Source organism: Miscanthus floridulus, chromosome 6 (assembly GCF_019320115.1).
Source record: "Miscanthus floridulus cultivar M001 chromosome 6, ASM1932011v1, whole genome shotgun sequence".
In the NCBI taxonomy this organism is placed as follows: domain Eukaryota; kingdom Viridiplantae; phylum Streptophyta; class Magnoliopsida; order Poales; family Poaceae; genus Miscanthus; species Miscanthus floridulus.
Genome location: NC_089585.1, coordinates 40,133,296 through 40,205,384, shown reverse-complemented (window position 1 = coordinate 40,205,384; position 72,089 = coordinate 40,133,296). Strand labels below are relative to the sequence as shown.

General features: G+C 42.6%; 4 protein-coding genes, 1 non-coding gene and 1 pseudogene across 13 annotated transcripts; 3 read left to right on the top strand and 3 right to left on the bottom strand.

Moving 5' to 3' along the window:
- Window positions 1-8,324: 8,324 nt before the first annotated feature.
- On the top strand, window positions 8,325-9,110 carry LOC136460517 (MADS-box transcription factor 31-like). The gene has a single exon (XM_066460178.1). The coding sequence runs from the start codon at window positions 8,325-8,327 to the stop codon at window positions 9,108-9,110; it is 786 nt and encodes a 261-aa protein (XP_066316275.1).
- Window positions 9,111-23,268: 14,158 nt separating this feature from the next.
- LOC136462103 (small nucleolar RNA Z247) lies at window positions 23,269-23,407 on the bottom strand. Its single transcript, XR_010760623.1, has one exon. It is a non-coding gene; the product is annotated as a small nucleolar RNA Z247 (small nucleolar RNA).
- An 18,683-nt stretch (window positions 23,408-42,090) lies between these two features.
- LOC136460516 (agamous-like MADS-box protein AGL80) lies at window positions 42,091-42,723 on the bottom strand. Its single transcript, XM_066460177.1, has one exon. The coding sequence runs from the start codon at window positions 42,721-42,723 to the stop codon at window positions 42,091-42,093; it is 633 nt and encodes a 210-aa protein (XP_066316274.1).
- Window positions 42,724-48,227: 5,504 nt separating this feature from the next.
- Window positions 48,228-56,464, top strand: LOC136455966 (uncharacterized). 9 transcript variants are annotated; one of them, XM_066455704.1, is made up of 5 exons: window positions 48,228-48,676; window positions 50,097-50,202; window positions 53,415-53,567; window positions 55,398-55,562; window positions 55,985-56,464. In XM_066455704.1, the coding sequence occupies exons 1-4, from the start codon at window positions 48,600-48,602 to the stop codon at window positions 55,404-55,406; spliced, it is 345 nt and encodes a 114-aa protein (XP_066311801.1). In that variant the 5' UTR covers window positions 48,228-48,599; the 3' UTR covers window positions 55,407-55,562; window positions 55,985-56,464. The 9 variants fall into 9 exon arrangements, 4 of the variants coding, with proteins under 4 accessions (XP_066311801.1, XP_066311803.1, XP_066311802.1 ...); XM_066455706.1 differs by having other exon boundaries at window positions 56,165-56,463; XM_066455705.1 differs by having other exon boundaries at window positions 56,162-56,463.
- A 353-nt stretch (window positions 56,465-56,817) lies between these two features.
- LOC136455964 (pentatricopeptide repeat-containing protein At2g13600-like) lies at window positions 56,818-60,441 on the top strand (annotated as a pseudogene).
- Window positions 59,539-62,101, bottom strand: LOC136455965 (auxin-responsive protein IAA4-like). The gene is made up of 4 exons (XM_066455702.1): window positions 61,721-62,101; window positions 60,424-60,626; window positions 59,966-60,077; window positions 59,539-59,882 (listed from the first exon to the last, which is right to left on the bottom strand). Exons 1-4 carry the CDS (start codon window positions 61,921-61,923, stop codon window positions 59,828-59,830), a joined length of 573 nt encoding a protein of 190 aa, XP_066311799.1. The 5' UTR covers window positions 61,924-62,101; the 3' UTR covers window positions 59,539-59,827.
- Between the last annotated feature and the right edge of the window lie 9,988 nt (window positions 62,102-72,089).

The window sequence follows — 72,089 nt, the reverse complement described above, 5'->3', positions numbered from 1 at the left end:
GTAGCTCTAATTGTGTTGGTTTTTGTGCTAACAAGATGATAGCAACGAGACCTAGACATTAGTAACCTTTATAGTATGGTTTATAATGTTTGGTGTATAGTTTGTAGGTTTATTTGATATGCTTGTACCTATTGGTGCTATCTACCGAAGAAGGCTTGAACAAGAATGAACCAAAATGAAGGATTAAGTGTCTGAATAACATGTGGAGGCAAGTATCCTTGACCAACTTGCACATACATAGTTGCATGTAGAGTCTTAATTTGAATCCCATGTTAGCATTTACTAGACTTTAAAATATCATCCTTGAAACCTAGAGATGGTAATGTTCTTCAGAATATGGATTGGTTGGGATGTATTTTATATTAATTTTGATTAATCAGGTATGTAGCCTCGAGATGGTAATGTTCTTCAGAATATGGAGAATAGGAACCTGGGACGATGGATGGGTTTGGTTAAGGTTGATTCGTGATGTGATACGGTGGATATTGTTAAGGATGGTTTGTGATGTGATACTATGGATTTTGTTATGGATGTGCTAAGATGTGAAATTTATGTTTGATGGTGGGATTATGTCACGTTCAAATGATGTGAAAACAAATTTATGTTTGATGGTGGGATTATGTCACGTTCAAATGATGTGAAAACAATTTCCAGTCGAAACACAAGAGTTAATCTGAATTTAATTGAACACTATATTTTTGCATTATTGAAATAGTAATTTAAACACTATATTGTGTTTTAAAACTTGTTAAAAAATTAAAACTTTAGGTCACATAATTTTCCTGTGTGCAATAAAGCAAAATAGAATCTATATTTTTTAAAATATTTTTATGTCTTTTATTAATTTTCTGTGCAATTAACTATCCTTATATCATTTGTGTAAAAAGAAATATATTAAAATTCTAATGAATTGGTGGGCAGCGAAACTGCAGTTCGACTGCCTGCCAAAAACCTTTAGTCCCGTGCGCCACCACCAGCCGGGACTAAAGGTGTGACCTTTAGTCCCGGGCCGTTAACAGGGACCGGGACTAAAGGGCCTTTAGTCCTAGCTGGTGGTGGCGCCCGGGACTAAGGTCCTCTCCCTTATATAGCCTCTGCGCCCGCCCTCGGCCCCTCTTCTTCCTCCTCCCCACTACCGAGTCAAGCCCTAACAGACCGCCACCGCTCGTCCGATCCACCACGCCGACGCCGCACCTCGCGAGCGCCTGCACGCGCACCGGTGCCCCACCGCCCCAACATCGCGCGCTCGCCGACACGCCACCCCCCGACCACCCCGGCCGGTCCCTGCTCCCCGAGGGCCATCCCCGCCCTGGCCCCGCTCCGCCACGGCCGTCCCGGCCCGCTCTGCGCCGTAGGGCAGTAGAGGAGAGAAGGGAGGTGGAGGAGAGAAGAAGGAAGAGGAGAAGGAGAGAGGAGAAGGAGAAGAAAAGGAAGGAGGAGGAAGGAGAAGGGATGAGGAAGGAGAAGGGAGAGGAGGAGCCTCGGCTACCGGCCATACCGCCCCGCCTCTCGCCGCATCATCATCCCCCTCTGGACGCCCATCACCGCCGACCCCTACATATGTTGATATGTGTTTGTATGTGATATATGCAGAGGAATGTCTCGTTGTGTTGTATGCGGAGCAATGCCGTCGTTGTGTTGTATGCGGAGCAATGCCGTCGTTGTGTTGTATGTGGAGCAACGCCACTTTGTTGTGTTGTATGCAGAGCAACGCTGCCTTGTTGTGTTGTATGCGGAGCAACACTGCCTCGTTGTGTTGTATGCGGAGCAACGCCGCCTCATTGTGTTGTATGCGGAGCAACGTCACCCCGTTGTTGTATATGCGGAGCAATGCCGCCCTATTGTTGTATATGCGGAGCAACGCCGCCTCATTGTGTTGTATGCAGAGCAACGCCGCTTCATTGTGTTGTATGCAGAGCAACGCCGCCTCGTTGTGTTGTATGCGGAGCAACGCCGCCTTGTTGTGTTGTATGCGGAGCAACACCACCTCGTTGTGTATATGTAGAGCAACGTCGCCCTGTTGTATATGCGGAGCAAACGCCGCCCCATTGTTGTATATGCAGAGCAACGCCGCCCTGTTGTTGTATACCCTTGCGAGAATGACGATTCATCCTAGCGAGAACGATGATTCACCCTAGCGAGAACGACGAATTCACCCTAGCGAGAGCGATGAATTCGCCCTGTCGTTCTCGCTAGAGCGAATTGTCGTTCTCGCTAGGGCGAATTCGTCGTTCTCGCTAGGGCGAATTCGTCGTTTATATGACTTGTTTACATATATGACTTGTTTATATATATGACTTGTTTATATGACTTGTTTGCATATATGACTTGTTTACATATATGACTTGTTGACATATATGATTGTTTACATATATGAATTGTTTATATATATGACTTGTTTATATATGTGACTTAGATTTATTTTGTTTATGACTTATTGTACATATATGACTTGTTTATATATATGTGACATAGATAAATTTGTATATGACTTATTGTATATATATGACTTGTTTATATATGTGACTTAAATTTTGTTAAATTTGTTAGATATGGCTGCCCCGGGAGACAACATGGAGGAAGAAATGATGAATATTATTGCCAATGCTGGTGAGCAGGATGTTGATGATGGAAGTCAATACCTAGCTCTTGAAAATGAGCAAAAAAATGTTTTGCAAGAAAATACAGGCGAGGTATATATACTAAATATATATTATATGTGAATATTGTATATATTTCTATGTACAAAAGATATTTATTTATTATTTTTTTTATATGTAGCCCTCTAGATCGGCGACCACAACGGCGAAGAGCAAAAATGTTCAAGGACCGAAGAAACCACTGGAGGGCTGGTACATAATATCGGAATTCAACATCGAGATAGGCGAACCACTTGGTCCACATAAAGGAAATTCGTGGAACACTGTGGGTACCTTGTAAGGGACAGAATTCCAATCAGTATCTGTGAATGGAAGAAAAATATCAACGAGCCTGATGTTAGTTTTTGTCTCTGATGTTGACAAGAATTTGCTTTGGAATGATATCCATGCCCATTTCACGTTGTAAGCGGATGATTATGATGATATCAACGATGATGAATTGAAGGAGCTAGTTCGATGGTGGGCTATGAAGAAGATGGCCACACAATTCTAGACTTGGAAGAAACACCTATACAACACATACATCAAGAAGAACGAAACACCGAATTTCAATACTGCTACAGGCCCGATCTCAAAACAGAGGCCCTATTGGAATGATTTTGTAGAGTATAAGACATCAGCAGAGGGTGAGGCACGGGTGAGAAGGAACCAAGAGAATGCCCAAAAAAAGGTATACCACCATGACATGGGATCAGGTGGCTACGATACTGCCATTCTGAAGTGGCAAAAAATGGAAGCGAACATTATTGCCAAGGGGATCGAACCAGAATCAGCCAAGTGGCCCCCACGCTTGAAGAATTGGTTTTTTCGGTCATGGGAGAGACTCGACCCACAGATCGGCCTGGCAGTGTATGGGCAAAAACTCGAAACAGCAGCACACCAATTGGCTTTTGCTATAGAAGCTAAAGAGATTGGTGTGTTCAAGCCCAATAGAGAGAAGGATGAGCTAACGTATGCCATCGGGACTGCTGAACACACTAGCCGAACCAGAGGCTTAGGATGCAACACTCCATGGGTTCATGGTTTCCCTAATGACATGGAAACCTACCAAAGCCGCCAGAGAAGCAAGGAGGAGCAAGCAGCGCGGGTGATAATGTTGAAGGAAATGGTGCTTGAAGCAAAGGAGCGAGAAAAAGCAATGGAAGCAAGAATGCAGGAAGAAATTAGAAAGCAAGTGCAGATAGCAATGAGTGCCCAAAGGCAGGCATCAGAGCCAGGAATGAATGTTAATATTAGCCCCCCTGTTCAGTTGAAAAGCAACTGCACTTCCACTAAGCTGCCAAAGCAAGATGACGCAGCGCTGCGCTTCCCTGTGGATGATGTCACTACTCCAATGACATCAATTGAGCTACATGTTCCAAGGGGGAATGACACAATCAAGGTCGTTGTCAGTGTTTTTACTCCTCTAGACCCTACCAAGACACCAAGAATGCATGGGGCATCAATACAACCTGGATATGCTAGGGTCACAGTGGATAAAGTGAGCAAAGGTTATGAGGATCTAGCTCTTGACATTCCTGGAGGTGATGGAGAGAAGACTCTAGGAGAAGCAGAGAAGGCATATATACTATGGCGCAAGCGCTACATCATTATCCCTGGGGCGTCTGCTCCACCGCCAGCAGACATTAGGTGCGGACAAAAGTTAACAAAACAATTTTTTGATAATTTTCTATGGGCATGACTAATAATAAGCATTTACTTATATCTCATTATTTTTTGTACTCACAAAGCAAGGCCTCCGCCAACCAAAGTCCAGTTGTTGCTTCTCCCGACCATCATAGTGCTCAGGGTAATGATGACGCCTTCGAAGGCACTGCTGCATCCCCACCATCTCCAACTCCTCCGCTGCCTCCAAGGAAGTCCACAACTCCTCTACTGAGGTCTCCAACGCCTCCGCCGCCTCCAAAGTCTGCACTGCCTCCAAGGCGGTCTCCAACGCCTCTCCCGCCTCTAAGGAAGCCAGCCCCTAAGAGGTCCGCCCCACAAACGAAGCCGTTGCCCTGCCCACCAGCAAAGAAGCAGAAAGCAAATACTCATCCAGTTATTCCTCAAAAACTATCTTATGAGAAAAGTGAACAGGAATTAAATGATGCGGTACAAAAAGAAGTGACAGATTTCTTTGAAGGTGCAAAACAGGCACGACGAGCGAGGGAGAACCCAAAGCCATCATACTTCTTCCTACCTCTAGATCAGCTAAGAAAGAAGTTGGAACAAAAAAAAATGGGATTCTCTTAAGAGCGCCGCGAAACAACCGATATCGGACTATGACCGCTCTCTCACCAAGTCATATGAGGCGGCGCAAAAAAAGAAGAGAGTAGGGAAAGGTGTTGCACAACTCGGACAACAAACGCAACAATCAATCCCCCCTTGTCGTTCCTAACGAATATGGTTCAAACTTAAACTTAGTGGCGGAGGTAGGTGGCTATGAGTCGTTTCTTTCGGTTTTATGAGAAAACTGGTTTGAACCTTGCCGAAGTACTCGCTAAAGGACCATCTGCTCCGGAAGTGGATCCTTACAAGAAATTTGTACCAGGCTAGAGTCTATACAGCCCAGAGAAATTAGGTGAACTGGGTACGCAAATGAACCTGCTAAATGGGTGGTACATGTCGGCGTCTAATGCGGGACAAATCTATCTTTCTGTCGGAATTAGAAACCAACATTACTTCCGTGGCAATGACATTATCTATGTCAAGCTTGCAGAATTACACCAACTATGCCACCTAGACTCTCTCGACAAAAGTCTCATTAGCTGCTATTGTCTGTAAGTGTGATTATTTTCTACTATATTCACAATTTCTTTATTATATATTCACAATATATATATTCACAATTTTCATGTATGCAGATATGAGATGACAGAACTTAGAAAGAGAAAGGATAATGATGTTGGGTTCGTTGATCCATATGTCGTATACAAACACCCTACCCCCGAATGATTATAAGCCACAACATGAGAGAAATCTCATGAATTTTTTAGTGAACCAACGCGACAAGAAGGAGATACTCTTCCCCTACAACTTCAAGTGAGTGTTATTATAAGTAATTGATGTCGATCATATATATGGGACATCAATATTTCCTTACTAGCTAGTTACCTCACACACACACACACACACACATATATATATATATATATATATATATATATATATATATATATATATATATATATATATATATATATATATATATATATATATATATATATATATACATATATATATATATACATATATATATATATACATATATATATACATATATATGTTTATGCAGCCATCTCTGGATATTGATGGTCATCGATATGGCCAATAGTAGATTGAAAATCTTAGACTCGTTGAGAAAACCGCAAACGGAATATCAAGACATGATATATATTATACAAGGGTAATTAATTTAGTTTCTCTATAACAACATATATATAATGGCGTCGATCTCTCAACAATTATTAAAGGTTAAATTATTTTTTTATTTTATTGGGAGCAGGGTTTGGAAAAGGTTCATTGAGGAACAAAAAATGAAACATTGCAAAGCGCCACTGGGTGTAATCGCACACAAAGTAAGTACTATAACTACACATTTATATTCAATTAACACCATATGATGATTTAATTCACCCTAATTGATTTTTTTGTCGTAAAAGTGGGTTCTAAGGCAGGAGCAGGGTAACAACTACTATGGATACTATGTTTGCGAGTTTATCATGGCGTACTCAAAGAGAACTCCTGAAGAGCAACTCAAAGTACGTATATAAATACTTTTTCTTTTATATTATTTCGATCGTATATTTACAATTTCTTTATTGCTCTCATTTGTATAAGTAATTACATGAGCAATACACATACATATATATATTAATACTTTTTCCTTTAACTTTTATTGAAGACTGAATGGTTGAGGAAAAGAGTCATACGACTTGACCAACTTAAAGCAATTCGAGAGACTATAGCAGGATTTCTAAATGACCAGGTCATCGACCCCAACGGTGAGTTCTATAATGACCCAAACGAAACGTGGATGCCAAATCTAAAGGAGTGAATTGCAAAGGACATAAACAATTTATATATCAAACCTTTGTTATATATATATATATATATATATATATATATATATATATATATATATATATATATATATATATATATATATATATATATATATATATGCACATATTATATGTACATAAAATAACGTGTGTGTGTATATATATGATCATCATATATATTTGCATGTACGCGTATATTCGTTTGTTATTTATGTACAAAGTTCGAACGAAAACTTACGCGTGCGAAGTACACATATATATTACTATGAGCAGCGTATTTGAAAATATATTTTAATATCAAAACTAATCATTAAATGAAAAAAGAAACCAAAAATAGAAAGCAGAAAAAGGAAAAAAAAGAGGGATATTTATTCCGGTTGGTGTTTCCAACCGGGACTAAAGGCCCTGCCCCGTGGCGGTCCTTGGCCAGGCCTGGAGGCCCCTTTAGTCCCGGGCGTCAAGCCGGGACTAAAGGAGGGTACCTTTAGTCGTCCCGGATTGGTGCTCCCGGTTGGGAAACCGGGACTAAAGGGGTTTTCCAGCCGGGAGCAAAAAAAAAAGCATTGCTGCACCAATGTTATATACCCGTGTGTGCTAACCTAAGTAAATTTGTATATAATACAAAAATAATTTTCCTAATAAATCTAACAATTCCGATCCTATATTTCAAATTCTCAATCCATATGAATTATTATATTGATGGTCAAAATTAAAAAGTTATCAAATCTAAATGGTCTTCTATATTTTGATTGGCAGAAGCATATCTCTAAATTTCTAACTTTTTTGCAGGTTGAAGTATAGACCGTATAGTGTAAATGCATGTACGTTCACCCCTATGGACACATGGACAAGCATGCTACCCCTATGAGTAGATGTGAAAGACTAAACTGGTAGAAATATCTATCTAAATTTCTTACTTTTGATACAGGTAGAGAACATTCACTGTATATTATAACCTTCTACGTATTTTGATCGTTTGCCCTAGCAAACATGAAGGCATATAGGAGGCATACCAACGATGCAATTATACTACCAGTACATATAGCCTCTCGATGGAAATCGGGTGGCCGACATGGCGTGCTGTGATTGACCTGCGTGGAAGGTGGGCCAAAACTTTGAATTAAGTCTTTGTTAATTTAAAACAAAAAATGTCTCTGTGATTTACTATGGTGCCTGCTAGGCCTCGAACTAATCACTGATTTAAGCATTATTTTAAGTGGACGAAGGTTCTGTGGTGGCCTTGGTTGAAACAAGTAACGAGCATTTGACTGCTATCACGCAGTCCTCATGATGGAGCTAATTAGGATAGAAGTAAATGCTTGCCACAGTACCTTGTTTATAATAATTACTATTCACTTATATATTTCATCTAGGCTAGAGCCTCGAGATCTATATAAACATCTGCCTTCCCCTACTCTCGTCTAACCTGTCATGACCAAAGCAACAATTTTTTGTTCACTTTTTTGTTTTCAATAAATGTTGTAGTAGAGGCTAGACTGACTTGAACTCTGCCAACTATATACATGAAAGTTTAAAGATCTATAATTTTTGAATAAGGGGTAAGGGTCCCGAATTTGTGGACTAGCCTTCTTGCTTGATAGCCTAGAATGCTAGGCCCATGGCTCGCAAGAAGGTGAATCTCCAATGGATCACCAAAGCCTCAAGCCGTCCTGCAACGTATAAGAGGCGCTGCAACGGCATGAAGAAGAAGGTTGATGAGCTGGTCATGCTCTACGGCGCCAAGGTGGGTGTGGTGTTGTACGGAGAGAATCAGGTTAAGCCATTGTCTTGGCCTAATGACTTGCTGGTCAAAGATATCTTACAAAAATTCATCAACATGCCAAATTTTGTCAAAAGATTCAAGAAGACACAAATTCAGGAGGAACTTCTCGGCAGCTGCATCCCCAAGCTCCAACGCCAGGTAAGCAGGATGGAAAATGAGCACTACAAACGTGAGATCATATTCCTTCTCTACGAGATCATGGATGGACGCCGCCCCGGCCTGATTGGCACCACCAATAAGGAGCGCACCAGTCATGGTGAGATGGTGGAGAGGACTAAGAAAGTCGAAGAACTTATACAACAGCTTCAGCTTGGCATCAGGCAGGGAAAGAGAGTAGCATTGGATCCCCCTCTGCCGCTACAGCTAGCGTCGTCGTCAACTCAGCCATCACTAGCACCCTACACCTTCAATGAGATACAAATGTCATTGGTGATGGTGATGGGATGCGAGCCACCCCCACAGTCGAATTGGATTGCCAACCTCACCACCAATGGAGGGGAGCTTGGCTTCGTTGGTAGCAGCAGCAGAAATGACATGATGCAGCCTTATAATAATGATTATTTTTCAACGTTCCCATGGACATGGGAAATGGATCCTTGCCTTCTAATAATGATGGAGTGAGGCGTCGTCGCTCTTGTTGTTGCCATGCATGCATGCCAGCTTTAGCTGCATGGTGATCTATGTCTACTACTAGTATGTGTCCTATTTTAGAATTACTTTCATGTGACTCTTGCAGTCTTGCTCTGGCAAAGTGGGAAAGCTTAAGTTATCCATTATGTTTTTGGTTAGTAATTTTGTGTGTCTAAAAATGGAATATGGAATACTGTTGTGTAGTAGGGATTAACATAGCGTGAATCCATATAATATCTCAGTTGTATGGATCTATAAATCTATGATATTGCTAGCCTGTTATACATTTGTATTGTTGTTGCTTGTGCATATACAAGGATAGATCTCAAGCACAAACCATATGAAATTTGAGATATTAATTCATTCCAATTACTTGATGGTGGGGCGCAAGATACTTGTCGTGATGAGGACTGAGAGTTTGATGTGATGAATAGGCGCTACTAGAGGATTTATGATTCTGCAATTGTAGGCTTGTCTCCATGCTTCCTGAGATAACATGAACATAGTGGCAATTTTTGCTAAATCCAAGTGCAAAATGTTGGTATTTCAAGAGATGATGTTTTATCAAATGACAACCTTGTGTTACATGATGAAAAAGGTACTAGGTGGATCATATCAAGAAATTTCCATGAAAATGTCTTTAGACTATCAACAAATATCAAGAACATTAGTTGACAAAGAAAAAATAATCTCCATTGGCTCTCTAGGCCTGAAAAATCCCACGTTAAACAAAGGGTGGAAAAATAGGAAAGTCCACTCATTTCAAAATCACCCATCACATACAAAACTATAACCAAAATCTTCTTTAAATTTTGAATCGACCACCATAGATATTATGAAAATAATACTACTTAGAAAACAAAGCTAAATGGAAATAAAAATAATATCTTTTTTTCAAATTGGCAAAAATCTTCTAATTTATGTAAAAGTTTCTCAAGCATTCTATACATCAACGTATCAAAGTTGAAATCAAATGAGCTAATGATGATCTAAAATGTACGAATAAAAGTGGAATCATAGAACATAATGCATTATGATGAGATAGAATGCAATAGAAACAAGAATATTGATTGGAGTACCTACTCCAAAGGGTCAAAGGAAGCCTTTTAATTCATTTCTTTATTCTTACATTAAGGAATAAATCAAATCTCCCCAAGTAGGATTTTGATGCAACATATATAGATAGGTGTAAAAGAAGGACAATAAGGTAAGGTCCCACACAAGGGGATGGCACAAGTGTTAGTGATATAGAAGCACAAGGGGATGGCACAAGTGTTAGCGATATAGAAAAATTCTTTCTCCTTGTAATAGATATAGCTCTAGCTTAGGGTTGACTGAGACTAGGTGGTTGTCGTATTTTGCTCCATAGAATAGCATATTTCATGTATCCCGTTGTTGTAGATTAGTCTTCATGTCCCTAAAGCTTCAAAGAATCCAATCTATGTTCATAAACTTCCTACCAATAATAATGTTTCTCAAATTTCACTAGAAGACTTTCTACACTTATGCAAGGAAAATGTAGACGTGGCATATACCCTATTCCATGTGGTTCACTTTGCTTGTGGCACCATGAAACCTTCATCCAACACATGGCATAATCACTTAGGCCAAGCATCATTTTTCCATTGTTCATCAGAACATTGGTTAGAATATATTTATACTAGTGAACAGAGGAAACATTCTATTTTTGATGCATGTCAAAGAGCCATCATTGCCATATCCTACATGTACCAATGTTTAGATTGTCTTGCATGATGTCTGTGTCTTGCTACTATATCAAGTAGTAAGGAGCACACTATATTAGATTTACTGATGATTAATAGTAAATTTACCATGGTTTATCTTCTTAAGCACAAGTATTATAACTAGATTCAAACTAGTATATATACCAACATTAGTGCAACTGATCATGTCACTAGTAAGTAGGAAAAGCCTGGAATGAGTGAGAGGTATGGTAGCAATGACCTGAGCGCCTAATCCATGTTGCAAATGCTTTAGGTATATGGAAACTAGATATGTTGATCAATCTTCTATACATAGTGCTAGTAGGAATCTTGTTCTCAAAGATGTTCACCATACATACTGCCACAACAACAAATCCTCACATCAACAACCAAATCTTAGCGACCACAGGTAATATGTGGTCATTGGGGTCCATGTGCCATCCGTCCGAGTGGTGGTCAGGGTGCCCGACGACCAAATTTTGCCCAATCGTCATCGGGGTTCCCCATGTGGTCGCTACACCCTGTTTTGGCCATTGCCCATTAATTGTATTAATGATGGAGCCTTTAATGACTATGGATGACCACATATTTGTGGTTGTTAAAAACTTTTAGCAACCACATATCAACTTTTAACGATCGTATGTCTCGTCGTTAATACCCCTTTTTCTTGTAGTGTGCTAGCAGAACATCATATTCATCGTATTTTTATTTCCAAACATTTTCTTTGACATTTCAAAAAGTTTTAGGATGTGAATCATTGCTAACTTGAGCACCAACATATGAAGATCCCAACATCACTTTTCCATTGATAGCCGCCTGATTTTGTTCCTTTGTTGTCATCTTGTTTATGGTCAACATATTCTTGGATGAACTCTATATTAAGAACAACAACAAAAAATCTAGCAATATCGTGTTCCTTAGTTAATTTCAATTCAATGATGGTTAACATTATGAGTCAACCTCTTTGGGCATTATGGTAAAAAATTAGTAGTGCAAGTGGCATACAAGCCGGAATTACCTCCTGATGATATCCATCCCGTAGTCCACGTGTCTGAGCTCAAGAAACATGTTCCACCAACTTAGAGTGTCATCGCTTTCCCATTGATAGCCGCCTGATTTTGTTTCTTTGTTGTCATCTTGTTTATGGTCAACATATTCTGGGATGAACTCTATATTAAGAACAATGACAAAAAATCTAGCAATATTGTGTTCCTTAGTGAATTTCAATTCAATGATGGTTAACATTATGAGTCAACATCTTTGGGCATTAGGGTAAAAAATTAGTAGTGCAAGTGGCATACAAGCCAGAATTACCTCCTGATGCTATCCATCCCATAGTCCATGTGTCTGAGCTCAAGAAACATGTTCCACCAACTTAGAGTGTTTCTTCGGGTCTAACATCATTGCAAGAAGATTCGAAGCAGGCAAAGTTGCTTTTCATGCTGTTGGTTCCTAACTTGTTAGGAAGGGCTCTGCAACTCTTTCTCAAGTAAAGGTGTAGTGGTCAGACCTTCCCTCACACTATTTGACTTGGGAGGAAGTATTTGATCTACGGCGCATGTTACCAAGTGCTCCAGTTTGGGGACAAGCTAGATTCATGAGCCAGAGGTGACTGAGCAAGCAACTGGCGAAGCAAGAATGAAGGTAGCAAGACTTGAAGTTTAATGAAGGTAGATTGGGTCTGGTTTGGCCCTATAAGTTTTGGGCCTATAAGCCCAAGTCGGGCGCATATAATCATCATGTATCCACTAGAGTGGGAAAGGAAAAACAAACCTCACTATCTTTGTTTCTTCCTTCCCTTGTTAAGGTTCTGTCTCCACCCTCTTCCTCCCATTCGTAGTTATCAAACTCAAATTCGATTTTTGTAAGCATATGTGTGAAGATTATCTAGAAACCGTAACACATTGGAGGGGCGCTACATGGATGGAGCAGTAGGAGACAAAGGCGAGCAATCATGTTGTGGTGGCAACTAGGCTTCTGCGGTGGTTGCCCAATAGAAAGGCAAGCAGGGGATTCCTTGCCATACTTACAATCTACACCTCCATGTTTACCCATAATTTCAGAAAGGTCCTAAAAAGGATCTAGCAAGCCTAAAGGGGTGAATAGGCTTGTTTAAAACAAAACTCAATGCGGTGGTTGGTTATAGGTGTGGCATTGCTGTGACGTGGCAGTGCCGGGTACAATGCGGTGGTGTGTCTAAGTAACATGAAGGCACAATTCAAAATCTACCAAATAAAACTTAGATCGAGTAAATTATTGATGTTCCTAGGGTAGGGTTGAACCTATTTCACCACTTGAACTAGGTTGGAAGCTAAGGCACAAGTAGATCAGTACAAACACATACAAATAGAGCACAACCAAATAGCAAGAACACAAGAGACCCAGAGATTTATCCCATGGTTTAGCTCGCCACTAAGGCTTGCCTACCTCCATGTTATTGAGGAAGCCACCAAGGCTTCGGTTTCACAAACCCTATCCTATTCTCAAGTTAGGAGCACAAGTCTCTTGATATGAGAGCTCTTACTAGATGATATTAGGTGAGTTACAAACTTCCTAGAGCACCCACAAGAGTTGGGAGCTTCAATGAGTGATGCCTAGCCTGCTAGGAGCTCTTGCTCCAAAAGTAATGAACACAATCCACTGACTTGAATGCAAAACAAGTGCTCTAGGAGTTGAAGCTCAACTTGACAAGCTCTCTATTGAAGTTTGGAGGCTAATCTCTCAAGAAATCTCAAGGGAATCAATGGGAGAGGTGGAGGAGCCTTCAATGGAGTTGGGGAGAGCTGTCTGAAGGTTGGTGGTGAGTTATCCTCGGCATGACCATTGGGAGGAAGAAGAAGAGGTATAAATACCTCCCATTTCCCAACTAGCCGCTATGTTACGGTAGTGCCGCGAAATGTGAGGTAGTGCCACGCCAAATGCAGTAGTACCAAGCCAACCAGATAACAGGTAATAGGTTTTAGGTTTGGGCTACTTTGGCTTGCTTGAGGATTTGTGTATGGTGGTTGTTTTAACCACTTGGTTGAACATTAAAGCTTTTGCATTGTATTACCCTTTATAGTGTGGCATTTCTTATATTCAATTTCAAAAGATAAAAGAATTTAAATGCCCTTCGAGTCCATCACCGCGTCCCTTTGTTATTGGGGGTTCCACCATCTTAAATAGCATCCTCATAATCATATCACATGCTTGTCAACTCAATAAATCTCATTAGTCCTCTAATTGTGATGTCACTAATACCAAAACTCGCAATTAGGGCTTGGTTGCACTTATAGGTCCCCAGCAGTGTTTTAATTTATTAAAATCAATTTATTTTTTGCGCGCTAACATCGTAATTCTAAATTATGACATCATAGATTTTAATTTCAAGTATAAAATAATTCATAAAATGGTAATTTTGTAAAAAGGTCCATGGTTTTATATAATGCTTTTTAGGTCCAAAACCTTTTCATTTTAGTCCCTGATTTTGAAAAGTATTTACAAATAGGTCCCTAGAACTTCAAAAGCTCATCTTTTAAATTAGTTGTAGCTCTAATTGTGTTGGTTTTTGTGCTAACAAGATGATAGCAACGAGACCTAGACATTAGTAACCTTTATAGTATGGTTTATAATGTTTGGTGTATAGTTTGTAGGTTTATTTGATATGCTTGTACCTATTGGTGCTATCTACCGAAGAAGGCTTGAACAAGAATGAACCAAAATGAAGGATTAAGTGTCTGAATAACATGTGGAGGCAAGTATCCTTGACCAACTTGCACATACATAGTTGCATGTAGAGTCTTAATTTGAATCCCATGTTAGCATTTACTAGACTTTAAAATATCATCCTTGAAACCTAGAGATGGTAATGTTCTTCAGAATATGGATTGGTTGGGATGTATTTTATATTAATTTCGATTAATCAGGTATGTAGCCTCGAGATGGTAATGTTCTTCAGAATATGGAGAATAGGAACCTGGGACAATGGATGGGTTTGGTTAAGGTTGATTCGTGATGTGATACGGTGGATATTGTTAAGGATGGTTTGTGATGTGATACTATGGATTTTGTTATGGATGTGTTAAGATGTGGTGGTGGTGATGGGTTTGTGCTAGTTCATGCTTGAATTTTAGGGGCTAGTTCTTAGGGCATGCAACCCGACTGATTAACAGCGCAACCACAAGGGCTATATGGCTTTGGACTTAACAAATTAATTAGTTTCCTCTAATTCATGCTACATTAATTGGGATGGTTTAAGTGGCACAGGAGGGGGCTTCTGTAGTGGAGTTGAAAGATACTCCCTATTAGTGGTTTAAATGGCACAAGCTTGGAGAAGCTTTGTAAAGGCGTTGTAGTGAAACCCAGCCACACATCTTGAAATTCTGATATGGGGTTCGCTGGTGGAAAACAGGAATAGTGATTCATGGTGAAAGTTGTTGCAGTCGCGCTCACCATTTTTCTTTATCCTTCTTGCTACCCAACCAAAGGTTAGATAGGAAGATGGAGTTCCCAGAAGTTGGTGCTCGAGCTAGGCTGGTGTACCCCTGGCCGGGTGCCTTTGGCGGATGGAAGACCCTTCTCCACTGAAGTCTCTATGATGTAATTTTGTTTTAGACCCTCAAGTCATTTCTTAATAAAGTTAATGTGTTTTTGTAATCAACCATTAAAATGTATCATTGATATTTCCATCACATGTATGAATAAACTGATCTAGGTAGATATGTAATTTATATTCAGTTTTGTCCTTAAAACCATGTGTGACATGTGGTATAAAACGCCCCTCAGCCGCACTTCAAACCTTCTGAAGGAACAATTTCGCTGCTTCACTTGCCTTGCCACGATCACCAAGCTTCAATCAATTGTGGCCTAGTGTGTTGCTTCAGGTGCCTTAACTCCTGGCATCATAAGGGAGATAGCTGCTCCCACTGCCACCGGTTTGTAGCGACCCTCGTGTGGGAGCTCCTAAGTGCGCTGGTGACGACCTTCCTCTACAACCTCCGTGCTCGACATAAACAACCATGGCTCTCCTCATTGACCCGGCCACACGTCTAGACACTAAAGACTTCTTTATTTCCACCTCCTACCAGAATGGTGGGGATCTGCATGACTAGGAGGATAATGCTCTAGTTTCTTGGGTCATGCATGCACCTCCCTAACGCACTCTGCACTAACTAACCATGTCTTGAGAAACCTCCTTCCTGGTTTTCTCCTTCAACACCAGCATCAGAAGATCCACAGGAGAGTCTCAAGAAGGTGTGCTTGCAACTTCTTGTCCTTCCTCATGTCGACGTCCATCCCTGTCGCCAACTTGATTGCCAATGAGACTTCTTGATCTTCCATGATTGCCGCCACTTGAATCGCCCAGCTTGTGTAGTTCGTCATCATTATTTTGCTGTACACAAATAGCATACTGCCACCGGTCTCCCGTGAACCTTTTCTATCAGTGACGATCGACATCGAATGAACCAGGGAAATTTGGGCATGCACAACCTCGCTCTGGTACCCAATGATGGCAAACAAATCAATATTGCATGCCCATGTGTAGCAGCTTTTTTCCTCTGATCTCAAATTAACAACACAACTAGAATGACTTGAGGAAATTGTAGAATGAAACTGACGCTATTTATACTAGCATCACGCTATGGTAAGCAAACCATGCACACTGCATGTTATTTTTGGCCACACACACCCGATGTGGTCGCCGCGCCCATCTCCTGCATGCTCTCCTGATGATGTGTTCTGTCCGTCAACGCAAGTGCTGGCCGTCCAACGTGCCATGACTAGGAATTAGTCCAACATGGGTACGTCAGAAAACTCCTGATTTGCTAAAGTCCTAACATAACTTGTAATTTGGTAATCTCAACAATGCACAGTTCATAGATTTACCAACATGCCTTGCACTTAGAGAAAGCGAGAGTATGCAAAGAGGAACAAGAAATATTTAAAATCAAATCTTACTAAATAACTGCAACGTTTATTGGGGAAACAAGCCATATTTTTGTAACACCCCAGCCCATTAGTAGCATGTAGTAGTTGTGAAGTTGGGCTATGTAGCCCAAGTGGCACATATAGAGTTGTTGTTGATGGGTTTAGTACCACCTTGAAAGTTTAGGAGGGTGAGGGTCAGCTTATAAGCCTTGTCATTTCAAATATAGCACCTCTGGGTTAACCCTTTTACACGAAACAAGGACAAAAGTGTAAGAGATGTGCTACGCATATGTAGTCCCGTTCCACGTGTGGAGCTGGGCCATATAAGCAGTTTTGGACGCGGGGTGTTATAGATGGTATCCGAGCATCAACAATGCGCTACTCGTGCTCATGGAGGGGTGTACCAAGGGGTGGTCCTAGACATCTGCCACATATATGTGGTGAGCTACCGAGGGCTGTATGTGGCAGAACCGCCTGAAATAACACACTTACAGAGGCATTTGTCTTCCACTAGACATTAAGCACCCCGAAGGTAAGCTACATCAGACAGTTCCGTCGAGCACGCCACATGGGAGAACCCAAAAATCCACATTTTTCCATCAGGATCACAAATGGGAGAATAAAGTTTACATCACTTTCAGTGCAACAGCAGGGTATAATATTTATTGTTTATAACAGCGGAATATAACCATGTTATCACAATTTCAGCAGAAATAAAATCATTTAATGACAAGTCAAACATTAACATGATGATCCGTTATATACATCATAACATGTTATAAGTTTTCTATTGTAAAACATTTTGGGTGGAAGTTTCAAATAAACTCTATGTCCACAACGTTAAGGAAATCCTCGCTGAGCCCACCAGGAGGTTTCCACACACAGGTGTCAGCTCCACATGTTCCTGTCACCTGCAACAGGGTAGAACAAACCCTGAGTACTCAAATGTACTCCACAAGACTTACCCATCAGGAGGAAAGAAAAGACTCTAAGGATATGCAAGGCTATCTGGCTTGTGGATTTATTGTATCTGCGGGGGGCATTACTAAACGTGCATCCTTATATTCAATTTTATTAGCAGTCATCATTAGTTCATTAACTAACAATTCTATGTAAGCACCTGTGCTACTTTCAAGCAGGTGGTAAGCAATCAGGACCAGTTTTCCATCTCTCATATTCCAGTTCTTACTATGGTGCTAGATTGTAAACAAGTCATATCAGATTACCCGACGATTCATGAATCAATGTGCCCAGCTGGGTACCCTCAAAACACACGCCCCACTTGTATCCCAGGCACAAGCAGGACCAACCCACCACTCTCCTGTCAAGGGGTCCAGGTCCCCGTCCAAACTTAGACTCCAAGCCCCCACACCTAAGTCCCGGACTCAATGTGGTGCTTAGACCTCCACCATCCCTGCCTCCAATCAGCTGATCTGGAAAGAGCCAGAACCCACGACAAGAGAGCAATGAGCCTTCCCTGTTCCCATAAACAAGTATGTGCTCAGGATAATAAGTCTGTGACCTGACTAGAATCCGATGCAACGAACGGTCCTTAACAGACACAGGCAAAACAAGCGCAATTCGAGCCTTGCTCGAATACCAAACCAAGTCTAGATCAAAGTACCATTCCGCCCGGTCTCCAATTATCATTCATATATTTTCTATGTGACAGTAATATAACAACAACAATAATATCTTTCCTATCACTCACGAGTGACATACAATCACTCAACTTCTACCGGAGTCCTATAGCATAGCAATATACACGATCCTGACATACTAGTAAAACTCATAGGATAAGGACATATGTATATGCAAGTGGGTTTCATTCAACTCCTTAAACTTAATGAACAAGCATAAAATAAAGTGCAGAATAATAGGGGTTATGCACCGGGGCCTGCCTGGGTAAAACATAACCAAGTTAGCTTTTCATCATGGTGGCACGATCATAAAGTCACCATCTGCTTTTGCTACTCCAGATGACTCTACGATCCAATATCGCTCCTATCATGAAATTTAACGTGGATGCAATGCAGGGATGTAAATAATCAACGGCATTCGCAACTCTAAAATACGATTACGTTTCGCAAGCTAACGAGCTAGCTCTAATGACTAACATACTAAGCCATGTATCCACGTGGTCAAGTGAGGCTCATTTTCAAAAAATATTTTTGTTCTACAAACCCTCAATTATTTTTTATATTTGATTGATTAACTATATATTTTTGGACTAGGGCTCATTTAGTTATTTTAACAAACTAATCCCTATGAGGCTACAAAAATTACAATGAGCACCTAATATTGTTAGGAATCTACTATAAAAAATTCAGATCCAATGCTACTACCAATTCATCACAATAATTCCTACAAGTTCATGTTTTGATACTATTAAGTACCTCAAATTAATTATATAGCTCCTAAGAATATTATAAAACTATTTGAACAAAATATACTAGCAGATAGATCATGATTTTAGGAACCTAATAAACTTAGTTTCACAATTTTTGGTTAACTACAAAATTTTATATTGAATTTACAAGTTTCTCTTATAACCAAATTAGAAAATGCTCAAGAAAATAAAAGGGCCGGTGGCCGAACAATTCGGCCCAGCAACCAAAACGGCCACGACGGGAAGCCCACGCGTGTAGCATGCCAGCCCAACAAGTGGCCCACAATAGGGAGCCCGCGTGCCCCCTCACACCTTTTGTAGAAAAACCCTCAGCGTACCAGATTATCACGTGGCATGATTGAGCACTATTACACCAAAGACAAGCTTTGCACTAAGGACCCTGGATGTTTCTGCCTTCACAATGGGGAGGTCCCTGCTCTACCCCGCATTCATCGCCATGGTGACCAATGGCATGGGCGGCTACATTGGGCACCCTGAGCTCGCTACCACGAGGGTAAAGAGCTGACCTTTGACAACCACTAAGCGTGCACTCCTAGGTAGCGGTGGGGAGCTTAACGGCGCACTACTGAGGGCTAGCCCCTATGACGGGTGGAGCCGTGCCACGGCGTTCTTGTTCCGGTGACCTAAGGCTCTACTGAGGTGGTGGTAGCGACAGATGAGCGCTAGTAGCTCACCAGGGTTCGTGCTACGGTGGTGGTTGAGGCTGAGGAGCGACGAGGTGACCCAACCACGTGTGCTCGCACCTCATGGCAGCGTGCTGAGCATGACACCGGTGTGCCACCGCTCCAATAGAGGACTCCCTGGACAAAACAACACGAGCACCAAGTGGAGGAGGTCAAAGCGAATCCAGCAACAACACCAATTGGAGCTTTTTCCCCACTTATTGGGACTTACCCCCAGCCCATCTGTTGTGGCGGCTTTCATGGCCAACGGTGAGAAAACACCAAATTGGCCATCGATAGTGCTCGGTCGGGGATGAGGAAGATGGAGCACCTAATTGACTTCCTAAGCCACTCTCATGCGTGAAGGCCTAGGCTGTAAAAGCCTAGAGCTAGGTGGACCGGTGGGCGGTGGCGCAGTGCCCTGACCAGCTATGTCATGGACAAGGCACACGAGCGGTTCAAACGGAGCGGCACGGCTCAGTTAGCAGCAACACACACACGCGCTCATAGGAGACGGGACCTATAAGATCGGCGCAATGCATTTGAACCACAGTGATCGAACATGAGCAGGGCTTACCCACGGTGGCTAGCAAGTCAAAGCAAGGCATGGTAGGGAAACATCACCATCGCTTCTATGGTAGGCCACCATTGCGACATGGCGGTAGGGCTCCAAGGCATAGATGAGTGTGGTAGGAAGAACGAGGGGCGGAGCGAGTGCCACATCGATCTGACGACGGCTACCAAGGCATTGGCCCGGCCCTATGCGCAACGCGGTGGCACGGTGTGGCTAGGACAGCGCGAGGACACAAAGAGGCGAGGGACACGCCGCAGCGTTAGTGAGCACACGGCAGCTGCACACGCGTTGGCCCATAGGGAGAAACCACGGCCGGCAACAGCCGAGCCTGGTGCCCACCATGTGCATGCACATGGTGACCATGAACACCGAACGAGCAACAGCTATCCATGGCGTGCATGAATTTTAAAGCTTTGACCAAAACCAAACCAACTCGGCTGAGACCAAACCAATTTGCCAAGGCTCAAGAGGGTCCTAAAGGCTATCCCCAGGAGCATCAAACGCAAACTTAGATGAACTAGAGAGGAAGATAGAGACGTGCCAACTTGGGACTGCCAACCAGTGCCCAAGGTCAAGAACTAACTGGCCAATAGCGTGTTCTAGTTATTTAACGGCATTTAACTTGTGATCAAAACAAGCAATAACCAAACTAACCCCTATACAATCACAAAGTACCCATTAAGATGCAATCCACTAAACAAAAACATGTCAGTAGTGTTTAATTAGATTTTTTAGAATTTAATTGCCAACATGACATTGACGTCACCATTCTGGACTTAGGAAATTCTAGGGTTAGGTTATAACTAATAGTCATTAACACTTTGTCTTAACTTTTAAATGATCTAAACCCTAATAACTTTAACCAACCATTATTTCATGTAGAAGCACATACAGCATACTAACCCATAGGAGTAAAATATTAAAGCACTATCTAAGTATGTTTCACAAAATAATTTACCGAAGATAGCAATCCAAACATAAGTCATTAGGTTGCCGACTTAACAAAAAGAGCTGATATCAATGTCAAGTTAGATTTTAGAGCTCCCAAAACACTAGCTAACAACATCTATTTTCCAAAAGTTAATGTTGCATTTCCATCTACTAAACTTGTACTTCAATTTTTATTTAAGTACTAAATACAAGTTATATTTTATTCTTGTTTATAGAAATTGCTTTTTGTGCCAAACAATACTTTTCCTATTTTCTTGTTGGGATTTTCATTATCACATTTAAGTAAACTAACTCACTATATTTATAGATCTATTTCTCAGGCCATAATATCAGTGCTTAGCGAGCTCGTAACACTAGAGGTGTTACACTAGAGTAGTTGTGAAGTTGGCCCATGTAGCCCAAGTGGCACATGTGGAGTTGTTGTTGTTAGGTTTAGTACCACCTTGGAAGTTTAAAAGGGTGAGGCCCAGCTTATAAGCCTTGTCATTCCAAACGTAGTACCTTTGGGTTAACCCTTTTACATGAAGCAAGGATAAAAGTGTAAGAGAGGTGCTATGCGTATGCAGGCCCGTTCCACATGCAGAGTCGGGCCATATAAGGCAGTTTTGGACATGGGGTGTTACAATTTTATATATTGGGTTATTGTCCCACTTGTCATAGCTCAAAGTTGTTTTGGGGTGATTCGTCCCAAAAATTTGGAATCTTGGAGATGCATGTGTAAGGAAAGAAAGTAGACTTTAACAACATGTTTATTCTTTTGTTCAACGGAGCCATTTCATTGGCAAGAACGCGAGTAAGTCCTATGATGACTAATGTGAGATACTAATATTAGTAAAAAAAAGGAGTGCAAGCTTCCATACTCTCCTTCCTAATTTGTTTGTACAACAATGATTTTTTTATCAAATCATCTATCAACTAAGGTTTGAAAATCATGGTAGACCGTAAAGACTTTAGACACATGTGTTATCATTAGTAAACTTGACATAGTTTTCTCCTTACTAATTAATTTAGTAGCATGACACAAACATCATGAAACACAAGCAAAACATTGGTACATGTAGGATAGGGCAAAAGATGGCTCCTGACTTTTGGACATGCATCAAAAATAGATTGTTTCTTGAGTTCATTCGTATAAATATATTCTAACAAGTAATTTGATGAAAAATGGAAAAAGATGGGTGGCCTAACTGATTATGCCATGTGTTGGATGAAGGTTTCATGGTGCCACAAGCAAGCTTTCTAACCAAAGTGAACCACATGGAATGGGGTATAGGCCGCATCCACATTTTCCTTGCATGAGTGTTTTCCTCGTTACACTCTAACTAGAAAGTCTTTTGGTGAAATTTGATAAAAACATTATTATTGGTAGGAAGTTTATGAACATAGATTGGATTCTTTGAAGCTTTAGGGACATGAAGAACATCTTTGGGAACAAGATTCCTACTCATAGTATGCATAGAACATTGACCGACATATCCAATTTCCATACCTAAAGCATTTGCAACTTGGATTTGGTCATTGCCACCATACATCTCACTCATTGTAGGCTTTTCCTACTCACTAGTGATGTTGATCTGTGGCACTAGTGTTAATTTGTATATACTAGTTGGAATCCAAGTTGAAGAACGATGGTGCAGCAACAACGCTCCATTTGTCGCGCATAAAGTTCTCTTCAAATATGTGTCAGGAATGTGAGCATAAATGAATGTCCCTCCTTGAAGCAAACATGGTATCAATGTGTTGCTGTGAGGTCAGTTTCTACTCGTGTTGTTGGACAAAGTGGGGGTGGCTTCTACTGTTGCCAACACAGCTCGAGTCACGGCTACCACCACGAACACAATAATTGTCTCCATGAATGCCACCACGCGATGAAGAATTTGTGTATGAATGGGAGCCTCCATTGTACAAGAATCAATATAATGCTTGTAGCTAAGTAATTATGAATAAAGTTTTCTAATTGAAATTGGTTCAATAAGAGCAAGAACTTCAGAAACAATAGGGTTATATTCCAGGTCCAAGTCAGTAACAATGGACCAAACCAATTCTTCTACATCAAGTGGCTTGATAATAAATGTCAACACATACCAGCTAACGCCATCATCTTCTGATATATTTAGCAATCATAAGGGTGCCCTTCTAGGAAGTTGCTAGGTGATCCTATGGATGATAACCATGGCATGAGTTTATGAGGCATAGATGGCCTCGAGCCCTCTTCATACTTGAGCTACAATTCCATATAGTTTCCACCACCTAGGAAAGAAAATGCAGGTCTTTAGCCAGCCACTGGGCATACACAAGGTTTGACTTGTACACAATCTTGTTGTCATCCTTATCATTGATCTAGACATTAGGAATGACCATAGAGGCATCAAGGACGCCTACCAGCCATGTGTTATGCACTGCATGGATGACATGTTTATCTTTCATAGAACATAGACTTGGAGATCTTCTCACTCATCTGACAACAAAGAGCCTGTCCTACTATAGAATTCACCATCACCAATAATACTTTCACCACCAGTTTGCTCCAAACCTTTGGTGATGCTCATCACCACCGGTTCATGTTACGAACCTCTATTGAAAATGGGAGCGATTATCACCACTGGTTGGTAACACGAACTGTTGGTGATAGTCCATCATCAACATTGGTTTCTGTTACCAGCTAGCAGTGGTGATCGTCCTATTTTCACTATCGGTTCGTAACACGAAGCGATGGTGAAAATCACTTTCACCGTCTATTTGACTTATGAGCCGGCAATGATGTCCATGTTGCAGCATAGTAAAATTCATAACTTTGTATCAGAGTTTTAGGCGTCGATGAGGTATACAACTTTATAGATCATGACTTTTTCATTTGAAATCTAGTATGGTCCCAAAATTCTATTTGAAGTTCTCATACATTTAAATTCAATTTTTTGAATTATCCAAATAACCTCATATGGAAAAATGACCAAGACCAAAGTTGTAGATCTTGATGAGAACTATAGCTTCATAGATGATCTCTTTGCCATTAAAAATCCTTTACAGTCCGTAAATCATGTTCTAAGATCTCACAATTTGAAATTGAAAGTTTTAAACAATCTCGGATGGAAAAAATGAAAACAAAAGCTAGATCTCAGTGAGAACTACAATTTTGTAGTTGATCTTTTCATTTGAATTCATTTAGGTTCCAAATATTCATTTCCAAATTTGAAAAAGTGAGTACAAGGGAAATGCATATCCCCTTTAGACACAAGTAACATTGGGGTGGAGTGGTTAGAGAAGTTACGCACGAGAGCATATGTCACAGGTTCTAATCCCATGGGTGCATGCGTCATATTTTCATGTGATAAATCATGATACTAGAGTTTACAGTGAAAGGTCACCCTTTTTCTTGAGTAGAAGGTTTCGTATTAACACACTACTACATAAATGATTTTGCGAGGCAGTCGTGATTTATGGAGGCAGTCGTTTTAAGACAACCGCTCCAAAAATGGTCCATTTATGGAGGCAGACATCCTAAGACAACCGCCTCCTTAAATCTATTTTTGAAGGTAGATATTTTATAAGGCTGCCTCTGAAATTCTGGCCTAGCTCGCTACCATTTCTAAGCCCAATACCCATTGTCGAGTATATAACCAAAATGAAAACCCTAACCGGTTACCACTCCCACTCTCTTGGGCCCCGCTCCCTCCTAGGAGCCACTCTCCCTCGCACAGAAGCAGCTTCCATCTCTCTCACACAAAGAAGACACATGAGGAGCGCCTCCCTCCCTCTAGTCTCTCTCTAGGCATGCCTCCCTCTCTCCTCTGCCTCCCTCTCTCCAGTCCCTCTCTCTCTCTCTCTAGGCGTGCGGTGTCGGTGGCATGTGGCTAGGCGACATGTGGTGGCATGGGTCCGTGGGGCTAGGCGGCATGGCAACTCAAGACTAGGTGGCGTGCAACGCATGTTGGCGTAGGGCTAGGCTGCGTGGGTCCATGGGTGGTGCATGCGAGGGCGATGGAGGTATGTCAGCTCCCCCCATCTCCCTCTCTCTTCCTCTCTTCATCTTCCTCACTCTTCCCTCTCTCTCCTCTTTACAAATCTAGAGCTAGCCGATCCTTCTCTGGTGATGGCGGGTCTAGATCTAGCCATGATGGATCTAGATCTGGCAGCGGCCAGCAGGGAGCCTCAAGCTAGATGTTGCAGCTTAGACGCGACAATAGCGGGCTCGATTGGGATTGCTCGGGCTTTTTTATTTTTTTTAAATCGATGAACAGAGGTGTAACACCCTAGGTGTTTGTCACTAGTTAAGCAACGGGTTTAAGCTCAACCATGACATGTTAAGTGGTGTTGGAGATGTCCAGGTCAAACCTATGGAAATAAGCCCCAACCTAAACTCGGATATTGCACCCTTGCTTTACATATAGGCCCTTTTCAAGATATATGCTTGGCTGGTGTTATTGGAATATCTTCATGTGTCCCACATCAATACCCATCTATATGGATCACTGGAAAAATTTCATGAAGTTTGGAATCAAAAAGTCACATGAAATGATAAGTTATATCCTTGTTGGAATGATTTTACTAAGTGCTTGAATTGCACTATTAAGTGAATGAGAACATGAGATGTCAACCAAACCTTGGTACCTTGCTCAAACAACTCTACTTGCACTCATGAACAAAAGTTATGAAGGGTTCATGTTGAGCAGGTGGCCAGAAAATGCTCCAATAGATCAAAAAGGGTGATTTAAGCTTTATAGTGATGCTACTTTGACTTGGTTTGAAATGCAGCTTAGAGTGTTTGCATGGCAGTGGAACCTAAATAAAAGTTGGAGTCCATGTTATGTACAACAAACTTTATGTTTGGACCAAGAGCTAGATCAGCTTGTAAGTAAGTCAAACCGAGGCTCAAACTTTGAATCTGCTGCTGTTTTCAGAGTCCAAAAATATTCTAAGTCTGAGATAACTGAAACCTGAATTTTCAGTTTCATGAGCCCTACTTTGCAGCTCTATATCTTCCAATATAATCCGAGTTAGACCAAAAACCTTTAAGCAAAGTTGTAGTCCTCATATAGCTCTACAACATTTGTTACTACCGTTTGTGCCTAAACTAAACGTATTAGGAGATATGAAAGGACAAAGATGGATGTTCAGTCGCGTTTTTGAGGTAGAATTGGATATTTGAATTTGATGAACAGTAATGTTCATGGCCGACCGCCTGCAGCGCTTCGCTGCCGCGTGGCCTCCAGTGCTCGTGCCGTTCGCCAGCTCGCCTCCTTCCTGCTCAACTAAATGACCGGCACACTCCTCTCCACTCTCTGTCTCTCATTTCCCCTTCCCTCTCCTGCTCTCTCCATGCCGCCGGTCAGCTTCCGTTGCCGCTCGCACTGGCTGCTGGCCGTGCAGCTGCTGCCCGCTGACTGGACTCCCTCCTAGGGCACGCCGCCGAGCGAAGCTCTGCCGCCAGCGCTGCTGCCCTTCGGCCTCCCCATGCCTAGCTCCGCGCTCGTGCCGTACAACGCCACTACCGCGTCGCCTCGCCGCTGCCATAGCCGGCCGCCGCCGCGGCATGCCGCCCGTGCACGTGGCTGGACCTTCCCAGGCCAATGCCGGCCAAGCCGAAGCCCTGAGCGGGTGCGCGCAGGTCAGGGCCTTGCCGCGGCCCTGTCGCTCGCCGCCTGACGCTACCCTGCCGGCCGGGAATCACGAGCCAACCACCTCCTCTGTTCCAGTTTGCGTGGGGGACTTCGTCCTCAAATTCGACTAAAGGGAAGGGCCTAAATGCAATGTCATTGACTCAAGTGAATAGTGCCTCGAGGGACCTATTTGTTGTAAATCGGGTGAAACTTTGGAAATTCATAGTAAATCGTAGAAAATTCGTAAAATAGTAAATGAGGACTTTTTGGAATCCTTGTGAAATTCTCTATGCACTAGATCTATAATATGTCAGGTTTTAGTTTAAAGTTTTAGCTGTAAAAATGGATTTGTGCAGTCAGGGTTTGAATGCTAGTCTTACTTGTTTTTTTTATAACTGCAGTTGATGTGCTCAAATAAATGTGAAATTTTTGTGGAGTGCTACTAAGGTGATTGTTGTTGTCTGGTAAAAATTTCATGAGTTTAGGATTTATAGTTTAAGAGTTATAAAAATAACAAATGCCCTGTTTTGATTTGCTCCTATTCTGAACAGTTCTGCATGTTTGAATTAATTGGCTCAGTTAAGTTATGAATCATGATTTGATGACAATACATGAGTTTTAGTACTTTTCTTAAGCTTTCCAAAAAGTTAAATATCATGATTTTTGGCTAAGTAGATCTTGAGTTATACTTGCTTAAATCTCTGTGGCTGTTTCTGCCCAAACCCAGACAGGGTTTCCTTGTTCTTACTGTGGGGCCTTCTTAGTAGTAGAATTAGCTTTAGGTGTTTACAACAAAGTTGTTTAGAATTTGCTAAGCTTTCTAAAGAGTCTAGAACCACATTTATTGGACATGTATAACTCCATTTATAGCTGTTTAAAGTGGCATGTCAGTTTCTGTCTATGTTTTGGACAGAGATGCAATTATTGGATTAATTGACCCTTCTAACTGTAGAATCATCTTAATATGAGAATAAGAAAGTTGTAGGTAACTTCCTAAGCTTTTCAAAAAGTTATGGTTCATGTTTGTTGGAGGTCTAGAACTCCAGTTATGCTTCTCTGAAGATGCTATCAGTTTTCTATACCACTGCTGTTGGGCTGGATTTGCAGTTTTGCTTGTGCAATTATTTTCGTGGTGTAAATGATGTTTGCTATGGTTGTAGTGAATACAAAAGTTGTAGAAAATTTCATAATATTGCTTGTGTTCAAATTGTAAGACCATAGGCCTGATAGTTTAGGAGTTACATGACTTTTAAGTCCTCTATCAAGTTTTGATTTTAGTCTGAGCAGATCTGAAAGATGCTAGTGTTTGATCTAGTTAGGATTTGAATGAGTTTTTGGTGATAATAACAAAGTTGTATATAATTCATGTATCTAGATTCTGTTAAAATTTGGTGGTATTTGGCCTAAGTAGTTTGTGAGTTATGCCTGTTTAAAGTTGGGTTACAGAATTGATTACTCTCTGTCTTGTTTAGATCAGTTTCTGTAAATGGGTATATTTGACTTAGTTAACTTGAGAATCATGCTAAGATGATTAAATATTAATTGTAGATAATTTCATAAGCTTTCCAGAATGTCTTCTTGCAAGTCATTTGGATTTGTGTAACTCCAGTTATAGCTAAATCTTGTAGCTGCTATTTGCATGTCCAGAAATTGACAGATTCCCATTTATAGTTGTTTGCTTGTATATTGCTAAGTGTGGCCTCATACCTTTGATGATGGTTGAGTTAGAGTACCTGAGATCTTGGGAAACTTGTGTCATGCTTGGTGTTGACATCTTCTTTGCTATCGTGGCATGATAAATTGTGCGATATTTATAGTAAGTAATGTGAAGTGCTTGTGCATGTTAATGTAACCTTGTGCTTGTCTTACTGACTGCATGCGATGCATTGCCTATTGCACTTCCATGTATTCATACACATGCATCTTGCATCTCATTTAGGTACGCTAGATGAACCACGTGAAGGATGTGATGTGGAGTCAAACCCGAAGACGGTGTTTGGTGGATCTATCCCGAAGATGGAAGGACTAAGCAAGTGCTAGGACCGGAGATGTCACCAAGTCGGTAGCAAGCTAACTGAACTGACTTGTGTCGGATCCCAGGCAAGCCCCGGAGCATTCTAAGTCTCCCCGTAATTTACAAATGTTTACTTAAGTACTTATGATTGATGCATTAGGTTATAAGAGTTGAATGGAACCACTTGATGCATGTACATTCCTTGTCCAGATATTACACCTTTAACCGGTATAGGTCCAGGATCGAATATATATGCTTAGCCATGCTTAGACCGGTAGAAGTCGGGTGATGTCCTGTCACCTGCGAGATATAGGTGGATACCGGAGCACGGTTGGCTATATCTGCTATCGTGGAACAGAACCATGGGGTAAAAGTAAATTGAGACCGGACGGGAAGTCGATAGAGAAGCAACAAGACATGGAGGTCTTGGGTGTGGACTTATCCCCGTCTGTGTCGATTAAGGACCGTACCGTTGTTGGCGCTTCTGACAAGATTGAACGCATGCCTCTCACTTAGCTGGCCGGATAACTCGTTCCGACCGCGAAGCCGAGTAATTCAACTTAGGCCGGGAACCAGTTCTGTTGTGCGCTCCTTCCGAGGGAACGATCAGACTGAGCCCAAGGGCAGGCTTGGCCTGAGCATCCTGGCATCTGGTGTTCCAGATTGTGCGGCGCGGTACGAACCCGCGAAATGTGTACCTGAGTTGTACCAAAGGTGACCTAAGGTGACCGTTGATCTGGTCTGCCTGGGTTTGTGTTAGGAATAAATTCCCAGCTGGTTGAAATCGATTCGAATCGCCGTCTCTCCCGGATAGTGAGAAACTTGGCTAGTCCCAACATCGTAGTAATTGGATTATAGGAATGTGATGGTTCGGATAAATATGGAATTACTATACCTGCTATGGTTACTATTGTATGCTCCAAAAAGATATACCACATGTTTGGCATAGGATAGTTGCTAATCTAGAGATGGATAGTTCTAATTAACTTGATAACAGAATTATAATTATATATTTGAGTTAATCGCTTTTTATGCAAAATGTTGTCAAGCTACCTCCACTTATAAAGCCTTGCATACTCCTTGGAGTCAATTTTATTTCTGGTTATGACAGGTAAGTCTAGCTGAGTACATTCGAGTACTCAGGGTTTATCCCACCATGTTGCAGGTAAGGTTTTGACCTGCTAAGGATGGTGGCTAACCACCAGTGGGCTCGATGACTCTATATTCACTTCTCATCTACATGCTTTTGTCTGAGGATGTCACTTATGCTAGCAATGTATTTGGAACTTATATTAATGTAATCATTTGAAAGCTATCTCGTTTTCACCAATCGATTTTGAAATCCCAAACTTGTACTATTAATTGTGAACTCATTGTAATATTATTTCCGCTGCAACTCTGTGTATGTGATGTGTATTTGCTTAATCACGCGATCTTGGTTGTGATGTTGATTTACCGAGGTCCTGCGTGACACTCGGCGGACTACCGGGTTTATATAAGTGAGAGTATGCGCGTGTCAACATGTTAAGCGGGGACAGCCGTACTTGATCTTATATAAATTGGGCGGTTCTGTCACAGCTGGTATCAGAGCGAGATTAAGCATAATACTGTCCTATACATAGTTTTAAAAGCCAAGTTTTAGTTTTAAAAAGCCTATTTTAACTAAAACTTTAGCTACAGGCAAATTTGTCAAAACTTATTTGCAAAGCGACATCCTCCTTTATGCCCAGTTAAGGACTATTAGGTGGCTATCTAAGTACTAACTTTGGGAGAATGTACTTTATTGCAATTTTTCTTTCGTCATCCATACGGCATGCTATTGTATGGATGCCATCCGTTTGGGTGGTAATGTATGGATCAAAATACCTCTACGCTCTGGTAAGTGGGAGTTGTGAGAGCATGACCGTCCAACTGTCGGTCTAGGAGAGAGTTAGCTGTGGTTACTGGAATATTTACATGTTACACACATGTATATATGAAGGTACTTAATTAGTGGGTATATCTGCCGGGTAGCTATGGATACCGAAGTATATATATCTGGGGATGTATATATGGAAGTATCTTAGTTTACTACTTTCATTGTGTGCTTATTTATCTCTTGTGGGACTGGGCTACAATGAATTTGCCTGTAGGTATGCTAACCATGAATGCGTAGCTTGAATGTAGCTGACGACTAGCTATATGTCGAGAGAGTACGTGTTATGCCACCGACATAGAACGTGATTGCCACCTTAGGCTGGCAATTTTGTGAGGACGAATAGGACGAGCATGCATCATGATTGTGCTGGTGCATAAATATGCTTCCCTCACCTTGTTCTAATAGCTAAGTAACTTGTGATCAATGTGATGTCTACTATTTTCCCTTGTGTGAAGCTAGCCAAAGTGCCTTGTCCCATGTTGCTTGAATAGTTATGCTTGAAGTTAGTGTGTGATTAGCTTTGCCTCGTATGTTGGCTTCCAAAGGAATAGATGACAAGTTAATAGTTAGTAAAAGGTTCACCCCTTTGAAAACTAAATTGCTAAATGTAAGTAAAACTTGTTTTGTAGAGATATCCACCTAGTCAGTAAAAAGGAAATAAAAGATAACAATACTTTACCACCATGTTTTGCATGATATGTGTAGCGGTGTTGTTGTAGGTGACTAGTTGTTAGGTGTGAGCTTTGTGCCTAGTAATAGTCGCTTAAGCTAATTAGATTGAGTATTTTGAAATGCTTGCTTAAGACCATGACATAGGTGTGGATGCTCGTAATCTAGGTAGTGTCATAGCTGTCACTCCTTTTGTCCTCAGAAAGCATATGAGTGTTGAAGAGCGCTATCCTAGAACAACGTCCAAGTTTTGGTAATCTCATGGTTGTCGTTTTCAATTAAGTTCTCTCTTAGCAGCCTGAACCTGTACATGTGGTTACTAGCCATTGAACGTTGTGCTATGAAGACCTTTATCCATGCCTTTGCTTGACCTTAGGCCCAAGTTTAGTTCCCTTGAATGCTTGCATGTGTCGTGGTTGTCCCACTCTTGTGTGGAAGGACCTTGCTCCGAAATCCTTATCGGACTTCATTGCTCCTTCTCCTACTGATGATCTGGTGCAACGCTAATCGCTACCTACCCTAGCTTGGAACATTTTTCCTTGTAGATCCTATCATTACCTTATCAACTGAATCCCTAGTCAGTGCAATGACTCTATCCCTTGAATCTCATTTGTTTTGTCCCCAACTCTTTCAAGTCTCTGAATAATTATCAGTCTTGATCTCATGTTGCTGCTCGACAAGACCAAATCTCAGGTTAATCATTATCTGGTGATCACCTTGGTGGACACAAGGCGTATATGGAAATTGCAAGAGTCCCCTGCTCAATGGTCTTTAGCAATTAGGCTATGTTCTCTTGCGCTGTGTTTTGATCTTTAGATCGCTTCCTTGTTGACTCCTAACCTTGTGACTACCTTTGTTGCTATCCCTCCTTCTCATTGTGCTTGCTCTTATGCGACCAAATTTGTGCTACGTGAGAATGCTTGTGGGTTGTATGTTTAGTAATGGTGCCACGATTAGCGATCTATGGTGCCGCGACGAAACTAAGGGCATCCTGTGGACTGTAGCCACAAGGTTGTGCTGCTCGGCATGCGCTGGTATCAAAGTTTCTAGTCATGATCCATTGCAGAACTACACCGATGTGTTATTTCCACATGAGCACTTCCTTGGTTATCTCTCCTTATCATGTCAAGAGATCTGTACGTCGAACTAGAAACCATAGGACTTCCTTCTAGAGTCGTCCAAAGGATCACCTTTGAAGAACAGGTCACTGAAATACACCATAATAGACTGCAAGAGATGGTAGACAAGTCACTCTACTTGACGGTCCCTGTAATGACGTCGATCATCTAGTGAGCAACTTATGTCATTCTCGTTGGATTACAAAGGAGGCTTCAATGTCCAATGTAGTTCAACAAAGCTAGTTTTGCTATAATGTTAGTCAAATCAACTTACTGCGTCACTGCACCATAAAGTCAAATTGTGCTCAACCTGCTTAATAGTGTACTATTTCTCCGTATGGTGAATAACTACAACCTTTGTTGCCTTCCAGACCTCGCTGTCATCCTTCTTTGGCAAGGATTTACAAGACAGACTTGTTCTTTGGTACCTTCTAGGTGTTTTTACCCAAGAGGTTGCATCAGATTCAACCCAGATCACTGTTGCAACTTAGATCCAAAGGCTCCCTAAGGAATGATCCTCGAGGACGTTGAGCCAACAGAGTCAACTACTACGTTTACCAACTCACTCAGCAGACTCAGACCATGCAATATTGTTATCAAAGAAAGAGCACTGCGCACATGGAACATTATGTAGCTTTCCATCACTTGACATTTGAGTGATTGCACCGCTACAACCAGTTTGGATATTGGTTAACTAGCTTCTCATACCCTCAAAGGATGTTTACCCCATCTATGATCACATCCTTTATGAGAAGTTATGCTCAAGCCACTTTTGTAGAGAACTGCTTTTCAAACCTTGGGAACAAATATAGCACCGTTGCAAGGAATATCCATCAACAGGCTGCGGTCTAGTGCAAAGTCCATATGGTCTGTACTATATCCACTTGTGAAGTAGATGTTACAAGTATTTGGTACACACTTGTATCACTCTTCGTACATCGAGGATGAAGTACGTAGGACAGTGCTATCTTGGATTCCTCCCAAAGTAACAATACTTCATGAAGGCCAACGAAGGAAATTCTTCAGACAAAACTTACTACGAAGGACAAGTATCAGAAAGTGTCTTGACCAAATTAGCCTCTCTTATGCTTGAAGCTATGTAGCCTAAAGCTATCGCTGATATTGGAAACTGGTAGCATGTCTCTCTTCCATAAAAGTCTTTTGTCCTGAATCTCGGGACGCGATTCTTTTAAGGGGGGAAGGCTGTAACACCCTAGGTGTTTGTCACTAGTTAAGCAACGGGTTTAAGCTCAACCATGACATGTTAAGTGGTGTTGGAGATGTCCAAGTCAAACCTATGAAAATAAGCCCCAACCTAAACTCGGATATTGCACCCTTGCTTTACATATAGGCCCTTTTCAAGATATATGCTTGGCTGGTGTTAATGGAATATCTTCATGTGTCCCACATCAATACCCATCTATATGGATCACTGGAAAAATTTCATGAAGTTTGGAATCAAAAAGTCACATGAAATGATAAGTTATATCCTTGTTGGAATGATTTTACTAAGTGCTTGAATTGCACTATTAAGTGAATGAGAACATGAGATGTCAACCAAACCTTGGTACCTTGCTCAAACAACTCTACTTGCACTCATGAACAAAAGTTATGAAGGGTTCATGTTGAGCAGGTGGCCAGAAAATGCTCCAATAGATCAAAAAGACTGATTTAAGCTTTATAGTGATGCTACTTTGACTTGGTTTGAAATACAGCTTAGAGTGTTTGCATGGTAGTGGAACCTAAATAAAAGTTGGAGTCCATGTTATGTACAACAAACTTTATGTTTGGACCAAGCGCTAGATCAGCTTGTAAGTAAGTCAAACCGAGGCTCAAACTTTGAATCTGCTGCTGTTTTCAGAGTCCAAAAATATTCTAAGTCTGAGATAACTGAAACCTGAATTTTTAGTTTCATGAGCCCTACTTTGCAGCTCTATATCTTCCAATATAATCCGAGTTAGACCAAAAACCTTTAAGCAAAGTTGTAGTCCTCATATAGCTCTACAACATTTGTTACTACCGTTTGTGCCTAAACTAAACGTATTAGGAGATATGAAAGGACAAAGATGGATGTTCAGTCGCATTTTTGAGGTAGAATTGGATATTTGAATTTGATGAACAGTAATGTTCATGGCCGACCGCCTGCAGCGCTTCGCTGTCGCGTGGCCTCCAGTGCCCGTGCCGTTCGCTAGCTCGCCTCCTTCCTGCTCAACTAAATGACCGGCACACTCCTCTCCACTCTCTGTCTCTCATTTCCCCTTCCCTCTCCTGCTCTCTCCATGCCGCCGGTCAGCTTCCGTTGCTGCTCGCACTGGCTGCGGCCGTGCAACTGCTGCCCGTGGCTGGACTCCCTCCTGGGCACGCCGCCGAGCGAAGCTCTGCCGCCAGCGCTGTTGCCCTTTGGCCTCCCCATGCCTAGCTCCGCGCTCGTGCCGTACAATGCCACTACCGCGTCGCCTCGCCGCTACCATAGCCGGCCGCCGCCGCGGCATGCCGCCCGTGCACGTGGCTGGACCTTCCCAGGCTAATGCCGGCCAAGCCGAAGCCCTGAGCGGGTGCGCGCAGGTCAGGGCCTTGCCGCGGCCCTGTCGCTCGCCGTCGACGCTACCCTGCCGGCCGGGAATCAAGAGCTGACCACCTCCTCTGTTCCAGTTTGCGTGGGGGACTTCGTCCTCAAATTTGACTAAAGGGAAGGGCCTAAATGCAATGTCATTGACTCAAGTGAATAGTGCCTCGAGGGACCTATTGGTTGTAAATCGGGTGAAACTTTGGAAATTCATAGTAAATCGTAGAAAATTCGTAAAATAGTAAATGAGGACTTTTTGGAATCCTTGTGAAATTATCTATGCACTAGATCTATAATATGTCAGGTTTTAGTTTAAAGTTTTAGCTGTAAAAATGGATTTGTGCAGTCAGGGTTTGAATGCTAGTCTTACTTGTTTTTTTTATAACTGCAGTTGATGTGCTCAAATAAATGTGAAATTTTTTTGCAGTGCTACTAAGGTGATTGTTGTTGTCTGGTAAAAATTTCATGAGTTTAGGATTTATAGTTTAAGATTTATAAAAATAACAAATGCCCTGTTTTGATTTGCTCCTATTCTGAACAGTTCTGCATGTTTGAATTAATTGGCTCAGTTAAGTTATGAATCATGATTTGATGACAATACATGAGTTTTAGTAATTTTCTTAAGCTTTCCAAAAATCTGAATATCATGATTTTTGGCTAAGTAGATCTTGAGTTATACTTGCTTAAATCTATGTGGCTGTTTCTGCCCAAACCCAGACAGGGTTTCCTTGTTCTTACTGTGGGGCCTTCTTAGTAGTAGAATTAGCTTTAGGTGTTTACAACAAAGTTGTTTAGAATTTGCTAAGTTTTCTAAAGAGTCTAGAACCACATTTATTGGACATGTATAACTCCATTTATAGCTGTTTAAAGTGGCATGTCAGTTTCTGTCTATGTTTTGGATAGAGACGCAATTATTGGATTAATTGACCCTTCTAACTGTAGAATCATCTTAATATGAGAATAAGAAAGTTGTAGGTAACTTCCTAAGCTTTTCAAAAAGTTATGGTTCATGTTTGTTGGAGGTCTAGAACTCCAGTTATGCTTCTCTGAAGATGCTATCAGTTTTTTATACCACTGCTGTTGGGCTGGATTTGCAGTTTTGCTTGTGCAATTATTTTCGTGGTGTAAATGATGTTTGCTATGGTTGTAGTAAATACAAAAGTTGTAGCAAATTTCATGATCTTGCTTGTGTTCAAATTGTAAGGTCATAGGCCAGATAGTGTAGGAGTTACATGACTTTTAAGTCCTCTATCAAGTTTTGATTTTTAGTCTGAGCAGATCTGAAAGATGCTAGTGTTTGATCTAGTTAGGATTTCTGGTTATGACAGGTAAGTCTAGCTGAGTACATTCGAGTACTCAGGGTTTATCCCACCATGTTGCAGGTAAGGTTTTGACCTGCTGAGGATGGTGGCTAACCACCGGTGGGCTCGATGACTCTGTATTCACTTCTCATCTACATGCTTTTGTCTGAGGATGTCACTTATGCTAGCAATGTATTTGGAACTTATATTAATGTAATCATTTGAAAGCTATCTCGTTTTCACCAATCAATTTTGAAACCCCAAACTTGTACTATTAATTGTGAACTCATTGTAATATTATTTCCGCTGCAACTCTGTGTATGTGATGTGTATTTGCTTAATCACGCGATCTTGGTTGTGATGTTGATTTACCGAGGTCCTGCGTGACACTCGGCGAACTACCGGATTTATATAAGTGAAAGTATGCGCGTGTCAACATGTTAGCGGGGACAGCCGTACTTGATCTTGTATAAATTGGGCGGTTCTGTCACAAGAGGCGAGGACCATAAGATGTCTCCCTCCATTAATGGATTAACCGAGGCAGGCGATGCAATCATGTAGCACTTGGTTTTAAGGATAAAACCAGATACACACCATATGTGAGCCTAGGAAGTCAAATCTCACATATAGCTATAAATAAAGGTAATATCGATAGACAATACTTAATATATATATATAACATACTTAGTATAAAGGATATAACCTTAGATAGCAAATGGCAGAAAGACAACTCTGATCTTTGGGTGAAGACTCTAATTCTACAGGGACAACTGACTAGTTGATCACAAGCCTAATTCCTCCAAACTCTAGCAATCTAGTACCCATCCGAGATTTTTTCAAAGATTTAAAAAGTAAAGAAAGCATAAGTACATGTCATACTCAACAAATATAACATGGGGTTCATGAGGCTCCAAAGGCTGACACTGGTTTAACTATAATTAACTTTTAATGAGTCATCTTTTAGCAATTGGGTGGCAACAAGTTTATTCATAAGCCCATATAAACACATGATCAGGTAAACATTAATAATGAACATCATAAACAGTAATCATTAGTGTGCATCTTCATCATTGGTATCTTCCGTGTTCTTCATCTATTCCATAAGGTTCTAAGGCCGCTTGTGACCATGAGCACGACTAATATACCAGTTTACACTCTATAAAGGTTGTACACTTTCATTGTGAGTCATGATTTACCCTTTTGCCCAAGGCGGCCAACCTCTTGACCCACTACCAACGAAGGTCGGTAGGGTTCACTATGAAGCCTTTCAAAAGTTCATCTAACAAGTTAGGGCCATTAAGGTTTCCCCATCAATAAGCATGAACCCCCTCCAAGGAGTGACTAACAAAATACCAAGAAACTAAAGTGCACCATCTTGGCAGGCCAAGATCATACCTGTCGGAGCCCCTTTTGTGCCACAAAGGTAACCACTAATAAGCTAGAAAAGGTCCTCATACTGAGCTCAAGCTAGAGCCATGTAGCCCTCACAGTTGTACTATAAGTCTCAGATGTTCGCTTATAGATAAGTCCTTAGGGAGAGGAATCTAGAGCACCATAAAAATAGCTCAATGCTCTAGCCCCCTTATTCCATGTTGCTAAAAAATATCTTTTAATGTTTATTGCATATACCATTAGTCAAGTTATAAGATCATGGCTTTAGTTGAGCACTAGCATCATACTACCCAATGCAATAACCCATAGGAATCAAGGAATCTAGGATATCAAATAGCTAGGAAAATTATTATGGTTGCCCAGGTAGACACATGCATATAATTAGAATGATATTAAGGTGAATAGGACAACAAGGAAGATCCCATGCTATACTTGCCTTAAACTCAAATCTATCTTCTATTGAATTGTAACCTCCAAAGGACTTCTTCTGGATCACCTACTTCTTTTATATCACCAATGCAAAGCTCACTAACTGGACATGATCATAAAGCACCACACAAGCATCCATGCAATCATACACGAAGCAAATAATAGATCTAAATCAGAATAGTACACCAAACATAAAATCAAGATGAATAGTTGTAAAACAAATCTATGTCTCACTACGAACACACAAACGCAAAAAATACTCTAATCGAAGCTATAACAAAAAAGTTATGAATTAAACAAGATTTTCTTTAATAAAATAATAGATTAAATCTAACCTTAAATTTCAAAAGTTAAAAATATATTTAACAGAAGGATGAACATGTAGATTACTTAATTACGAATCTAACACAACTTGAATGGATCAAAACAGAGTTAAAATGAAGATTTTATGGCTTAAATAAGACTAGTGGCAAAACTATAAATAGATGAAAGTGTATTTTGGATCTAACCGAAGAAATTACGTTTTCAAAAGAAGAAAATGTATTCTGAATCTAATAGAGGGATTTTACGCTTTCTGAAAAAGAAAATGTATTTTGAATCTACTAGAAAGAAACTATGCTTTCGGAATAGGAAAACATATTCTGGAAGTGCGCCATGGACTGTGGGTTATATTACGCGAAACTACAGGGCCTCTTTTGCAAATAAACCTGGCGAAGGGGTACGGGCGATCTTGTACCGTTGGATTGAATCTGGATGGCCTAAATTAGAAAGGAGGGGGAGAGAGAGTCACCAGCCAAAGAAGAAAACCGACGCGGCGAAGCTCCATTATCAGTGGCAAGAAGCTCCCCGGAGCGCTTGGTTTGGGTCCTAGAGACCACGTTTTGATGAGCCGAGAGCATAGGGAATAAGAGAAGACGGTGAACTCACCTAGGGACTTCTTGCGATCTACGGTGGGTCTATGGTGTCAGGTAGCGTGGCGGTGGTGGCGACGACGAGAGGAGGAGAAAATTTTAATTTACTATACAAGGGATTTCCCAAACTAGGGGCTCCCCTTACGGTAGTTTTGGTGTACTTTGTCCAAGAGGTTGGTACATATTTATAGGGAGAAAAACTCTCCGCATCTACATCAACTAGCAATATGGTACTAATTGATGTTGCACCCTCTATATTTACTAATGGACCTAAATAATCATTAAAGTCCATTAGTAAATAAATACATGGGCCTTTAAGATTTATTAGGATTATTGCACATGGGTTTTGAGAGTTAGTTGGAAAATGAGATATATTATTTATTTTTAGAATTAATTAATTTCATGAATAAAATAATTCTAGAAAAGTCTTGAATTGATATTTAAGCCACGAAAAATACTCCGAGACCTCCGAAAATTTGGGAAAATTCCCAGAGACACTTTGAAACATGATGAACCCAAATAAAGTATTTGGAGCTCATGAAAAGATTGTTGAGAACTTAGAACATAAATATTAAGGTGAAGGATGTAGGAATTAAATTCCAGAAAGAAGCTAGAAAATTCCTAGAGGTAGATATTCGTCTCCGAAACATATTTTTTAAAAAAACACATTTTGCACATAGAAACATAAGATGCGACTGGCATGAATGCAACAAACACATTTCTACCTTAAGATAAATTTTAATCTAATGAAAATTTATTATTTCCCCATGTTTTCATGAGCATAAAAATACAAAATTAAATCATTTTAGCTTTATTTCAAGAGAAGCAAATTTTAGGGTGTTATAAATCGCCTCCATAGGTCTGAATTAACCGTGATCTTTGGACGAAGATGGTTCGTTAATCCAAAAGGCCCACCTCCAAAAAAAATTTGTAGTTATGACACTTGGCACATCACAAAGACACATAAACTAGAAACGTATAGCTCCAACTAAAGTTTGGTGAAGACTCATCTACAACAAGTGCATGCGTGAAATATGCAATTCTACAAACAAACTTAAATCGCCTAGTCTCAGTCGACCCTAAGCTAGAGATATATATCTATTATATTACAAGGAAAAATAAATTTGACTATATCTCTAACACCATGTATGGGGCCTTATCTTATTATCTTTTTTTAACACCTATTGATATATGTTGCATTTTACTTTTTACATTTTAGATCATCAACAGCTCGTTTGATTTGAACTTTGATAGGTTAATGCATGAGAAACTTTTACATAAATTAAAAGATATCGCTAACTTAAAAAAGATATTATTTTTATTAGCAGTTAGCTTGATTTGAGCATCTCCACGAGTACCTAATAATCCTTCCCAATCCATGATTTTTGGGAAGAATGAAAAAAAAATCCATCTCCAACAACTCATAAACTCACCTCCCAATCTTTTGGCACTTGGGGAAAAAACATCTGTTGCGTGTAAAGATGCGCGGACTCCGGTCCGCGCGTATTTCTCCCGCTGCGATCCAAAGCCCGTATAGTTTGGCCAATTTAAAGGTGGAATGGCAGGGAAAGAATAAAGAGTAGAAAAAGGGTTCCTGATGCAAATGTACAAGAGAAAAAAAATATATATATAAAAATGGTAGGATAATTTAGATATAGTATAGGATTCCTGATGTAAAATTATCTTCTATATTTTAGGAGTGGGTTATTGAAAACTATTGGAGATGATCTTATTTATTCCTTCCAATACTTTTTGGCAAGTTGGAAAACTTCATGGTTTTGGGAAGAAATTTTTGGGAACTCTTGGAGATGCTCTAAGTAGTTTTTTCCCTAATATCTATGGTGGTCAATTTATAAATTTATAGAAGATTTTGGTTATTGCTTTGTATGTGACGTGTGCTTTTAAAATGAGTGGAATTTTCAATTTTTTCACCCTTTGTTTAACATGGGAATTTTTGGGCCTAGAGAGACAATGCAAAAAAAAAAAATCAGTCAACTAGTGTACTTGGTATTTGCTGATAGTATAAAACCTTTTTTATGGAAATTTCTTGCGATGATCCACCTAGTACCTAATTCAAATTTTCTATTATACTTGACAAATTCAAAATGTAACACAAGGTTATCATTCGATAGAACATCATCTCTTGAGGTACCAACATTTTGCACTTGGATTAGGAAACAATTGCCACTATTTTCATATTATCTCGGGAACAATGGAGAACAGCCTGCAATTGCAAAATCCTTCGTTCTCTATTAGTGGCTATTCATCTAATCAAACTCCCAGTCCTCATCATAACAAGTATCTTACGCCCACACCATCAAGTAATTGAAATGATTATCTCACATTTCATACGGATTATGCTAGAGATCTATTCTTGTATATGCACAAGCAACAACAACACAATAGTACAATAGGCGCTAGCAATATCAAAGATTTATAGATCCATAGAAATGAGATATTATAAGGATTCATGCTATGGTAGACACACAGAAATGCTAACCAACAACATAAAGGATAACTTAAACTTCTCCACTTTGCCAGAGCACAATAGCAAGAGACACACAGAAAGCAATTCTAAAATAGGACCCTTAGTAGCAATAGACATAGACCACCGTGCATGTAGAGCTGGCATGAATGGCTGCTGCAGGAGCGACGATGCCTCATTCCATGGGAGCGCAGAGGTCCCTTTTCCATGTCTATGGGAACCTTGAGAAATAATCCATATTGTAAGGGTGCAACATGTCAACCCCGCCACTGCTACCGACGAAGGGATGGGAGACAATGGTGTCAAGCTCCCCTCCGTTGGTGGTGAGGCTAGCAATCCAATCCTACTGCTGGGGTGGCACGTGTCCCACTGCCGGCACCAATGATGTTTGTATCTCATTGAAAGTGTAGGGTGCTAGTGGCTGGGCTGATGATGACCCTAGCTGCAGTGGCAGAGGGGGCTCCGGTGCTGCTCCCTTTCCCTGCCAGATGCCAAGCCGACAAAGCTGTCGTATACGTTCTTTGACTTTCTTAGTCTTCTCTTCTACCATCTTGCCAAGGCTGGTGCGTTCCTTCTCAGTGGTGCCGATGAGGCCATGGCGGTGTCCATCCATGCTCTCATAGAGAAGGAACGAGATCTCACGTTTGTAGTTCTCATGTTCCAACCTGCTTACTTGGTGTTGGAGCTTGGAGATGCGGTTGCTAAGGAGTTCCTCCTGATTCTGCGTTTTCTTGAATCTTTCGCCACAATCTGGCATGTCGATGAATTTTTGGAACATAGCTTTGGCCTCTGAGTCATTAGGCCAAGCCAATGGCTTATCTTGATTCTCGCCGTACAACACCACACCCATCTTGGTGCCGCAGAGCGTGGCTAGCTCATCAACCTTCTTCTTAATGCCATCGCGGCGCCTCCTAAAGGTCGCACGACGGCTGGAGGCTTTGGTGATCCATTGGAGATTCACCTTCTTGCGAGCCATGATCCTAGCGTTCTAGGGTATCAAGTAAGAAAGCTAGCTTACAAATTTGGGACCCCTAACCCTTATTCAAACATTATATATAGATCTTTCAACTCTCATCCTTGTAGTTGGCAGAGTTAAAAGTCAGCCTAGCGTCTATCACAACATTTATCCAAAACAAAAAAAAAACAGGAAGGAAAAATTGTTGCTTTGGTTATGAGAGGTTAGATGATAGAGGGGGAAGGCTTATGTTTATATAGATCCTGAGGCTCTAGCCTGGATGAAATATAAGTGAATAGTTATTATTATAAACATGATATTATGGCAAACATTTACTTCTGGCCTAACTAGATCCATCATGAGGACCGCGTGATAGTAGTCAAATGTTCATTACTACTTTCTACCAAGGCCACTAGCGTAGAACCTTCATCTTGAGCAGGTAGGTTATGCAGAAGTCATGTGAGACATTGCCTAGATGAAATATACTCCCTCCATACTAAAAAATAAAGTCATTTTGGACAGCGACACGGTCTCAAAAGTATAACTTTAACTTCTTATTTTTATAAAAATTATTTATCGAAAAGTGATATATGTATATTTTTATGAAAGTATTTTTCAAGACAAATCTATTCATATGGTTTTCACATTTCCAAACTCAACAACTTAAAAGTTATTCATGATTTATATTCCCAATATTTGACCCAAACTTTGTCTGAAACGACTTTATTTTTTAGTACGGAGGGAGTATTGGTGAATAGTTATTATTATAAACATGATATTATGGCAAGCATTTACTTCTACCCTAATTAGATCCATCATGAGGACTGCCCAGAACCTTCCTCTTGAGCAGGTAGGTTACGCAAAAGTCATGTGAGACATTGCATTTAGTAACTGCCATCAAACCATTCAGCGGCTACAAATTGCACTCCATAAATGCATGCTAAAGAATCACTTGGAAAAGCTAGATCTGAGTTTAAATTGTGAGATTGCGCAAGAAAATGCCTCGCTATATACGCACAAGATATGACTACTGTACTTAACATATATATGTTTTTTTAGGTAATGGATGTAACCTTCTGCCATTGTGTTGTGATGTTGGTCTTGCACTGATGACTCCACAAGTCACTAGAAAAGGGTGGTCTGATCCAATATAAGCATGTATGAGAATAATGTGCAATTTTGGTGACATCCACATGGCCTACTATGTCATGTGCTTTGCCTAGTTTGGTGCATACATGTTTCAAAACAGCACATGTGATATGCGAACAAAATCAACAGAATGCCTTTAATTTTGACACAACAAAAATGCAAAAGGTTGCTAATAACAGTCATTACCGTCAACATCCCTCATGTTTCCTTTTGCAACACCTAACCTTTATCCTCCTCCCCTTATTAGAGAATGAGCAACCAAGAGTGGAAGAGGGGAGAGAAGTGTCACACCCTAAAACTTCTATATTTTGGTTGTGAGTAGAAAACGCTAAATAAAATAAACGATTTGAGGAATTTTTTCCTAAAATTTTCCAAGATCTATTTAGCTCATTGTCAACCTAAAGAGTGAAAATGTGGTTTACAAATTTTACAAAGTCAATGAAAGTGTGTTTGCTGCATTCAGGCCCTTGCATGAGTTTTGATGTGTAAAAAATAAATTTAGAAATTTTGAATAGGTTTTGTTCTTGTTTTAAAAAATAAGCTTCAAAAAAGCTAGATTTTAAAACCTGTTAAGAAAAAGGAAAACTTTTTTCCTTTATCCTTTTTCTGTTGGCTTTTAGCCTGCTGCCGTTTTCAGCCCAGCTCTCCCGCCTCTCTCAATCCCGGCCCAACCCAGCGACCGCAGCCCAGATGCCGCGTCCTGGCCTGCTCGAGCTCGCGTGCTTCTCCTCAGACGGGGCTCGGCCCAGCAGCCGCAGACGCAGCGCCCGCAGCCGTGGAAGACTGTAAGCCGCCGGCTGCGCCATGTGCAGATGTGCTGAAGCGCTCAAGCTTCACGCCAACCTCAATCAACTGGCGTGGCGGCCTCCCAACTCCCAACAACCAAGAAACGAGTTACAGACACATGGCAGGACCTCGTCATCGTCGTTGAGGTCCATCCAAATTCATGGAGCAATATATGCATCACACTATCGGCCTTTCAGCCAGCCCAAACCAGCCAGCCAACGGTGTTTTTCTCTCACAATAAACTAGCACCAGTCAGTCCAAACCAGCCCAGAAACCAACCAGCGAACAGGCCGTATATCACAAGTTTGAGACAAATTTTACGCAGACCACTGAATCAAATACAGAACAGCACAAGTTACTGTATGATACTAAATAAATTGGTAGTAAGATCCACGACCAACAACCAGAGCGATGGATGGACACGAACGAACGAAGCGACAAATCCAGGCTCAATCGGTAGTAGTAGCTCCACAGCTGAGATTCAATCTCCAAAAGACACTTGTACGTAGAATTTTACATCCTGCGTGGTCGTTCCTGCATCAAGAAACATTGAGCAGCAGGGCAAGCGATTATTACGCTGGCAGCTCAGTAGTTCATTTCCATTACTCCGCTTGTTGATCAAGCGCTCAATCGACTTCGACTGTTGCCGAGAAGAGAAGAAAGAACCTGCAGACGGGATGTTGATCAGCTCTCACCTTGTCCGATACCCAACTGGTACCATGCTAGTCCTTGGTGATGGCGTAGATCGCGTAGATGATCCCCGGAAGATAGGCGAGGAAGGTGAGCAGGAGGCAGAGCCAGAACTCGACCTGCCATCGATCGAATTCTTTTAGCAAGCAAGCCAACTCGAACTCAACCGCACCGCCCGTCAATCAGATCGCTGGCACGTACTAACAGAGTAGTAACTGATTCTGTTGAGGTGCAAGATCCTAGCTAGATGGATAATTACGTACCTTGCAGCCGAACTTGAGGAAGACGCCGAGTGGGGGGAGGATGATGGCGATGAGGATGTCGACGCAGTTCGCCGTGCCCTCCTTCATCTTGCTCGATCAGTCGATCTCTGGAGCCCTGGAGGATGGATGTGTCTCCTCTTTCTTCCCGCTGGTCGATTTATGCGTCCACAATACTGAACAGCTGTGAGCCTGTGACCAATTGAGCAGCCGTGACCGGAGCGAGAGCGCCAAGGGTGGTTGGGATTTATACCTGTGCAGAAACAGCTCAGGCGAGGACGACTCCTAGTGGAAAACGTAACGACGGATGATGCAATGCGACACCATGGTTAAGTATTAGGGCAGGCCTTTACTTCACCGGTGAAGCCAATTTTTTTTTTTTTTTAGCTTTGGCTCCACGAACGGCTCTATCGTTGAAGCTGAAGCTGTTTTAAAAAATTGTTTGGCAAAACAGTTTCACTTGTCTGTCATACATAGTTAAGAGAGGTCAATTGTCCAAGATACCCTTGTGAACATACATGTGTAGTAACATTTGTAGATGTATGTTTCTTTACGTGTAGACACGATCTTTTTTCTCTCTTTTGCTGTCAAAAAATATTCATAGTTTTTCCTCTTATTTTTCTGAAATTAATAAAGTTCAAACACATGCATGTGAGTGGAGAACTCAAATTTGGATACACAAGTTTCATTAAATAAACTTAGCAAATTCGCTAGGCTTCATTCGTGATAACAGTGGATTATTAAAAATATATTATTATAAATTATAAGTTTTGTCAGAATAAGTGTTAGGGCATATTCAATAAAAAAAATAAGTTGTTTTTGCTGAAACTTTTTGACTACACGCCTATATAGATAAGATCAACAAGGAAGCTGAATGGTGGTAGCCAGGCCTGAGCCAAAAGCTGAAAGTGTGCATCACATGGTATAGTCCGGTAGTTTTGTGTCGCTGTTTTTTTGGGAAACGAAATTTTGTCCGATATTTTTACATGTAACAGTTTTGTGTGGCTTGCTACTTCTCCGTTGGTACAGCGCGGCTCCAACAAAAGTTAAGAGGGCCTAATCGACACGGTAGACTTCAATCTTCAACCATATAATCACGGCAAAATAAAGGAAAATAACTTTCAATCAGGTGTCATCCAATCTAGGCCATCAAATGATTACGACTCCCCACGTAGAAATCATCAAGGGGGCCTGTGTCACTCTTTCATTTGTTTATTATTATCATTACGAATTTACGCTAATAATACCCTCAAGGTGCCCGTCCTTTTCCAGACGGGACCGATCCATGCCTCGCGTCGTGCGTCCCCACGCTGCGCATCCTTGCCCATGCCTCGCATGCGCCCGCGCCTCCCACCGTGCCCACGATCCATCTGCTGTCGACCATGGACGACCTTGAGCTCCACGCCGACATCGAACTCCACATCAACGAGCCTCCACTGGAGGGCAGCAAGTAGATGAGCGTACATATTGCAATTGTATGTTTCATGCGTTTCAGATATATGTTACATATATTTTATATGGATATTTCAAAAGTAGATCTGTTGTGCAAGTGTATGTTTCAAATGTTTCATCTGTTTCAGACATATGTTGTAAGTGTTTTATCTGGATGTTGCATATGTTGTAATGGCTATACATGTATGCTACAAGTGTATGTTTCAAATATTTCAGCTATTTCAAACATATGTTGCAATTATTTTTATCTAGATGTTACATATGTTGCACTAGCTATACATGTATGTTCCAAGTGTATGTTTTAAATGTTTCAGCTCTTTCAAACATATGTCGAAGTATTTTATTTAGATGTTGCATATGTTGCACTGGCTATACACGTATGTTGCAAGCGTATGTTCGTAAATGTTCCATCTGTTTTGGACGTATGTTGCAAGTGTTGCATGACCAGGCGCAGATAGAAGTGGTCCCCTCGGGCACAGCGGTCCCCGTGTGCGCGTGAGAAGCAAAACGGGCGTGGTGTCCTCTACATGCATGTGCTAGTGCATGCGTACCGCGGCAGCAGGCAGGGCCGGCTCGGCAAGCGTGGTAGCAACAGCGTGCGGCGATAACAACAGCAGCAGCGTACCCGCGGGCAGGCGAGAGCTGCATTGCGCTGTGGGGCCCGCGCGGGGCAAAGTGGGAGGCGAAGGCACGGTGCACGCGTCCCTTCTGTTGGCCGCATGCGTCCAGGGAAGTGCATTGTTGCGCTGTTTCCTCCTACATGCAGAGGGAGCGCATCAGGCGCGTGGGTGGGCAGTCACTACCGGAATCGAAAGCTTTGCCGAGTGGCATATTCTTTGCCGAGTGTATTTTATCGGACACTCGGCAAAGATTCTGACACTCGGCAAACTCTCTGTTTGCCGAGTGCCTTACTAGAAAACACTCGGCAAACATTCTGACACTCTGGCAATTCTACTAAAAACACTCGGCAAACTCCGACACTCGGCAAATATGAGAAAAACACTCGACAAATTACGGCACTCGACAAACATCGCGTCACGTGTCCCTCCATAAAAAGAGAAAAAAAAATAAAAAAAAATCTTTTAACGAGTGCCAAATCTATGACACCTCCTATGCTATATAACTCACTGCCCGCTGCGCTTCATCGTGCTCCCCTCTCCCTGCCCCCGCTCCCCTCTCCCAGCTGCCTCCGCGCCCCTCCCCTCCTCCCGCCGGCGCCACCCCCTCCTTACCTGGCCGCCGCCCCCTCCCTCCATCCCCTCCTCCCTTTCCGGCGACGGTGCGCCCCTCCCCTCCCTCTCCGGCATCGCGGCATCCGGTGACCTAGGCATGGATCCAGGCGGCAGAAGGTTGGGCCCGGAAGGCGACGGCAGGGGCGCATCGTCGGGACGGCGCATGGGGTGCCAGCTCCGAGGATGAGGCTGCGGTGGCGGTCGCCTTCCACGACCCACGCTCACCACGTCGCACAACCACCGCGAGCGCCGCGGCAGCGCTGGCCCGGGAGGCGGTGCCGCGGGCCAAGGAGGTGGCGGCGGCAGCGGCGCAGGCCCAGGAGGGCGCATGAGGCGCCAACTCCGTGGAGGACGAGGCTGCGGTGGCGGTCCGATGTCCTTGATTCTGACGACTCCGAAAGTTAGGTTCGTGTCTTCTTCTGGTGTTTTTTCTTATCTTTCAGTGAGTACATCTCAACGCTTTATCTAATATGCCACTAACTTATCTGAAGTAATATCCAAAAAGGTGTGCGAGATTTATCGAGCATATGTAGGGATATATCCTTGTTTCAACGCTTTAGGTACATATGCAAATCAGTGGTAATACAATTAAGAATGCTACTAGTAGGTTCCTAGTTCTAATTTCAGAGCTGATGCTGATGAATCACCTGTGCATGTCAGCAGCCTGTTGGTTCTCTTTGTGTATATTTTGGCATGTATTAAAATGTAGTAGGCCATTCTCAGCGAAATAACAGAGCAGCAGACAAGTCTGCTTACTTTAGTTCAATCTAATCTCTTATCTCTTGTGTGAATGCAGGCAGTGGGTTTCGCATATTAGAACCTTGGAATCTCGCATCTTTTACTGCCAGCTTTGTGTTCAGCAGTGGTTTTGACCACGAGTTGCAGGTCTAAAATTTCAGCATACTGTACTTGATAAATGTACACCCTGGAACTGACTCAATCATGATTTATGTGTGGTCCTTTGGTCTACCTAAATTGCTTCACTGAATTTATAAACCATCTGCAAGTGGAAGCACAAACCAATACTATACTGAATTATTAGATTTTAGTCAGTATTGTGATACGGATCAGTCATTACAAAAGGTCAAGTACTCATTCTTAGGTCTGCTGAACTAAGTTGAAATCTATTGAGAGAAACCATGGTTCACTTCTGGAATACAAGATGACAACATGAAAATATCAAGCATCAATGGAAAGAGAAGTTCTGAGTATCATCAATTTTTTTTATGTTGTCTTCGATACACAAATAACAGGCATGTCAGCATATGATACGCTCAGAGATGTGGGCTGTCCTATGTAGCTTTTAACTAATGTATTAACAAGGATACTATAAGTTCTTGTCCAGTCTGGTAGACATAATTTTGATAACATTTATTGGCTCTCTCGATCCTGGTAGTGATAGTTGAATAGACTGTCCACTGTTAATTGTGAATTATAAAGTTTAAAATCGACTTACCACTGTTGTTGTTAAGGTGTTGAAACTCAGGCAACAGTTCTGTGTTGCTTATTTGGAAGCAAAGTCAGTAGGCTCATTCTGGTTGCACGTGAATGCTTGAATTTCTAATTTTCTATTCACACATGCCACTAGTGGCTTCTTGCACTGGACCAGCATGGGCTCTAGTTAACATGAATGTTGCTGTGATCTTATCTATGCCTGTTGAGAACTGACCTTTAAAAAGTTCCCATGCCCTTAACCTTAGTGTAGACTTTCTTGTCTTTTTTGTATTTTTGAAACATGGCATTGGTTGTTCATTTTTGTTTTATGCACTGAAACTTATAGAATAATCTATGGCAAACAATTGACATACAGTTTGCATGATCACAGGGCTGTTTTAGACCACTCTGTTGGAAAGGAGCTTCCAGTGGTCGCTGTAGAAAGTTTTGAGTGCCTACCTGGTAGGGGAGTTGCTGCTACTTTGAGTGGGGTGAAGGTACGTCTAACTTCTATAATATTTTTCAATCATCAAAATCATCTGGAATTGTCAGATATGTCATAGACCTTGCTTTAGATAAAATTCAGGTGTATTACTGGAAACACCACTGGCATTTAATGTATACTGTAGACGGAAACACTCTTGTAGCGTAGCAGTAAGCTCCCTAGTTTTGGGAGACAAAAATGTCCCCTGTTGACAACCAAAAAATAGTGGTATGGCACCGGCCTGTGGCGTCTGTAGTTGGTTTGGGCCCTCATAATAGTTGCAGTGGTCGGTGTAACACCTCGGGTGTTAGCCTTGCATAACTTGACTTGCATAACATGAGCATGGGCATCAAGCATTCATAAATCATCATTTACAATTGAAACATTTGATCGAAACATATGAAACATTGCTTGTTATCTCGTGTTTCTTAGAACATATGCATAAGATCATGTGCAAATGAATGCAAGTGGGTAATGCTAGTCACTAAAACACCTTAGCTACACTTAGGTTAACAAAAGGAACCTTGTTCATGAAGGCCACCTTTCATGATCAAGCACTTAAGTAATATTTCATGTGTTGACCTGGATAACAATATGAGTGACCACTGCATAAAATGATAGGATGACCTTGAAAATTTCTTAAACATGCTTAGGATATCATCATGAACAACTTTGGTATTTAAGGCTAGGGCTAGTTTGGTCATTTAGCCATGGTTTGAGTATGTATCATGATTTCAAAGTGACATGTTTGACTAAAGTTGAACTAGGTGTTAGAGACCTTGCATGGAGGAGTTCACTAAAGCAAAGTTGTAGTGTTTGACATAAGGAACAACTTTGATTTTTGGGTCTTTGACTGATTCAGCTCCAAACATGTTTGAAATAGGATCACAAAAATCAGTAAAACACTCATTTCAACACTCAACAAATTTTTCTAAGTCCTAGTTCACTAACAGTCTGACAGCCTGACTTTGGAATGAAATAACTTGAGTTTGGTTGAGTGTTGGAGCATGATCCTTTAATAACAATTGGAGAGGGTACTTAGGGCTACAATTTTCGTTTACAAATCATTCACTGAATCACCCTGTGTCGACGGCAAATTCAACTCGAAATCTCGTCGTCAGGCTCGGCTTCGCGTTGTCTGACGAACTGAATCGCCCAGCTCGGTGGCCGACTGGCGTCAGGACAGAGCCGCCGCGTGTCCGCGGCGTTGGCCGCGCGTCGCCGCCGCTCTGATCCGCCGGGCAGCGCCAGGCCTGAGCAGGCCATTATCACCCCGCGTGCGCCCGCTCCATTTCTCACTCACTCCCGCCCGCTCTCTCCCTCTCCAGCGCCCTCCTTTGCTCTCGCCGCGGCACCAGGCAACGCTGCCGAGCACAGCACCGCCTCCGCCATCACCTTATGCGCGCTACACCGCACCACCGCCATCTCCATCTCGCCATTTGTTGCGCCTCATCCACCACCACCGCCTCGACGTGTTGACTGCTTCAGTTGCGCCTTGGTGAGGGCGTATTTCCGTTTTTCCCCTCTCGCCGGAACCTCGGCCGCCATTGCCGCCTCCACGGAAAGCTCGCCATAGCTCGGCTCGTCGGCGCTTTTCCTTCGGTTTTGAGCGTTAGCGTTTGGTTAGGACGTGTATTAGCCAATGCTAGGACGTTACCTTCAGTAGTTGCTCCGCCGGCGTGGAACACGACAACCCGTGCCGCCGTGCTCTCACCTCAGCGCCACCGTACCATGGCCATGCTTCATCGGAGCTTCACGAGCCGCGTAGGTCGTCTAGATAGGTCCGCTTGGTCACCTAGGTGCTATTGCGCGCCTCTCCTGGCTTCTCCATGGCCGGTGATGACTGGCGCACCACTGAGCACCTTCGTCGTGCCGCCATCACCGGCGATGGGCATGCTCCGCTCACCCTCTACTGCCGTCACCTAAGTTGTTCGACGCGCGCTGCTCTGTAGATCACCGTGTGAAGACGTCACCGCCGGTGACCTCGCCGTCGGCGAGCTCTGGCCGCGCCAGCAGCGTACAGCGCCGCTGCCCTGTTTCGTGTCACTGACGCGTGGGGTCCCCTGACCAGCGGGTCCCACCGGTCAGCGACAGCAGTATTGAAGGATAGCTCATTTGATTCCAGTTTTTGATTTGTTTTGTGAATTTTGTATCTTCAGTTTGGTAGCTCCAAAAATTGTGAAATAAATATGATTGTGTTGCTTAGGAAGTGTAGTATTTAAGAAAAATATGTTTTTGGTTTCAACAGTAGAAAGTTTTGGAGATTTAAATCAAGATTTGAAATGTGCTTTTGAATGCATTTAAATTTGTTTATTTTATATCTAGAGTTCCTGTGCTCCAAAAATTATGAAATTTTTGTGGTAAGCTAGTCTTAGCATATATGAGCTTGGGTAAAAATCTTAGGACCAGTGCATGGGTAGATTTATAGTTATAGATTTTTCTTTTATGGCTAGTCAATCCTTGCATGAATTTTTATAAATTATTTATGAGTCCAAAATTCATGAAATTTGTTAGAGGTAATCCTAGTACCATATGTATGTTAAGAAAAATAGGAAATCTGTTGCTTGACACTTTTCAATAGGGTTTTCCATTTATGCTATTTCAAGCCTTGCTTCCTTATCATTTTTGTATAGGATGTTCTACTTGGTAAAATGACATGAAATTTTTATAGTAGTCCTTTTATAGCATTAGTAAGGCACTGTAAATTTTTGGGAATTTATGAAGTACATCTGATATAGGTTTATTAATTAACCTAGATATCTAAATAAAATAATAAAGGCAATTAAATAAATAGTTTGGGCTCCACCATTATATTATATTAAATGTAATTAGTATGCTTAAACTGTTGGTAGATTATATGTTGTCAAATTTTGAATGATTACCTGAAGTAAAAGTATTCTTACTTTATATTGCATGTTAAATAGTTTTCGGACTGATTCTAGAGTGTGATGAGTTGCATGTTGAAACTGATGTAGACTGTAAAAATGGTTAATAACAAAGTTGTAGAGAATTTGATAAGCTTTCCAGAAAGTCCTGGATCACTGATTTTGGATTTGTAGAACTCCAGTTATGAGTGAAACAAGTAGCTACTGTTTGTGGCATAGTCGATGCATTGTAGAAGTAGTTAAGTAATAATCGAGAAGAGATATGCACCTACTCAAACAACGTGATGCACTTGTTAACATATATGCATTCGTAATACTCATACCATACTCATGCATCTAGGATCGGAGGAAGAGATCACGTTGCTGGAATTCGAAGAAGCAGAGGAAGGGAACCCGCAGGAGGATCAGCAAGCCGCAGCTCCCGAAGGCGTGGAGCAGAACCCTGAAGAGCTTCCGGAGTGTCCTGACCACCGCCCTACTTCCTTTCTGCGAGGCAAGCCCCGGAGCATTATAAGTCTCCCAGTAATTTACAAATGTTTACTTACGTATTTATGATTGATGCATTAGGTTATAAGAGTTGAATGAAACCACTTGATGCATGTACATTCCTTGTCCAGATATTAACCCTTTAACCGGTATAGGTCCAGGATCGAATATATGCTTAGCCATGCTTAGACCGGTAGAAGTCGGGTGATGTCCTGTCACCTGCGAGATATAGGTGGATACCGGAGCACGGTTGGCTATATCTGCTATCGTGGAACAGAGCCATGAGGTAAAAGTAAATCGAGACCGGACGGGAGGTAGATAGAGAAGCAACAAGACATGGAGGTCTTGGGTGTGGATCTATCACCGTCTGTGTCGATTAAGGACCGTACCGTTGTTGGCGCTTCTGACAAGATTGAACGCATGCCTCTCACTTAGCTGGCCGGATAACTTGTTCCGACCGCGAAGCCGAGTAATTCAACTCAGGCCGGGAACCGTTCTGTTGTGCGCTCCTTCCGGGGAACGATCAGACTGAGCCCAAGGGCAGGCTTGGCCTGAGCATCCTGGCATCTGGTGTTCCAGATTGTGCGGCGCGGTACGGACCCGCGAAATGTGTACCTGAGTTGTACCAAAGGTGACCTAAGGTGACCGTTGATCTGGTCTGCCTGGGTTTGTGTTAGGAATAAATTCCCAGCTGGTTGAAATCGATTCGAATCGCCGTCTCTCCCGGATAGTGAGAAACTTGGCTAGTCCCAACATCGTAGTAATTATATTATGAAACAGGATGGTTCAAATGAATATGGAATTACAATACCTGCTATGGTTACTATTGTATGCTTCTAAATTATATACCACGTGTTTGGCACAGGATAGTTGCTAACCTAGAAATGGATAGTTATAATTAACTTGATAAAGAAATCATAATTGTACAATGGGTAAATTGCCTTTTTTCGCAAAATGTGGTCAAGTTACGTCCACTTATACAGCCTTGCATAATCCTTGGAGTCATTTTATTTCTGGTTCATGACGGGTAAGTCTAGCTGAGTACCTTCTCGTACTCAGGGTTTATTTTCCCCATTGTTGCAGATGGCACTGTGTATCATGGTTATTGCAAGAGTTGCTTCTATCCCGCTGTGGATGAGGAGTAAGCCTTGGGCAGGCTTCTTTAGTAATTCCTATCTTTGCTTTTGTGGACCATGATCTGGCTTGGCACTGTATCAAACTATGTTGGAAACCTTATCTTCGAACTTATTTGCTTCCGCTTTATTTATCAAACTAGGTTTGTAATAATTTTTATTCGTACTCTGATGATGAAAAGTATCTGTGAATTTTATGTAATATGTGGCATGTATGTTGAATCATGTACGATCTTGGTTGTTGTAAATCGTTTATCGAGACCCGTCGTGGTACTCGACGGACTACCGGGTTTATATGGGTTCAAGTATGACAGTGTGACCGTTTGCGGATTGACATTCTACTTGTACTCTTATAAATTGGTCGGTTCTGCGACAGTCGGCAGCCCAGGTTAAGGTGAGGCCCTATAGGGTGAAGCCGGGGTTCAGAGGTTTTCTTGGTTGGTTTGACCGAGAGATTCAGTTCAATACCATGGGGGCAGTCTTTCCCCACCGGCCAAGTTCTTTATACTGTAGGCAGCATATGTTTCATCCAATGGATGCAATTGTAGTTCAGTAGCTATCATATTCTTCAATAGGGGCGTGTTTTAGATTTTGATAAGTTAGCATGGTTGTTATTTAGTGTTTGGTCACTATGAAGGAATTGGAAGAGCCAGCCTTTGATATGCTAACTTGAGTACTTGACACCTCATACATTTGCATTACAGGTAAGATAAAATAAAAATGAGCTATCCGAGGCATCTATCGGTTCTGTGGACTATATTTCTTCACTATATAGATCCAATGGTGAATCAGAGCAAATAAGAGCAGCAGCAAAAAGTTCTGCATATGGGCCTGAATTTATCTAAGCTGCTCTATCTGTTGACAAAAAAGTAAGTTAACTTGAGAACCAAACTCTTTCTTCTTTCATGTATCTGGTCATGTATTTTCATTCTAGTCCACCTAAGCGACAAACCAGCATGGCGCCATGTATCCACTGCACAGTCAAAACCATAAGCACTAGGTGGTCCGTGGTCCAGATTCTTGTGTTTGGTCCACCTGAATAGCCTGCCTATTCTGAAGCTTGTTCAGTAGGTGCCCTGATAATTTGAATTTGATGATTTGGGCTTGTTTGGATACTAGCCTTCTTTGAGTTCTACTTAGAAGTTAGAACCTTTGAACTTGCTCGTGTTAAGCTGACCTTAGTTTGCTTTGCATAGTCATAATCATTACCTTACCTTGTTTGGCCGGCCCACCCACCGGCAAGATTGCAAGAAGGCTGTACAAGTGACTGTATCATTGTCCTTTTTTTTAGGAGAAGTAAATAAAAGAATAACTATTTGAAGTTGGCCGTGCACTGGTTAGCTGCTGCAAAGTCGAAGTTTACAGTGAATTTGAATGATATAGTTAGTTATCAATGTGTAAACATGTGGTTACTTCTATACCTAAGGGTGAGACAACAAACTATGTTCATATTTTTTCCTTCTTGCAGCAGTGAAGAAGCTAGTTTCATGAAGAATGGAGTAGAAGACATGTCTACTGGGGTGTTGATGGTTTTACCTTCACTATTTTGGTAGCATAGTTTTTGAATTTTTTCTGGATGTTGATTCTTCTGAACTTATACCTATCATTAGTCTCTTAAATTTGTCATCTTTATTTCTATGTCCATGTGGTTATTATGAGAATTATGTTGCCAGAAGCATGATGTGCATGCAGATATGATGTACTAAGTGTTTTGTATGGCAGCTATTAAACTGAAATATGCTGAGAAAAAAAATTCTCTGAAAAATAGGTTGGTTGAGTGTAATTCCTAAAAACACTCGACAAACAATAATAGTATGCTGAGAAAAGAATTATTTTTTCATTGGAAAATAGGTTTGTCAAATGTAATTTTTAAAAACACTCGGCAAACTTTTTTTTTTTGCCGAGTGTCAAATTTAACACTCGGCAAACTATTTGCCGAGTGCGCGATAAAAAACACTTGGCAAATAGCTATTTGCTAATACTGTAGCGTGTGCTGTTTGTCAAGTGTTACACTTGGTAAAGTTTTTGCTCAGTATTTTTTGGTTTTTGCCGTGTGCCCGTTTTCGGTAGTGAGTAGGTCCGGCCGTCCAACCAGACGTTTGGACGCTAGGCTTTCCCTTATATCATTATTATTATTACGAGAAAACTGGTTAGGTGGCCTGCTAAAGAAGAGGCGGGGGAGGCCAAAGTCTTGACCAATCAACGTGGCTGCTGGCACGACAGCAACGGGCTATGAGCCCATGGTCTGAAAAGCCCATGGGGGCGGCGGCCCCGTCGTGCCCATGCCGCAGGGACAAAATCGACCCAAACCCAACAGACCATATCTCTCGCAAAAGGCCCACACCTCGACGAACCGCAGCCCACCACGGTGAACGGTGGGCGATTGGGAGGCCCACACCGGACGGTCCATGGCGACCCGCACCGCGGCACCGATGATGGGAAACCAACAGCATTGCAGCACCTTCAAAAAAAAAAAAGAACTTTGCAGCTCCTCTCATCTCAGAAAAAGAAAGAAAGAAAGAAAACAGCAGTGCAGCTCGCCGCAGTGCACGCCTGACACCGTTCCGCCGCCCAGCCCGCATGCATGAGCACGGGAGGCGGCAGCGTCCGCGAGCTGACGGCCCTCCTCTCCTAGCTGCGCCGCGCGCGCCTCCAACACCCCGCTCACGCCGCGCAGCTCCACGCCCGCCTCCTCGTCTCTGCTGGCGCGCGCCCTCACCCGCACCCGGTCCTCCTCACGCAGCTCGTCTCCCTCTACGCCGCCGCGGGCCGCCTCGCCGACGCGCTCCGCGCCTTCCGCGCCCACCTACCCAGCGCCAACCTCCACACCTACGCCGTCCTCGTCTCCGCCCTCGCGCTGCCGCGCCCGGACCTCGCATTCTCCCTCTTCTCGTGCTCGCGCCGTCAGTTCCGCCCCAGCCCCCATGTCATCTCCGCCGTGCTATCCGCGTGCGCTGGCCTCCAGCCTCTCTGCGGACGCCTGGTCCACGCGTGTGCGGCCAAGGTCGTACCGCCCGGCGACGTGTTCGTCTACACCGGGATGGTCGACGCGTACGCCAAGGGCGGGGACATGGAGTCGTCCAGGAAGGTGTTCGATGAAATGCCGAGCTGGGGCCCGGCGTCGTGGAACGCGATCCTCGTTGGTTTCGCCAGGAACAAGATGTGCCTCGAAGCACTGTCGGTGTTCAGGGAGTTGGCCGCGCAGGGGCGGGAGGTGTCTCTCGATCAGGTGAGCGTGTCGAGTGTGCTCAGCGCTTGCACTGTGGCAGGGGCCCTGGACTTTGGTCGCCAGGTACATGCGTGCGCTGCCAAGGTGGGGCTGGACCTGAGCGCGGTTTGTGTCAGCAACTGCTCTTCTTGACATGTACACCAGGTGTGGATGTTCACGAGAATCTTTCGCCCTGCTAAATGATATGGGTTGCAGGGATGTTGTCACCTGGAACATCATCATTCGTGGTTGCATTCATGACAATGCTTCAACGAAGCTTGTGTGCTTTTCCGGTCCATGGTCAGGAGCGGTACCTTGCCCGATGATGTGGCCTTTGCTACTGTACTGCAGGCATCAGCATGTATGTCGGCATGGGCTATAGGAGCAAGCATGCATGCCTCTGTCGTAAAGACAGGGTTCTTGGACAGTGATGGCGTTGCTAGCTCGCTCCTCACCATGTACTCCAAATGTGGCTGCTTGGACGATGCACACCGAGCATTTGTTGGGACAAAAGATCATTTGCATGTAATGTCCTGGATGGCCATGATAACTGCACTGCAGCAGCATGGACATGGAATGCAGGCAATCGATGTATTTGAGAATATGCTAGAGAATGGCATTCCTCCGGACCACATCACATTTGTTAGTGTTCTCTCTTCCTGTAGCCACAGCGGACTTGTTGAGCAAGGACGCAAGTACTTCGATTCAATGACTCAAGTTCATAAGATCACACCAGGGAATGAGCATTATGCGTGCATGGTTGACATGTTTGGGCGGGCAGGCCTTCTAACTGAGGCGAAGCGATTCATCAACTAGATGCGACCTAAGTCAGATGCATCAGTTCTTGGGGCACTCCTTTCGGCTTGCATAAACTGCAGGGACCTTGAGATGGGTAAGGAGGTTGCCAAGAAGCTGTTTGTCATTGAGCCAGGTAATACTGGGAACTATGTCCTGCTTGCTAATATCTATGCATCACATGGAAGATTGGAGGAGGCAAAGGAGGTGCGGAGATGGATGATGTTTCAGGAGTTAAGGAAGGAAAAGGGATACAGCTTAATCAACAATTGAGAACCAAATCTGTACCCTATGAATACTTGAGGTTTCTATTGTCTCAAGGATGACGATGCACTTGTCAAACAGAAAAGCCCGCTGCCCGTTTTATATACATACAGTTAAGGCAATAAAGCCTATAGGAGTTTCTGCATACTCAATGTTCATGAGCATCCCGGCAGTGAAATCTGAAAGGTATGACTCATTCAAACCATATTTGGAGAAGTTTAATTCCTTTAGTGAGAGCAGTTCTTCGTTCAGTAGTAATAATAAATTTTATTAAAAATTTGAGTAATAAATGTATGATATCTTGTTTCGTCTCAAACAGTTAATAAAGCCAGAGATCAAGCTATCCCCGAACCCAAGCTCAAAATGGCAGTACAATTTTGCTCCATTCATTTTATTAAAGGATAAAGCAAAATTGGAATTATGTGGTTTCAAGAAAAGGGAAAATATCTCTCTTTCACTTGCTGCACTGCACTAAGAGACTACTAGTGATTAGTTTTCTGTAATCCTTATAACACCATGTTATCGTTTTTTGTAACCGTAGTACTAAATAACAAGAAAAGGTTTGCATATACTACTACTTACTTGCACGAAGATATATATCTTGGAATTATAATATTCTTCATACAAATTGCCTGTTCTTTAACCATGGTATTTACAAGGCAGTCAAAGAAACAGAAAAGGAAACATAAAATACCAAAATTTAATTTTCTAGGGAAGGTAGCAAGGTTGACTTTTCTTCAGTATACTGTACACGGTTAGTATAGCCTCAGCATCACATGTCCACTCTGTTCAGCAAAATCTTTCTTAATGAACCTATATAAAAAGAAGAAATAAATATAGAGTCCACCGCATGAATAAGCTTGCTAACTAGCATTTATCTGTTCTTGCAATCCTCAGTTTCTTTACACTTCCAAGGAAGAGCCTGCCAGAACAATGGACAGAGACAAGATTAACTAACAGTAAATGGTAATGCAAGTGAATCATTTAAGCAGAGAAGAAACATACTCCCACGGTACATCCCCAACCATCATCCAGTCTCCATCCTGGTCTTCATAGGTGAGGACATGTGCAGCCTTCTGGTGAGGAACACGTTGATGGTACTCCATAACATCAGCATCTAATCATATCACATATTATAGAGGGACTGGCAAGCATTGCAATACAATATAATGACATAGCAAGATGTGACATCATGTCTTGAAGTTTATCTATCCAATTTAAAGTGTGAGGCAGGAATTCCTCCAAAAATTAAATAATTCAAATTTGTGCGTGGTCTAGTGCTAGTGGCTAGAATCCCAATTAAGAAAAGCTAGTGTTGGCATGGAATAATTACAATCTATTCTATCGTTCAATTATGTGGGTATATCCATTTCTGCATCCATCATGGTTTGACGTTTTCCTTTTTTCTTTTTAGGTTCCAATCCTTAAAAATCTGTGGTAATGAACTTTAGATGCATACTTACAAGTGATGGAGGCCTTGAACATGTGGTGGAGTTTCGCTAGGAGGCTGTCGTACCCATCCAGCAAGAGCAAGTCCAGCTTCCGACCGATTGGAACGCCTTCCATGTACACCTTCACGAAAAATGTTCGCCGTCGGCGTGCCGAGGCTGTCAAGGCGCTTCTAAGGAACGGTTTGATCGGGGGCCAATCCGGGAGTACTCGGTTCCTGCCCATCACCATCCGTTCGTGTTGAAATTGTTGTTAATAAATGTAGATGACGTGCACAAGGGAACCAATTGGATGGAGAGTACTGTTGGGACATTAATCGGGATGCTGTATATTTTAGAGATATGATAACGACAAAACAAATATGAAAGTTGTTGTGAAGATATCAATGATCAATTAAGGCTAAGGTTATACTCTTAAGAATACTAAATTAAAATGTCTGGCTCGGTGAAAATCTGATTATTTTATAGCTCTCCTTTGTTTGTACTTTGTAGTATGATCAAGTATTATTTTTGGGGTAGTATGACCAAGTAATCAAGTTGATCGAAAACTGAAAGAAACTTATGCCCTCGAGAAAATTGAGGAAAAAAATGTTGCAAGATAAAAAATAAACCACAATACTAAATTCAAGACAGTTTGTTTCACATGTCAGAATTCAGATCATAGTTTCTCTTTAATTAGGAACCACTACTAAAAGTAATTATGAAAAATATATTTGAAATTTTATCGTAGGATAATAATAAACAAAGATCTGTTTTTAGGCATGTGGAAACAAGAAAGTTGACAAATCTAAGATATTACATGTTTTTATGTCGCGTGATGGACAGGAAAAAGAAACACTTTTCTCAATTCATACATGAGAGATAGGAGTACTATCCGAGAACGGAAAAAAAAAAGAAATAGACTGAACTGATGATGAGCTCATGGTGGCTCACGTATATGATCCGCCATGTGGGTGGGAAGAGATCCAAAGAAGAACAGGAAGAACCACATAATAGCTCTCTAACCTCTAATTCACCATGCACATGCGCACTAGGATTGATCTCCAACAGATAAATGGTGAGGTGCAGATTCATCTAATAAAGGTGAGTAATGAATTGAAATTGAAAAAAACGAAAAGAGATATAATCGGCCGGAATCAGCCATGCATCTTCCAAGTTAATTTGTTCCATTAGCTAGGGGAAGCCTTAGCCAGCTTATCGCTTGCATATGCATCTACGACTTGCTGATATCATCTAACACGTACGAAGCTACTAGTTAATTAAGAAGGGAGAAATTAAGAGAGTTGTGGGTGAAGATAGATAGAATCGAAACCTTGGCGTACAAGGGATGCTCTTGCTCTCCGCTACCAGGAGGGAGGACGCCGGCGACAGGCTGAGCCCTAGCCGAAGATCGGTGCTGAGGTCGTCCCTCCTCGCCGCCGGCCGGCAGCCCGATGACGTGGTGGAGAGCACCGGGTGGGTGCTGCTGTCCATGGACGACGACGGAGACCGGCCGCTGTCCTTGCACTCCGCCATGCTGCCTGGTGCATACACTGTATGTTACGCAGCAGCTGCTCTGGTAGCTGGCTCTAGCTAGTTATTAGAAATGGAGAGGGCCGGGGCTGGAGTGAATCTAGCAGGCGATGAGAGCAGGAGAAATTGGAACACGGAAGGGCGAAGGAAAGAGAGCAGGAGAGCTGTGTGTATATATAGCAGGCGATGAGAGCTGAGTGGCTGACAAAAGCCAAAGGAGGGTTGAGCTAAAAGTATGCGCGTATAGTGGAGAGAGTTGTGTGTCGAAGAATATTTGGCCTTCTTTTTGTGTATATATATGCTTTGTAGTATAAATATAACTAAAAATATATAAAGGCTTCTTTTTGTATGTGATAGTTGGCAGACACAACTGGTTGGTTAGCTGATCAGATTAAGGTGAGAGTGAGACACATGCACTGTAGAGGATTCCTTTCTCTCATTTTACACGAGCCCATTCCATTTTGATATAAACGATGTGATCTTTACGCTTCTCACTCATCAACGAGCATATATATGCGACACAAACACAATGTTGTGAATTATATTAGCAGCTGGTAATCTGTTATTTATAATAATAACAATCAAAGAAGAGAGCATCTTATAACGAGAGAAAACAATGATATCATGCACCCTCCGGGCTGTCCATGACAGCGGACGTGTTGGGTTGGTACGGGGTGCACTCGAGCGCGCGGGGATGCGACCACCACCACCCAAAATCTCCTTGTGACAGAGAGAGCGCCCGGGCGGCGGGCCCTCCGTGCATCATCGATCCCCCACACCAACGCATACGCACCGATGATCATGCCCGGCCGCGCGCCAAGCCACTGGACCTGCCGCTCGCATCGCAGTCCACTGACACGTACGCGCGCAATCATGTGCACACGCTCGCTCGAGCAGCAGGATAATAACCCGCCCGCCCGGTCATGATGAATGCGTGATGCGATCAGTTCCGGCCCTGGGCACACACACATGTTGCACGCATGCCCGGCCCGGGCCGGCACATGAGTTCTTGCGGAGGGGAGGGCCGGCATGGCGTGCAGTGGAGACCAAGCGAGCCGAGATACGATAGCCACTTTAGCCAGGTAGCCACCACTCGATCGTACCGGGCGTCCCTGCATCGACGTGCGGTGGGCGTCATCGTCAACGCACAGCCGGGCCGCGCACGGCTGGGTGTACAGGGTACGTACGTACGTGCGCGCGCGCTGGTCATAAAGACGGGGACCTAATCCACCGGCCGGGGGCGCGACACGGATGGGTGTTGACGCCCGCGCGAGGCCTGCCGCGGCGCAGGGCTACAGCCCGGGGACACACCCCCGGCCGCCGAAAGCGACGCCCCTCGCTCTCTCTCGGTACCATCGGCGGCCGGGGGCTCGCTTGCTTACTAGCTGTTCGTGATCGCCCCGCGCCGCTCGCCGGGAGGGAATCGTCCGCGGAACCGCAGGAAATTCTCGAACGTGTCGCGGGGTCGCGAACGGTGTGAGAGCTGCCATGCCACTTTGTCCCGGGCGCGCGCGCGCGTCCTGTCCCTCGACCCGGCCGGGCACGTCATCGCGACGGATCGGGAAGTAAAGTAACGCTTGCTTCCCCGACCGGTCAGATAAGTCGCCTTTCACGCCATCGATTGATCCGAGCCGAGCGCGGGGGTCGTTTTCCATGGAATCCAATTTGCCAAGACTGCAGGGGTGGTCGGGTGGACGTGGACCGCGACGCGCCAACATTTTTCCACTGCCGTCCGTCTAGTCGGCCTGTTTCAGATGATGGCGAGTGATGATGATCGGAGAGCTAGTGGCATCGGTTACCACAGCGTTACCGCCGATCAGCTGGCGACTTTGCGGTGCGGGATTCGCGCAGGAGCCGGGCGCGACGACCTGTTGTGCTGCTTATTTTGGGCCTTGGCGGGTCTCTGGCTCCTCTGAAAATGGCTTCGGCTTTCTTTGAAGGAGCTGAAGCTGTTCTGGAAAACGTTTGGCAAAACGGCTCCTTCACACTAAACGACGTGAATCCATAGCAAGGAGCCACGCGAAGCTCGTTTTTTAAGCTTTTCTTGTGCAGGTAAATAGCTCCGGCTCTTGACCGACTCCCTATGCGGAGTCCTTTCCAAAACAGGCATTTGGCACAACTCCTGTAGGAGGCAGAGCTAAAGCCCCTGCAGGAGCCCTCCCAAAGAGGCTCTTTGTTTGCCATCGTCTTCTACTTCTTCTGCAGGGTACATACTGCTAGTTTTATTATTTCCAGCTTCATCGCCACTTCGTTGAATAATTGGGGAAGAAGGCCTGTTCGCTGGTTGATTTCTGGGCTGGTTTAGGCTAGCTGGTGCTGATTTATTGTGAGAGAAAAACACTATTGGCTAGCTGGTTTGGGCTGGCTGGTTTGGGCTAGCTGAAACCAACAAGCGAACAGGCTGTTTCGCATATCGTTGATGAAGAAAACATCATTCATAATTCACAACCAAAAAAAAAACGTGATGGATGGGAGGACAGATTCTTCTGAAGCTGAAAGGGAGAACTGGTCAACTGGGTGCACCTTACACATTTGCACTGTGGAAAATTAGTTGGGATCCACTTTTCTATAATACAAAAAAAAGAGATTTGCCTCAAATTTTATAGGGAATAGGCATTCGGCCTGTTCGCTGATTGGTTTCTAGGCTGGTTTGGGCTGGCTGGTGCTGGTTTATTGTGAGAGAAAAACACTGTTGGCTGGCTGGTTTGGGCTGGCTGAAACCAACAAGCGAACAGGATGATTGTACGAGAAGTAGAGATTGCTTCATGCTCATGATGTTTCTTATTAGGAATCTTGCAATGTTCTTGAGAATTGCATGTTTATCAGTCTTTGGCCTGTTGAATCAGTCTTTCGGTGAAATCATGGAACTGATTTCCAGCTTTTGAACAAAATAAACATGGAATTCTTTTTTTAATGTAAACTAGCAGGACATGGAATTCTTTTTTCAATACTATTTTTCTTTCATTGCCTTCTTTCCGATGGATCAGTTTCTTTTTTTTTTAGTAATTATTAATGTTTCTTCGTATATATACGATATATGTGAAATCTCCCTCCATTTAGACATTTTCGCCCTCGAGCACGATATTCATCTGATGCCCAACCAAAAGTAGGTCCTTGTTACGCTTCTCTTATAATTCCGTCTTTTTCAGCTTAGTTTTTCAGCCGGAACTGTGTTTTTCTCTCACAACAAATCCGTCGGAACAGTATTTCGGCTTATTTTTTCAGTGAAGCGAACAGGCCGTAGTTCCACACGATTGCCAGCCAAACGTGTTGATTGCACGCTCCGTTGGGTTTGGGTGAAAAAAGGACCGAAACGTTCCTGAGAAGGGAGGGGACACAGCGGACACCACTTCACCTACGTATTTTTTCCCCCTCGATCTTGTCCCTCCTGCCGTGGGCGCATGGCAGAAAAAGGCGCTCTTCGTCTCGCTGCTTGCTTACCCTTTTGTTGGCACGTCTACGCTCTCTTGAGCCTGCTGTGCTCCTCATCTGCGCCGGCAAGATGCAAATCCCAGGCAACTCTGCTTCCTCCTGCAGCGGTGCAGCCAGCCAGGATATGATGATGGTGGTAGGCGTAGGAAGCATGCAGTGGCAGTGTACACAGCAGCTACTAGTCGGTGTGTACCTGTGACAGGTAATTGTTGCACTGGTGACTGGTGTTATTGCATCTGTAGTGCACTGTTGGCCAGGCAAGCGAAGCAAACATGGAAAAGGTGTCCTACCGTACTGATGAAGTATGGATGCAATAATAATCGTTGTCTGCTGAAATAAGGGATTGTACTTTTAAGGGTCTTTTAAATATGATTTTTTTTTCTTATTTCCTACTTTTCTCTATGAAAAAAACTAAGAGAATACCTGTGAAATTTGTGTAAAGTTCATGTGAAATTCCTGCGTTTCAAATAAAGAATGCTTTAGTCTCGGTGCTTTATACAACACCTTCATTCTGTGAAGAGTAATATTTTTGGTTTTGTCATAATTGAAAGTATCTTATATTTGATCAAGTTTATAAATAGTATTATCAACATTTATGACCGCAAATGGACTTATTATAAAAAATATATTTCAAAAAATAAATCTAATAATCTTTATTTATCTAGCATCATAAATATTGATACTTATATTCATATAAATTTAGTTTAACGTAGAACAAATGAATCTTCAACAAGACGGCTAGTCAAAAGACATGATATTTCTGACCCAAGGGGATTTACTTGCGTTCTGTCCGGTTGGAGCGTTATGCTTTTCTTGGCCGGAAGAGGGGGGAGGGGTCAAATTAGACCAAATTTTGACAATATTTGTATTGTTGGCTCTCCTAACAAAGAAAAAGAAAATGTATTTGCTCCATTTCCCGAGGGAGTAGATGGTGCGTGTATCTCAGACTCTCAGTGATATATCACTAAAGTATTTAGATGCTAGAACATACTCCAAGTATTTAGCTACATGCCATACCCTCGATGAAGTTGGGGAAAAATATAGAAACTATATGTTGGTAATTTGGTTCTATATATGTATAACTAGCTGACAGATTAGAGATATATATAGTGACCTGAATTAATTCCGTAGCTCTAATCTTGTGACGGTGCACCTTCAGTCAATTGAGCTAGACACTCCTGAATCCTGATCAGTCCAGTGTCAAAATGGGGTGGCTCAGTTGCATGTTAATATAGCTAGAAATAACCCCATGGCATGGCTTGTATAAGAGATCAAGTTACAATAGATATGGATCACAACAATATCCTAACAACCATCTACTTGAGTTACACGCTAGGTAACAAACCTTGGCTAGACGCATAGCCTCTAAGATATCCTTATCTTAACACCCCCACTCAATCTCAGCCTGCCACAAGATTGAGATTGCTTCTAAACTGTATCAACTTGGGAAGACTGACTGGTTTTGTGAAACCATCTGCAAGCTGATCTGGCGAAGGAATGAATCTGATGTCAAGTAGTCCTTGTGCAACTCGTTCTCTAACAAAGTGGAAGTCTATCTCAATGTGTTTAGTCCTTGCATGAAACTCAGGGTTGGCTGACAAATACTTGGCACCGATATTATCACACCACAGTCTAGCCATAGGAGGATGTAGGATTTTTAACTTTCCAAGTAACTTTTGAATCCACATCATTTCTGCAGTAGCATTAGCAAGTGCTTTATATTCCGCCTCTGTACTTGACCTTGACACCGTTGCCTGTTTCCGTGCGCTCCACGATATGAGATTGGAGCCAAGGAAAATAGCAAAGCCCCCTATGGACCGAGGGTCATCAACATTGCCAGCCCAATCAACATCTAAAAATGTGCTCACCATCATGGACTTAGACTTCCTTATGTTAAGACCGAGTTTGGAAGTACCATGAACATATCTCATAACCCTCTTGACAGCACTCCTAGTGAACAGTAGTCGGAGCATGCAAGAATTGACAAACTTTGTTAACTACAAAAGAGATATCTGGACGAGTCAAAATAAGATATTACAAACCTCCCACTATACTCCTTATATCTTGTAGAGTCTTCCGGCCCCAATGCATCACCTTCAACGCTGAGCTTTTCTGTACTAGATATAGGAGTACCAACAGGCTTACTGAGACTTATGTCAGCTCTTTTAACAACATCTGCTGCATATCTCTCTTGAGTCAATACTAGTCCATTCGCAGACTTCTTTACCTCTATTCCAAGGAAATAACGAAGATCACCGAGATCCTTCAAAGCAAACTCCTTCTCAAGATCACAAAGTAATGCATCTGTTGCCTCTTGTGACGAACTTGCAACTATGATGTCATCAACATATACTAAAACAAACAAAGTATGTTTTCCTATGTTATAATAAAACAGCGAGGTGTTTGCCGCCTTTGATGGTTGAAAACCCAAAGATTCAAGCCTGCTACACAAACGAGCATACCAGGCCCTAGGCGCCTGTTTGAGTCCATACAAAGCTTTATCCAGCTTACAAACCAAATTTGGTCTTGATTTATCTTCATATCCCGGTGGTTGATGCATATACACTTCCTCTTGTAGAACACCATGAAGAAAAGCGTTTTGAACATCAAGCTATCGAAGAGACCATCCTCTTGACACTGCAATTGACAGTATAAGCCGTATGGTGGCTGCCTTTACCACCGGGCTAAAAGTATCTTCATAGTCCAAACCATACCTTTGCTTGTATCCGTTTGCCACAAGTCGAGCTTTGTATCTGTCAATAGTCCCATCAGCTTTCTTCTTAACTTTGTAGACCCATTTACATCCAATGATGTTCTTTCCTTTTGGTGCGGGAACAAGACACCAGATTTTGTTGTGCAACAAGGCCTTGTGTTCGGCATCCATGGGAGCAACCCACCGTGAATCATGGAAAGCTTCATCAACTAAGGTCGGTTCCTCTGCAGCAAAGACACCAAGCATATCCCAACGAATAGTACCATCAGTATAAATTTTTGGTTTACAAATACCGTGTCGTAGATGTGTAGATGGGCGCTGTGTAGACGCTGGAGAGAGGGCAACAGCTGGATCTTCAGCAGAGTGACTCACCACAAAGGATCCCGTGGGAAGATTCGCCCACTCGGTGACAAGCGCGGTGACAGGCTGCCCTGAAAGGTCCTAATGGCTAGAGGGGGGTGAATAGCCTATTAAAAATTTCTACAACAACACTTAGCAAACCAGTTAGACAAATATGAGGCGAAGCAAATGTTGCGCTAGCCTACTAAAAGTGCAAGCCACCTACCATAATTCTAGTATCTATAGTCTCTATCCACACAATAGCTAGATCACTACACTAAGTTAGTGAGCTCTCAAGGACTAACTAAAAAGCCTCACTAACCACTAAACCTGAAGCAATCTTGCTCTAAAAACTAATTATACTAAAGATCTTAGCTTACACACTAGAAATATAAATACAAGAGGGCATGTGATAATTATAACGCCGTGTCGAGGAATTGAGCCAATCACAAGATGGAGCCAATCAATCAATCACAAGATAACCAAAGAAATCCTCGGACAAGATGACACAAGATTTTTTACCGAGGTTCACTTGCTTGCCGGCAAGCTAGTCCTCGTTGTGGCGATTCACTCACTTGGAGGTTCACGCGCTAATTGGCATCACACGCCAAACGCGCAACCGCATGCCTCACAACCAACACAAGATGGGGATCACACAAGCCATGAGCAATCCACTAAAGTACCTTTTGGCTCTCTACTGGGGAATGGTCAAGAACCCCTCATAATCACCACAATCGGAGCCGGAGACAAGCACCTTCCTCCACTCGACGATCCTCAGTTGCACCAAGCCATCTAGGTGGCGGCAACCACCAAGAGTAACAAGCGAAACCCATAGAGAAACACAATCACCAAGTGCCTCTAGATGCAATCACTCAAGCAATGCACTTGGATTGACTCCCAATCTCATAAAGATGATGAATCAATGATGGAGATAAGTGGAAGGGCTTTGACTAAGCTCACAAGGTTGCTATATCAATGCAAATGGCCAAGAGAGTGAGCTTGAACCGGCCATGGGACTTAAATAGAGAGACCCCACGAAAAGAGTCGTTGGCTCTCAACAGGCAGTCAGCCTCGCGCTGACCGGACGTGCTGGTTGGGGCGACCAGACACACCTGAGCCAGCGTCCAGTCACTGGATGGCCACCACGTGGCCACCCAGTTCAGTCGCTACCGCTGATCTCTAACGGTCGTCTGAGTTCCTCGCGCATGTTAAGGAGAGATCGGACGTTTGGCCAAAATGATCGGACGCGCTGATGCCTCCTCATACCAAGCATGCGCCTGCGTCAACACCCTACGACCGAACGCACCGCTCCCTGTGACAACTCAGCGTCAGGTCGGTTCTAGTAAGATTCTAGAGTCGAAAAACAGCAATCGGACGCATCCATTCATCCTTGTCCGGATGCCACTCCGAGTCCGGTCCTCCTTGGCTTGCAAAGAAGCACACGTCAGCAGTACGTCATCCCCTGACTGAACGCAGGACCCTGCGCGTCCGGTCACTTTTACTGTGTTGTGTTCGGTCACAAGACCGAGGGCAGCCTTCACTTGCAACACTGACCGGACACAGAGAGGATGAGTCCGGTCACTCCTGAGGCAGCGTCCGATCACTGAAAAACAGTGACTCCACTTCACCAATTTCTCCACCCTTGCTCAAATGTGCTAACCAACAAGTGTTTCACCTTGTGCACGTGTGTTAGTATATTTTCATAAACATTTTTAAGGGTGTTAGCACTCCACTAGATCTAAATGCGTATGCAAAGAGTTAGAGCATCTAGTGGCACTTTAATAACCGTATTTCGATACGAGTTTTACCCCTCTTAATTATATGACTGTCGATCCTAAATGTGATCACACTCACTAAGTGTCTCGATCACCAAACCTAAAAAGTTTCTATCAAGTTTCACCTTTGCCTTGAGCTTTTTATTTTTCTTTTTCTTCTTTTCCAAGTTCAAACACTTGATCATCACCATGGTCACACCATCATCATGATCTTCAATTTGCTCCACCACTTAGAATAGTGCTACCTATCTCATGATCACTTTGATAAACTAGGTTAGCACTTAGCGTTTTATCAATTCACCAAAACCAAACTAGAACTTTCATGCCCCCCCACTGCCGGGATCAGTCTGTGGCACCATTGTGTTGGACGTAAACAGAGAGGTAGTCCAGTGAGCGCGCAGAAGATCCTGGCGGGTCGGTGACGGAGGGCCTGAAACATGCTGATTCTAGAAACATGCTTGTACGGCCTGAAACATGCTGATTCTCGCTGGTTTCTTCAAGATTTATCACTGCATCTGACAAAATACCTGTCGGAGATACAGTAACATTAGTAGGAACAGAGGTGCAGTTCATGTGAATCAGATACAAATGCATCCCCAAGATTAGTACTTGAGTTTAATAAAGATTCTGGAAGAAGGGAATTTTCCGCATGCAAATGTGCTCCAGCGTTAGGATGCATCCTGCTAAAAGGAAATACTTGCTCATCAAAAACCACATTACGTGAGGTATAGACCCTTCCCTCAGATGGATCTAAACATTTGAATCCCTTGTGTTGATTGCTATACCCAAGAAAAACACAGCGCTTAGAAAGGAATTGCAATTTTCTAGTGTTGTAGGGTCTAAGATTCAGCCAACTGGCACAACCAAAGACTCGAAGAAGAGAGTAATCTGGTTGTTGTTTTAGTAGTCGAGCATAGGGAGTCTCATTATCAATAACTTTAGAGGGAAGGCGGTTGATAAGGTAGACTGCCCTAACAAATGCCTCATCCCAAAATTTCAGAGGAATGGAGGCATGAGCTAGAAGAGTAAGCCCTACTTCCACTATGTGATGGTGTTTTCTTTCAGCAGATCCATTCTGTTGATGAGCATGTGGGCAAGAAATATGATGGGAAATTCTAATGCATTGGAAAAAAAGAATTCAAGGATTGATACTCTCCTCCCCAATCGGTTTGGATAGCGAGATTTTTCTTATTGAATTTGTGTTCAACTAAATTCTGGAAATCACAAAAATGTTTAAACACCTCAGATTTGTGGCGTAATAGATAAACCCACGTGAACTTGCTATAATCATCAATAAAACTCACATAATAATTGTTTCGACCAACGGATGTGGAGCAGGACCCCATACATCAGAGAAAACAAGATCCAAAGGACTAGTTGACACACTAGTGGATCTAGGGTATGGCAGCTGATGGCTTTTAACCTTCTGACATGCATCACAGACAGCAGTTTTTATTGGACTCTCTAAAAACTGGAAGCTTGTGGCGATTCAAGACTTGCTGCACTACGGGAGTTGAAGCATGCCCTAATCTATAATGCCACAAGGAAGTGGACGCCTTGGCGATGCCTAGCGCTTGTTTATTCTTGTTGACCTTGAGAGGATAGAGCCCCCCTTCACATCTGCCTTGAAGGAGCGGCCTCCTCGTTGCCCGCTCCTTGATGGAAAAATAATTAGGGTGAAACTCAAGAAAAACATCATTATCATGAGTAAGACGATTTATGGAACAAAGACTTTTGTGGGCTTTTGGAACATAGAGAATGTTGTTTAGATGGATAGTACTATTAGGGGAATGCAATGTACTAGATCCAACATGACGTATCTCCATACCTGACCCACTGGCGGTGTGCACCTGCTCATGGCCGCCATACTTCTCGCGTTCTCCAGCTCACTGGTCACATGATCCGTGGCA

Coding starts and splice junctions, on each gene's coding strand:
- LOC136460517 (XM_066460178.1), top strand. CDS start 8,325: ATGGCTCGCAAGAAGGTGAATCTCCAATGGATCACCAAAGCCTCAAGC.
- LOC136460516 (XM_066460177.1), bottom strand. CDS start 42,723: ATGGCTCGCAAGAAGGTGAATCTCCAATGGATCACCAAAGCCTCCAGC.
- LOC136455966 (XM_066455703.1), top strand. CDS start 48,600: ATGAGGCGCCAACTCCGTGGAGGACGAGGCTGCGGTGGCGGTCCGATG. Junction 48,677..50,096: donor CTGACGACTCCGAAAGTTAG/GTTCGTGTCTTC, acceptor GCATGATCACAG/GGCTGTTTTAGACCACTCTG. Junction 50,203..53,414: donor CTACTTTGAGTGGGGTGAAG/GTACGTCTAACT, acceptor TCATGCATCTAG/GATCGGAGGAAGAGATCACG.
- LOC136455965 (XM_066455702.1), bottom strand. CDS start 61,923: ATGGCGGAGTGCAAGGACAGCGGCCGGTCTCCGTCGTCGTCCATGGAC. Junction 60,078..60,423: donor GTTCAAGGCCTCCATCACTT/GTAAGTATGCAT, acceptor TGATATGATTAG/ATGCTGATGTTATGGAGTAC. Junction 59,883..59,965: donor GTTGGGGATGTACCGTGGGA/GTATGTTTCTTC, acceptor TTGTTCTGGCAG/GCTCTTCCTTGGAAGTGTAA.